The following is a 60,948-nucleotide window of genomic DNA, read 5'->3' as shown; positions in this document are numbered from 1 at the left end:
TGGAGCAAGTTTACACATATAAATTTCCCACAGATACAAAAGGATGCTACATGGAGTAAAGCGTCACCACTCAGGATGATGTGCAAGATGGTCCACATTGGATTGGGTAAATTTGGTGAACTTTGACACCAATCACAAATCACTTCCCCACCAATTCTTCTTATTGGAAGGAACATTTGTCTTAAATAAACAACAAATAGATATAGTTCCACAGAAGTCAAGTGTTGAACATATATCTACAGAATGAAGCACTTTTCAATGAAATTTGGAACACAATTTTATGTGTTGCATTTAGTCGAATAGGTAACAAGTGTAATCTGAAAAATTGAAACATTTTACACATATGTGGTTTCATTCTACCTCAGATGTACACTCCTGCCTTATTTGAAAATTACCTCCAAATGTATGCTCAACCAAGTTTCCTACTGACACTAGAATGGACTTTATGGTGTATATATGTAAATGTAGCATAGGTAGATTTTGATTACAATCAAGTAGTACATATGACATATAAATTCACATTCTTGAAATACCTCGTGACTTTTACTTTGCTTTCATCAGTCTGAAAACAGGCCTTTCCTATTACTCCTGTGTAATAGGTCCCAAAAGGCAATGTCAGAGTTGCTTATGCATGTTCAAAGCAAATCTCAGAGCCTTGATAGAATGAATTGGACCACACTTCCTAGCACATTTCAAGAGCTCTTCCACATACTATTGTCCCCCAAGCTTTAGAAAGGCAGGCTGATGGTGAACACCTCAGCTTACTTACTTTCATTAACATTTGATGTAAACAACCAACAATCCTCTTCACAAGACGAAACGAGAGGCCACTGCTCAGTTTGAATAGGACAATGTGTCTCAGATGGTTAAACACTTAAAGCTGTGGTGGTTGGGACTCTGGGTGAACATCACTGTGCTGGCCAACTAGGTAGTGGAAAACGTGCGCCGCCAAGTCATCACTCAGTGTCCAAGAACCCATTTTTGGGGGTTGTTAGGATTAAGTTCTCTGAAGGTCGATAGGAAAGAGAAGACATCTTTGTCGTGAAGCTAGCATGTCTGACATTGTGGGGGCTGTATTTCAGAAGCTGGAGGAAATATTTCCTGAAGTTCTTTCCGAAAAAGCCATAAAAGAGGGGATTTAGGCAGTTGTTAAAATACGCTAAGCAAATCGTGAAAGGCATCGCTGTATCCACAATGTCGATGATATTACAATCGGTGATCACACTGAGTTGAATCAGCACATCCAGAAAAGTGAATATTTGATGAGGAACCCAAGAAAAAAAGAAGAAAAGGACAATTGCAACAATCATCTTGAAAATATCATCGTTTCTGGTCTTGTTTTTCTGAATCTGGTATGCTTTCTTCAGGGCTTTCCAGATTAATATATAGCTTGTTAAAATGATCACAAAGGGGATCAGGAACCCCAGCATGTTCTTCGATAAGCCCAATCCAACTTTCAGTGTCGTGCCATTGGTTGTGTTGGAGGGGGTCTGATACCGAAAAGCACAAACCGTTATATTTTCATTTTCAATTAAGTATACGGTACGGTGGATAATCACAGGCAAGCTGGCAAGTGCCGCCATCAGCCAGATGATGATGCAAGTTACCCGGGCAACAAGCATCGTGCGCTGAAGTCGGGACTTCATTGGGTGCACGATGGCCAAGTAACGGTCAATGCTGAGGCACGTCAGGAGAAACACGCTGGCGTACAGGTTGAAGGTTGCTGCGGCCGAAGCTAACTTGCACAAGCCACTGCCAAAGGGCCAGCGGTATTGCATGGCAGCATTGGCCGCCCACAATGGCAAAGTCACGAGGAAACACAAATCAGCCAGCGCTAAGTTGAACAGAAAGACACTTGCCACAGTTTTCAGCTTCATGAAGAAGTAAATAACAATCACCACCAAACTGTTTCCAAATATACCTATGATGAAAATGATGGTGTAAACAGTTGGAACAACAATTAGCATGTAGTTGTGCCTTCCCAATGAGGGGCAGTCCACGTGAATTCTTTTCACTGTCTCTTCTGTAGACATATTTAGGAGCATCTTTATAAGTTCAGGTGGAGGGTATTTGGAAAATTAATACCAAGCTCATCTGGGGAAGAAAAATGAGAATATTATCACTACTGTTTTGCCTTTATATTTAAATATTGTTTTGGGGGAAGGACTTCTTCAACAGTTTCTTAACAGCAATTACGGTGGATGTTTAACACTCTAACTACAATTTCATGAATTAAATTCTGTATTCCGGAGAAGCCTGCATTATGGTCCAAATATTTAACCTAGCACTTTGATTTCAATGGGCGTAAGTTATATCATTTGGGTAGGGACCAGTGTTCACTGGAAAAGCACATGGTCCTACGTTCAATTCCTGGCAACAGTTGTTGTTTTGTTTTTTAAAAAAATGAGAGCAGATTCACACTATAAATTTAAAGTACTATCACACCACTTGCTATGACTGTTTAATGGCTTCTACCAAAGAATTCTGGGAGCTGTAGTTTGTTAAGTGTGCTGAGAGTTGTCAGGAGACCCCCTTCCCCCTCCAGACCTACAATTCTCAGAGTTTCCTGCGAAGAGAGATTGATTGTTAAACTACACTGAGAATTGTAGCTCTGCAGATGCGAGATAGGGGTCCCCTAATAACTCTCAGCAAATGGCTGCATAGCAGTTTCCTAGCTAGCAACCGATTTTAACAGTGGTATTGGAAAAATGGATAGCTAACCCTTTCCTGACACCTTTCAGTAGCCTTGCAACATGCGGAAGAAGAGAATTCCCATAAGCTGGATGACCTTTAGGGGGAAAGTTTATTCTCCTCCTCCATTGGTCCCCCACCCAGTCTTCCTTTCCATAACACACACACACACACACACACACACACAGAGAGAGAGAGAGAGAGAGAGAGACTACACAGTAACGGTGGGTTACCCCACAATGTCATTGTATTCCACTCTGTCACAGATCCACAACAATAGTGGGAAAAGGTGTTTGTTATTTGTTACATTCGTGAAGCAATTCTCAGTATTGCACTGCATGTCTGCCTCCTGCCCTTAGGTTGGTACATCAAACTGGAATCCAGGCATTAAGAGCTATGCTTTAGATCGAGGATGGGAGACCTGTGACCGTCCATAAGTTGTTGAGCTATAATTCTCATCATCCTTGATCAATAGCCATGCTGGCTGGGGCTGTTGGAAGTTGGATTCCATCAACATCTGGAGGGCCACAAGTTCCCCATCCTTGTTTAGAACAATTTTATACCAATCGTAATGACTTTTTGAATTTAGGTATATTAATGTTTTCTTGCATTCTACAAGAACAAGGGACTGACACAGTGCTTTTTTCCTGGGGGTACACAGGGGTACGCATACCCCTAAACATTTTGTGAATCTTTGGCCTCATTGAGCGGCAGTATTTCAATATGAGTAGGAAAATGAGAGTACCCCTAAACCTGTTTTTTAAAAGAAAAAAAGCAGTGGACTGACCTAAGAAACCTGGACATTACATCATTAAGAATGAATGAAATGTTGTTCTTTCCGCTGCATTATCTTATCAATGTAAATGCCAAATATAGCACAACTGCTAGATCCCAGATATCTTGGTGTTCTGTTTATGCTATATTATGGATCAAAATAGCCATCATCTGAGTAACATTCATAGGCTATGTTTTGGCTGCTCATTGGAGACCAAGACAAACAACACAATTAAATATGTTTTTAGTGAATCACTTAAGAGGTCGTCTTGGATCATGGAAGTTTAATAGCTGCTAATGAAAACAAAACCTCTTGGCATTCAGAAACTTGTCTATCTGAACTTACGTGGACCTCTTGCCAAAAGTTAATTTGTGTCTGATTAGCAAGCATATTGGCTTTATTCTTAAACTCACTTTGGGTATGCTAAGTCACTATGATTAAAATAAATAGGAGCCAAAATCAATGAACCAAACATGTTTTCTTGCTGATTGTAATGGAATAATAGCATGAAGAAATTGTATATTTGGAGTGTGTTGCCTGTAACAGAAAAGTAGTTAGTTGTTCCATTGGCAGAAGCAGCAGCCATGTATTGTGAATTCACATAAGATCTGTTCACATGACATCATACACCCTGTAATCACGCTCCTGGTTGGTGCAGGTTAAGAAGGGTCTTCTGAATAGTTAATAGGTACAAACTGAGTTTTACAGGATCCCAGAATGTGTGGACTGATCCTTTAGACACACAGTTCATACCTGTGTAGGGTTTGTTCACAAGGTCTGTTGAATGCAAGCACTTCAGAATGGGGTTAGTGGACACCAACCTGCCTTACCTACATTCATTCATGTACACGGCATGTCATGTGAATCGGACTTTGGTAAGAGATACATAAAGAGAGTATAATACTCAGCAAAATCAGCAGGAGGGTATTCTGAAGCAAGTGAAGTAACAGACACTACTATCTAAAGATAGTAAGACCATTAAATCCAGAATTTAAACATTTGGGGTGTGCTCAACTAACTTTTCAATGGGTAGGCCCATTGAAATTCATGGTCATGACTAATGTAGGGCCATTAATTTTGATGGATTTAGTTAGTTGATAAAAGTTAGTTGAACACCACCAGCCTAACTGCAGCACTGGTTGAAGCTATATTTATTCCTGGTTAGAAACTTGACTGCACTCTATGATTCCTTGGCTACTTGTTGTTTAATTGACAAATTGTGGGGGTACAGTTTTTGCAAAAGAGCATGTTTACTCTGAATACCTGCAATGACTCCTGGATATAATTCCATTATAGCAAAAGTGTTGTTTCACAGAGGGCAAGTGCTACAGAATGCACTTATGTTAGCTAAAGATCATTCAGTTTCTTAGGAATTGCACTAACACTGAATACCTAATTATGTGTAACTGGATATCAAACTTTTGTCAAGGACTACAATTTAATTTCCCCTATTCATGGGAAATTTGACTGTAAATTATAGTTTAGGCACCTCTCAGAAAGAATCTTTGTTATTTTTTATTAAGTTTTAAAAGTTAAGGCAGATATTTTAAACAGAGGTTTCTCAAGATAATAATTCCTGCTTTGAAGAAATAAAGCGATATACGGACCACAGAAGGTCCCATTTTAGGGTTTTTAAACATGTGCAACATCTGACACATTCTAGTGCCAAAACTACTAGCCTCATTATTAATCAGGATTGCCTTTCAGTTTGCCAAAAAAAAAAAAAAAAAAGAATAAAAAGAATTGCCTTTCGGCGAATCGTAAGGCTGCAATCACATCATGCTTTTAAAGCTCTATGATACCACTTTAAGTTCCCATGGCTTGCCCCCTCCAAAGAATTCTGGGAACTGTGGTTTGCTAAGGCTGCAGAGAGTTGTTATGAGACCCCTGTTCTGCTCCCAGGGGTACTCTGGAAACTGTAGCCATATGGTGGGAATATAGGCTTACTTTCAGTGGCACTACTTGGGAATTAAGGTTCCATTGGGTCACCAGCCTCTTTCGGCCAGCGGGCACAAATGGAATTTTGGGTGCATGGTAGAACACAATCTAAATCAGGGGTGTTTCTGGACTCGAACTCCCACCAGCCCCTTCCCAGGATGTCTGATGGTTGTGGCTGCACTCCAGCAACATCGGGGTCACAGGTTCCCCAGCCCTGTTCCAGACGATGCAGTGAATGAATTACTGTATTGGCCCGAATATAAGCCGATCCCACAAATAAGCCGCACCTTTAAAATTCAAGGGGAAAAAAGAAAGACAATACCCGACTATAAGCCGCTCCCTTAAAATTCCGCAGGCACTCACAGCCGTAAATGACAAATGTAGAAGAAAATCCTACGGGTGCTAGAGAGGACCCACAAGTGGGTTAAACATCTGTTTGTAGCACCATAAATACAAATCAATACCGCACTGTCAATACCATACCATATATCTGTTGCATCAGCGATATCGTAAAAGCCAATTTTTGTAAGGTCACAAATTTAAGCTGCACTTTAACTTTTCACGGTCGGAATTTTTTTGGGGGGTGTGTCTTATATTTGGGCCAATATGATATTATAATCTGCTGAATAAAGCCACCTTAGTTTGGATTTTTGAGGGCATGAAATAAGAGGACCATGAACTTTCAGAGACAGTATGCCACTGAGTTCCAGTTGTTGGGGGAAGGCTATAACTTTCTTGCCCTGGTCTTTTCCTGGAGACCCCTGGTTGGCCATTATGGGAAACAGGTTCTTGTTTGGTCTGCTCAAGGAATCTTTGTATGTCCCCATTCAGATGTTGCCTATTGCACAAGATAATGTCCTTCAATATGTTAAGTCCTGAAACCAGGACGTGTGTCTTCCCATCTGTGCTCCTGTGTGAGTCATGTGACCTGCTTGAGAGCACAAAAGACACATTTCTTGAGGGGTGCTCTCATGGTGCCTCAAAATGTGTGTTTTGGGGTGCTGTGTGAGACCACAGCCCTGAATAAAGGTCACAGCACCCAAAATTGTTGCCATGCTCTTGTGAGGAAAAATGGAGTGTCCTCATTTTCCCAGGTCATTTGCAGGGTATGCAAGATATAGTGACGGCCTTTCTTGTTTGTTCATTAAGAAATATTATTTGGTATTGCAGATTCCCGGAACAGGACAGCTGTGTAACTTTCTCACGATAAAGTTTAAGTGAGATATTTTTGTAACCTTATCACCTGTGTGACCTTGCCAAGCTATTTGTTTGAGGTTATATTACTTTGAGAAATAACGGCCAAGGGGCCCAGTGTCTAAGCTGCACTGAGGAACTATTGCTAAGATCCAAATTGGATTTTTATAGTCAAGGGAACTTCTAACGCTTCCAAAGGTAGCACCGATAAAAGATGTTCCTCAGGAAATCCACAGCTGGTGCACTGGTATGAAAATCTGAAAGCAAGTGAAAAGCTTAACAACTGAAGCAGAAACACATCCTTTCTGAAGTGGAAAATCAAGATGGCAGCTACCACCAATGTGATGCAGCGTAACAGCTTGGAACATACCTATGCCTTGCACTAAATTATCCCCCTTTCTTTGCCAGGAAACATGAAGATTTAGTTATAAAAACTGTAGCATGGAGATTTCTCCTTTTACTGCAATGCATTTCATTTACATTATCACTAATCTAGGGAAAGTGCAAAATTTCTTTAGACAATGCATGAAAGACACTTAAATCAGGAGGAGCATTCGTTCACAAACGTTTCATGGCTGCATTCTGGGTATCAGTGATAGCGGCAGATTATCCAGCTGCATAATTCTGTGCTGTATCAAAATACATATGTGACACAGTCTGGATCTGTTCAAACCATCAATAGTTGTCCTGTATTTCATTGAGAGGTAAATTGCGGAAATTTGCATTCTGCAACAATAATGAACATTCCTTCCTCCCTGCTTTTTAAATGTTAGCTAACTATAGAAAAGGGGAAATAGTGAAATTGGCCTTGACCTTTTCAAAGATATTTTAAAAAAACAACAGCTTTGTATTTTGATAGATCACCCTGTAATTAGTTATTATAATGAAATTAATTTAATGAGATTTGCCGAGCTGTGTAGCTCTACAGCAATTAAACAAGAACATAATTTAATTTGTGTTTTCTTTTATCAGGCTTCATATTTGCTTCTATTTCCCATCATGCTCCCATTTTGTTGATTAACCAATACCCTTAAAAAGAGGTCGTTAAGGAAAATTTGCAGAATGCAACCCAATCTTCTTTTCTTCATTTGAAGTATTCCTAGCTTCATGAATGGCAGTCCAAACTTTTGCACACTTATTACTAAAGAACAGAGATAGGCAAAAGTGTCAATGTTGATTTCTCAATTTTTTAAATCTTAAATTCAGTTATCCACATTTCCATATCAGTTTTTAATGTGCGTGTTTGTGCTTTTAAAGTTCACATGGAAATATACAGGTAGGCTTAGTACCATTTAGGTTTCCTACAAATACTTAAGATTCAACACGGGGAGGCCTTAAATCTAACCTTGCTTGTAGAAACAAAGCATTAAAAATATTGTTCCAGAGAAGAATAGTGGCAAAATGCCTTCCTGACTTAAGTAATAAATGCAGGGCTTCTTTTGGCTTTGGAACTTGTGAAATACAGGAGAGAGAGAGAGGGAGGGAGAGATGTTACTGGATATTGCTCTCATTTTAACGTGGAACCAATGCCCCAATCTGATATATATAAATGTGCTGCCTAAAATATAGTCACTATAACCTTTCACTGGAAGGACAGATCCTGAAGCTGAGGCGCCAATACTTTGGCCACCTCATGAGAAGAGAAGACTCCCTGGAAAACACCCTGATGCTGGGAAAGATAGATGGCACAAGGAGAAGGGGACGACAGAGGATGAGATGGTTGGACAGTGTTCTCGAAGCGACTGGCATGAGTTTGGCCAAACTGCGGGAGGCAGTGAAAGATAGGCGTGCCTGGCATGCTCTGGTCCATGGGGTCACGAAGAGTCAGACATGACTGAATGACTCAACAACAACAACAACCTTTCAAAATCAAGCAGAAGAGTGGCCATTACAGCTAGCTGGATTACCAAGCTGTTACTTGCATCCCATGGTTGGTTGCCACCTGGAAATGAAGTTCTTCAAAATGCCACAGCACAGCCTGAAAATACTGGGATGGATGCAGAGGTGCATTTGCCAGTGGAGGGGGATTTCCCCATTGGATGAACTGCTTCTGGATCCAACTCACAGTTCTCTAAAGATACACTAGAAGCCTTCAACCAGAGAATCCAGTTAAAATTATTGTTGTGAGGGTGGGTTTTCCTTGGTGGTGGTAGGGGGTGGGAGTTTGGCTGTAGACACGAGTTTCTTCTAATTCCTGGATCCAGTAAGGGTTGGAATCTAATGGAAGACACCATTGTTGAATTAGCCAAGCAAGGGCCATAATGGGCCTAAGTATAGGTTGGTATAAGAAAAGAAGTTTGCTGTGTGCCAGAGGGCAAATGGGTGGGCCCCCTCCCTCACCTGGTGGGTGGTGAGAAGGACAAAGACCAGAACTGGGTATGTGAGAGAGCTGGACTAGAAGAAGAAGAAGAGTTTGGATTTGATATCACGTTTTTCACTACCCGAAGGAGTCTCAAAGCGGCTAACATTCTCCTTTCCCTTCCTCCCCCACAACAAACACTCTGTGAGGTGAGTGGGGCTGAGAGACTTCAGAGAAGTGTGACTAGCCCAAGGTCACCCAGCAGCTGCGTGTGGAGGAGCGGAGACATGAACCCGGTTCCCCAGATTACGAGTCTACCACTCTTAACCACTACACCACACTGGCTCCTAGAAGTAGGAAGCAGGCAGAAGCCTGAGAGTGAGAAACATGCTTGATTCCTGCTTGAATTCAAGGCTGTGGCTATGGGAGAAGAATGGCCTTCTGGGGTGTTATTGCTGTGAGCCCCTCTTAAATAGTATATATGTGTAAATAAACCATATATCATATACAGTGCTATTTTTCTAGAAAAAGAGGTGCTGGAACTCACCATTAACGCCTCCCTTGTTTTCTTTTTATGGCAATGGCGCCAACCTGAGAGGTGCCGGAACTGAGTTCTGGTGAGTTACAGCTGCATATATATAATAAAGACACCACAGTGTTGTTGGGGAAAAAACCCTGTTTTGTTTAAGGACAAGGGGAAAGTCTTGAAAGTTTGTTGCAACAATGCTGGTTCCAGTCTCACACTTTTCTGCACTCGCCATTTATAGTGTTACAGTTGCTGTTTGATCCAACATTTTAAAGAGCGACTTCGTAGCTGCCTGCCTGCCCCTCTGGCCAGATGTCATTGTTATTGGAGAGTGGCGGCCCATCTGCACTACACATTCAAAGCAGTATCATATCACTATAAACAGCCATGGATTCCCCCATCCCCGAGAATCCTGGGAACTGTAATTTGTTAAGAGCGCTGAGGAATTATTAGAAGACCCCCCCCCATTCCTTCCACAGAGCTACAATTCTCAGAGTGGTTTAGCCACCAATCCCTCTTCCCAGGGAATCATTTCAGAAGACTAGCTGAATAAAAACGATGAAAAAAATCGGGGGCGGGACCGCAGAAGTCATACCAGTATAAATGACAAATGTGGAAAGCCCCCAAAGTAAAAATAAAAATGGAACAGTAGATTAGTTTTTGTTTTTTAACTTCCTGAGTAAGTATTCTGATAAAAGGTCAAGTTGATAGTTGGCAAGACAATGACAATCATCACAATTATAGATGCCAAACTGCTTCATATATGCTGTTGTTATCTTTTGACTAATGCATGTGATGGGTGCAAATTAATTCCATAGATATACAATTCCAACTGGAACCCTGGCAACAGTATAATAGTAGTAGATTGACCTCTTTTTAGGACTGGCAAGGCACAGAAAGCTTTTGTTAATAGAGCAGACATTCAAGCAAGTATAAATGGCGGTGGTGGGGGCTGCTTGGGGCTCCGTTTTTCAACAAATTATCTGAGGAGCAGCTAATCCCTGTTGTACACGACTGTCCTGTTTGACCTTTTATTTTTTTTTATTTTTAATTACAATGATTATGATAAGTCACTGATGAGAATGTGCTGCTTCAGACTGTTCCACCAACCATTATTTAGCACTCTACTCATTTCCTATGTTGGACGATCATGCCTTCTAATTAAACTGCCTGAGATAACAGAGGAGGATGCTGGGCCTCTGCAAGGTAAACAGCTCTTTGCTGAATGAAAAATGAGATGCCGGTGACTGCAGCTTCCTGCGAGAACTTCATTAAGCGTAATCACGTAACCAAACGCCACAAGCCAGATTTCAAGCTCACATAAACTTGCAGTGTTTGCTTTCTGACAAGGACTTCTGAGATAGCAAGCGGGCACGGAGCCTGTTGAAAGGTCGGCAGAGTTAGATTAGCGTTCCTTTGCAAATGGAATGAAAGCGTCACTCTTTGTGAGTGCATATAAGGTTGGAGTATGTTCCCTTTTTTCACAAAAGTGGCTAACGGTACATACCAACTCCATTCTACAATTTCCTCAATGAAGAATGGAAACCATTCGGCAATATTTCTGAGCCAATATATATGGGTGGTTGGGTGTCAGTTGTGAGCATAACATTCATTACAATGGAAGAGGGCCACCCTTTCAGCACTTCCCCAGGGTTTATCGTGGAAAGGCAGATAAACTCTCCTGGCCTAGCAGTTCTGTTTAGGTTTGCCCACGTACAGAAAATTGTCCTCAGTCTAATGGGCTTCAGTGGACATCAGCACACAACAAATCATGATTGGCTACATAACATGGCAACATCATTATGTCCCGTTTGTGATCACTGATTGGCCAGGATCACTTGAGGAAGAACGGGGTAGGGGAGAGCTTCCAAGTGCCCAACAAGCAGAATAGGAAAACAATGGGAAAGCACAGGCCACAAAAAAGTTAGAATCAAGATTTTGGACAAAGGTGCCAGTAATCATTTTCAAAGTGAGAAGTGAAATATGTTTATTAAGAATAGCTTTAAGCAGTGCTATTTTTGTTATGTATTGAAGTTCTCACCCTACGCCACTAGGGGTGTGTGTATATAGTTCATTCTGCTGCAGTTTTCACTCAGGTACGCACATGCAAATGAGGGATTGAAAAGTGACGTTCAGGGATTGGGTAACTACAGAAAGTTGTTACTGTTGCTTTGTAGCTGAGTTCTATATAAGCAGGCTGCTGAGCCCTTCAGCTCACTTCTGTTCCAGCCTGAGAATAAACAAGAGCTGCTTGGAAATCACTGTGTTGTCCGCTGTGTCCACCCACTACTTAACAATTTTTATGGAAAAAGAGGTGCCAGAACTCACCATGAACGCCTCCCTTGTTCTATTATAATGGCAATGATGCCCACCTGAGAAATGATTTCTGGCTGGAAAAAAGCCCTGCCTTTAAGTATTCCCCTCCCCCAAATAACTAGGGATTTTGTTCCCTTTCATCCATTTCTGGTTTCCTTTCCTCCTAGCTATCCCTTTAACTGTTGCAGTGAGAAAAATAATAATGTTCTGAGTTCCTTGCTGCAGTTATCTTGTATGGCTAGAAGCAATAATGTACCAAAAAAAAACTAAAAAAAAAAACTCCCACAATTATTAATCCCATGATCCTAAGGTTATCCTCATTTCCTGTATATAAACACACCAGGGCCAGCTAGTGGGGAAGAGTGTTCTCATGGACCTGACAATTAGCAACAGCACCAAAACTTATGTTTCCTGTTTCAGAAATATGAGCCTTGGGGGTTCATAATGCTCATCTCAAATATGAGATGAGCACTGCAACCCCATAATGAATCTCTGGCTTGGATTTTAATAGTGGGAGAAAATTTAACTCCTTCATCCACACTGCTCATACAGCCCTTGATCTTCCTAGCTCTTACCCTCCAGTCCTCTGGATTCTCAATTCCTTCTCAACTGGCTATTCACCCTGGCAATGGCAAAGAGTGGCTAGAGTGATGGACTAGGTCTAGGGAGTTATGTCTTCATATTCCCATGCAGCATGAAGCTCACTGGGTGACCTCAGGCCAATCAATAACACTCAGCATAATCAAGGTTGTTGTGTGTGCTTGTCATGAGAAAATGTGGGATTTTATAAATGTAATATTATTATTATTAAAATTGATGGATGGGAGGATAGAGATGCCAGCCTGCCAGCCTCTCCAAACTGTTCCACTGAAGGTTGCAAGGGTGTCATGCTGAATGGCATAGGCTGTGATGCAGGGGTCAAAGCGGGAAGAGTGGATCCTTAAAAACTGAGCAGAGGCATATTTTGTGAGTGGCAGTTCCGTTCATAAAAGGGGCTTCCATCTGAATTGTGAGGGTTTCTCTTTTCTCCTCATCCATTCTATTCAGCAGGGCCCCCCCCCCCAAATCTTCAGGGGGCATTTTAGGGTGGAAAACCCAGCTTCTACCTGTCCCATTATAAGCACTTAACTCTGTATCCAACCCAGCATGCTCAACATTGATGCCATAATGGAGTCCCTACTCCAGAGCTACAGGCTCCATCATCATTACCACCCCAAGACAACTTCTATGGTTTGATAGAGGTTTTCTGGTGTTGTTGAAATGCTTGCTAGATTTTTCTTTCTTGGTATGAATGGTGGGAAAGGAGTAACGAGAGGGAGAAGAGAGAGGGAGAGAGAGGCCTTTTACAAACTCATATCATTTGCCTGTTTATCTCAGTATTGTCTACACAGACTGGCAGCAGCTTTCCAGGATTCCATGCACAAGACATTTCCAGCTGTACCTGGAGAGTAGCGATGGACAAATCTGCCAGTTTTCTCATCTTTCTAATCTTATATCCAGTTGTGGGGGGACAGAAAGGTGGAAACTGAAAAACCTCACTCAGAAGTAGCTCACCAGGTGGGGTGGAGCTGCTATGCTAGATTCCCAACAGAAGGGGAGAAGGGGCAAAATACCAGAGAGATTGTCACTGGTTTCCCTGCCACCCTACTTCTCCATGTCTCCCTGAAAGCAACAATGACCAACCGGCCAGGAAGCTAGCATAGTCTCTCCACCCCATCTGGCGAGGCATTTCTGACCTTACTGAAGTTGTGGAAAAATTGCACCTGTGGTTTCTTGAGTCCTGGCTTTTTAAACTGTTGAAAAGACAAGGCAGCTTACTTTGTGTCCTCTGTGGGAAAACGCCTGCTGAAAGCATGAATACAGAGGGTTAAAATAATGATGGTCTCCTCAGTTAGAGTCACACTCCTTTTGTTTTGACCGTTAAGTTGGGTGCAAAATGAAGATAACGATTCTATGATTCAGAGCAAACTGGCTTTCAACTGCTTCAAAATCTATTTCCCCTCAAATATATGACTTTGACCACTAGAGGTCTGTATTTCATACTTTAGAGAGACAGAAAGGGGGGGGGGGTTGTTTTGCTTTAAAAAGCGAATAATCATTGCTCAATACTAGTATTTCTGAAATTTCTTCATAATTCAAAACTAATAATAGCTGGGAGGAGAAACTTGAACCCAGTGTAGATTAGAGGTCTTAACAGACCATTTCCATCTTCTAATTACTGCTATTTTAGTATATTCTTCAGTTGCTGACATTTAACCGAATATCCTGCCCTCGTAAATTACGGCCTGAGATTTTGACATCTGTTGCTATCAGGCCACTAAGAGCATGTAGCCCATAAACATCCTGAACCCAATTATGAAAAAAAATGTGGACCTGTGCCATAGTAAAAGGCATATGTGAGAAAAGGGAGAAGAAGGAGAAGAAGAGTTTGGATTTGATATCCCACTTTATCACTACCCTAAGGAGTCTCAAAGCGGCTAACATTCTCCTTTCCCTTCCTCCCCAACAACAAACACTCTGTGAGGTGAGTGGGGCTGAGAGACTTCAAAGAGATTTCACTAGTGCTGCAAATGAACAGTACTGTCACAAAGGTAATATATTCTGTATGCTTTCTAACACTCAACACCTTTTATTAATTAAACAGTGGAGTCCCCCACACCCATACAGAGCATTTCTTAAAGATAACTGCAATCCTGTTTGCCATACATTTTTTTTTTCATGCAATGCCTTACAGTGCAACCATACTGTAACTAGGTGTACTCAGAAGTAAGTCCTGTTGAATTCAGCGAGGATTACTCCCGGGTTACTGGGGTGAGGACTACAGCCGTCTGCATTTATTGTTAATAAATAAAAATAAGTTCATAGAATCATAGAGTTGGAAGAGACCACAAGGGCCATCCAGTCCAACCCCCTGCCAAGCAGGAAACACCATCAAAGCATTCCTGACAGATGGCTGTCAAGCCTCTGTTTAAAGACCTCCAAAGAAGGAGACTCCACCACACTCCTTGGTAGCAAATTCCACTGCCAAACAGCTCTCACTGTCAGGAAGTTCTTCCTAATGTTTAGGTGGAATCTTCTTTCTTGTAGTTTGAATCCATTGCCCCGTGTCTGCTTCTCTGGAGCAGCAGAAAACCTTTCACCCTCCTCTATATGACATCCTTTTATATATTTGAACATGGCTATCATATCACCCCTTAACCTTCTCTTCTCCAGGCTAAACATACCCAGCTCCCTAAGCCGTTCCTCATAAGGCATTGTTTCCAGGCCTTTGACAATTTATAGTAAGGATTTGAATTTTATTTTATGAGAGACTCCTCTCTTTAAACATCTCTAAATGTATAGCTCACTTCTCCACCTCATGCTTTTTCCAAAGTAAAAGTCTGCTGGGTCCTCTATTGATTTTAAACTATAAAGGACTCATTTACAGTGTATCACTTTCAGTGAAATCCTATATGCGTCTATTTCAAAGTAATATCTCTAGATTAGAAGTCAGCCCCACTGAGTTCAATGGGACTTGCTTCCCAGTATATGTATGTGTGTGGTTGTACTCTTAAGACCACAACATTATGCATGCTTACCCAGAGGTAGGTTCCACTGAATTCAATGGGTAAGTGTTCATAGCATTGCAGCCTTGGAGAGCAATCCAAGGAAAGTACACCAGCTTCAAGTCATCTGCTCAACCCACCACTCTGATTTATGCCAACATCATCTTTCCACGTTGCAAACCAACACTTTAGCGCCATACTTCCCTAGGCCCTAGCTCAGTTCTTTGTTCCTCACTTAAGTTTGGCAGTTCTTCAGTAAGAAGGGCAGAACAATCCTAACTATAGGATGCCGGCATAAATTATGCCAGCCTAAGTTCCCCCAATGGGACGTGGGTGGCGCTGTGGTCTAAACCACAGAGCCTAGGGCTTGCCGATCAGAAGGTCAGCAGTTCGAATCCCTGCGATGGGGTGAGCTCCCGTTGCTTGGTCCCTGCTCCTGCCCACCTAGCAGTTTGAAAGCACATCAAAGTGCAAGTAGATAAATAGGTACCACTCCGGCGGGAAGGTAAATGGTGTTTTCATGCACTGCTCTCGTTTTGCCAGAAGCGGCTTAGTCATGCTGGTTGCATGACCTGGGAGCAGTCTGCGGACAAACGGCGGCTTCCTCGGCCAGTAAAGTGAGATGAGCACCACAATCCCAGAGTCGTTCGCGACTGGACCCAATAGTCAGGGGTCCCTTTACCTTTAAGTTCCCCCTATTCCAAACACTGTTCAGAAGCCTCTAGCAGGAGCTACTGACTGAGCTGGTAGGTGATTGTGGACCTATTTCGAAGACAGCCCTAGGCAATGTGACTGAGCTGAATGTGGTTTGAAACATAGAATTGTAGAGTTGGAAGGGACCCTGAAAATCATCTAGTCCAACCTCCTGCAATGCAGGAACGCGCAGCTGTCCTGTATGGGGATTCAACCTGCAACCCTGGCTTGAAATAAGAATAAGTATCTCCTTACCCCATCCTGCTCTTCCCTGGAGTGCCCTGTTTTGGGGTCTTATGCTGGCAGAAATTATGCTGTTTTAAATTACAATGGTACCTCTCGTTAAGTAATTAATTCATTCCGGAGGTCCGTTCTAAACCTGAAGCTGTTCTTAACCTGAAGCACCACTTTAGCTAATGGGGCCTCCCACTGCCGCTGCGCCGCCAGAGCACAATTTCTGTTCTTATCCTGAAGCAAAGTTCTTAACCTGAAGCGTTATTTCTGGGTTAGCGGAGTTTGTAACCTGAAGCTTATGTAACGTGAAGCGTATGTAACCCAAGGCAGTGGCGTAGGAAGCCACTTTGCTGCCCTAGCACACGCATGCATCGTGACGTCACGACGCTAACGCAGCATCCAGGGTGGAGTGTGCATGTGCGGACATGCACACTCCACCCAAGATGCCAGGCGCGAGCAGCCAGCACCCCTTCCGTGTGGCAGCGACAACTTTTAAGGCTGCAGCATGCAAGCAGCAGCACAGACACCTGTCCGCACATGCACACTCCACCCTGGATGCTGCGCATGCATCGTGACGTCACGAACATGCGCACTCCACCCAAGATGCCAGGTGCGAGCGGCCGGCACCCCTTCCGTGCGGCGGCGGCAACTTTTAAGCCTGCAGCGCGTGAGCAGCAGCACAGACCAGTCTGTGCTGCTGCTTGTGCGCTGCAGCCTTAAAAGTTGCCGCCGCTGCACGGAAGGGGTGCCAGGCGGCAGCTTGGGAGTGGGGGGTGGCGCCGAGTGTCACCCTCCCCCCAGGCTGGCACCCGGGGCGCTTCACCCCCATTGCCCCCCCTCGGTACGCCACTGACCCGAGGTACCACTGTATGCAGGTTGTGCCACAGCTGAGCTGGGGTGAGGGACTTACATTGGTGTAGCCCTGAGCCCTGCTCAGACAGAAAAGCCCAATACAAACACTCTTGTCCTGGCAGGTCTTGTCTTTGGATTGCAGCATAAAGAAACACTGTTTTAGGGTAATTTGAACTTTGTTCCTTTGGTTTAGAAGGGTGGGAGAATCCAAGTGTTGCAAAGAGCAGTATTATGAGTGTCTTTATTATTCTAAAAGGAACTGGAAGAGTGCCTGACCTCCGTGCAGAGGAACAAAAAGCACCAAAAATGAATTTTATCACTTTAAGCCAGAGAACCAGACATAAATGGGTTGTTCTTACTTTTCAGCACCACATCCCATATTTGTATTAATTATGGGTTCGCTGTTGTGTCTGCCAGTGAACACTTGTGCACGTCGGGGATTTGTATTCGGAAGAAAAATGAGAGAGTGAGCACCAAGTGGTTTCTCCTTCCAGTGCCAGTAAAACTATGAAAATCTTGGGGAAAGCAATAGAAAATGGAGTAAACCGCACAGCTGTGGTGTAAGAACTGAATGGGTGTAACCAGTCCATGGGAAAAAGAAGCACAAGGAAGAATATGGATCTCAGATATGGATGCTTCCCCAGTTTCTAATGAGAAAATGATGGTGAAAGAAGGAAAACATGGATTTCCTGGTGCTGCAAAGTGATATCATTATTTGATGCAAGGCAGCTCAGAAGTACTCGCTGTTCCTGTGATGGCGGGAGATGTTTTTGTCCATCTTTAGAAATGGAAGTCTGTTGAGGAATTTTCTTTTACTCATCCACTAATTTTTCCACACCAGAAAATATTTCTATTTTAAGATTCCAATCACAGAAAAAGAGAGAGCGTAGAACATTCCGCTTGAGGGTGGTTAGAGATATTTCCTAAGTTCGAAAGTACTGCAACAAGCTTAATGTGAGGGGAATCTTAATTCTGCATAGGCATATATGAAAATATTCTGTTCCAGCTCAGTCTGCCCTCAACCAGTCCCCACCTGGCTGTCTTTTTACTCACCACTAATCCATGGGTAGCACTGTGAGCCAGCTTCCTCCTCCTTAGTTTCAGTGTTATGACAGTGGAGAGGAGGATAGGGATGAAACTAGAATTGATTGGCTCTGGCGCCACCTACTGTTGAGCTCCCTGCCTGCCACCCTACTGGTCCCAAGGAACACCAGACACCATGGCCCTGAAGTGTTTACATACATTAGAACAGGCACAGGGAACCCAAGACCCTCCAGATGTTGCTGGTCTCCAACTTCCAGCAGTTCTAGCACAGCTAGTTGGCAGGGATACCCAGCAGTATTTAAAAGAAAACATGGGTGCGCCTGAAAGAGCGTCTCCACTCCCATCATTCAGCCCAGACACTGAGGTCCAGCTCTGAGGGCCATCTGGCAGTTCCCTCACTGCGAGAAGTGAGGCCACAGGGAACCAGGCAGAGGGACTTCTTGGTAGTGGCGCCCACCATGTAGAATGCCCTCCCATCAATTGACAAGGAAATAAACAACTATCTGACTTTTAGAAGACACCTGAAGGCAGCCCTGTCTCGGAAAGTTTGATGTTTTATCACATTATTATTATTATTATTATTATTATTATTATTATTATTATTATTATTATTATAATATTGTGAGCTGTCCAGAGTGGCTGGTGAAGCCTAGCCAGATGGGTGGGGGTAATAATAATAATAATAATAATAATAATAATAATAATAATAATAGAAAGCAAACAAGCAAAAGCAGCCAGCAGCCTAGTGATTCAGAGAAAACAAAGCGCTTTTGCATCTTCACACTCCTTCCTACCCTCCTCTATGATTCATTATATTCCCATCCCCTCCAAGGACTTTTAATGCAGGACGATTCAAGAATGAGCTTTCTACTTCCATACCGAAATGCTTTGGCTTGGGAGAGTTAGCATCTTGTTGTGATTACAATCAACAATAGCATTTAATGATGCCTCAGTGGGTCATTAAGAACATTGATATGCCAAGTTTCCGACACCACTTAAAACAAATCTGCAGTAGGGTGATTCCATGTGTAGAAATTATGTCCCCTGTAAGGATGAAGGGAAGGATTAGAGGGTGTGCATGAAATAATGTCCTACAGCCACCCCAGCTGCTGCCTCCCCTCTGTTTTTCTTTATGTTGAGCAATGTAGTAAACACGTAAAGCCATGAATGGGAATTTCCCAGGGCTCTTTAGGTTACTGCTGCCAGTACTTGTGGCTCCTGATGAACACAATTTCATGAAAAAGTTGTACATGTCAATAGCACTGCACCACAAGCTTATGCAATAGCTCTTGGACTCAAGACATGTTAGCAAATGCACATGGGGCATGTGCGCACATGCTAATGGAATGACTACCCTCCCCGATGATGTGGCACTACTCAGGGTTATGCAGAGCAAGATTAGCAGAAGCAAAACTACTTTCTAATGTGTTCCTAAACAGATACATCTGAAAGCAAATCCAGCCGATATAAAGGGCAACTGTGGGCAAGGAGTAAGTCCCACTGTGCATCAAGTTGTGCTCACCAGGTCTTACTTCCAGGTAAGTATGATTCTTGATTAGGTCTGGAACCTGAAAATCGAATCTCTCTCCTAAATGATGGCTCCTTCAAGAAAGAAAGTTGTGTATATATATAAATCCTCCTTTTCTAAACAGCTGCAATGGCTTGACAGTTCATTTCGAGGCCCAGTCATAGGTAGTGTTTAAAGCTATAAACACCTTGGTCCCCAAATATCTGAAAGAAAGCCTCCTTCCCTACAGACAGCAGACAAGCCACTCTTGGCTAGTGATGCCACCCTCAGAAGTTTGAGGTGGCCCAGTAGAGGGCATCCTCTGTAGAAGCACCTATGTTGTGGAATTCCCTCCCCACAGAGGTGTGTCTGGCACCTTGACTATCTAGTATTTGGCAAATGCTGAAGACACCTGGCCATTAACACCTCAGATGTGGGTTGTTTTTTTCTGGGCCCGACCTACTCCTATGATTGCAATTTAGCTTTGTTTAATACTGAATTTTAAGTTGCAGCAATAAATTTGTGAACTAAAATAACAACAATAACGTCCCAGTTTACTCATTCCTTTTCTCTCCTTTATTCCTCTACATTTACCAGTTTACCTTCATTTAAGCAAACAGTATTAGATATTCCATATCCCTTATGATGGGCAAAGGTACTTTGGGAAGAGGGTGAAGGAAGCCTCCTCACAAATCATAGAGTCATAGAGTTGGAAGGGACCATAAGGGGAATCCCTTCCCCCCCCTGTCCTGCTGTGGCTTCGTATGATGCACTTGTGATATCCTCATCTCCAGTACCTCCAACCATCCACAAGACTGTAGTCTGCTTGACTGGCAAGTGGTTTGATTCACATTGATACCAGATATATTTCTGTAACATTGTAGGGTACTCTCTCTCTCTCTCTATCTCTCTCTCTGTGTGTGTGTGCGTGCACGCTCACACAAACACGCACACACACACATGTGTATGCATGCCCACATGTGTGGGAAGTTGTGGATGACAGAGATCATGTTGGGCTGGAGCCAATGCTCCTTAGGATCCCTGACCTCCAGAAGCCCAGTGGTGCACGGCCCCTCTTCCTTTCCTGAGCTTGGCACATGGTAGGGGGGTGGATTTTGGACTGAACAGATTTCCCACAACGATCAAAGTAAAAGACAGCTGAGTGTGCTAAGTCAGTATCAGCAACTAGGATGGTTTTGCTTGGTCAGAAGAGAGCAAAGTCATAAATTCTGCTATATCGGGCCAAAGGCCCCTCTAATCCAGCATTCTGTTCCCACAGTCACCAACCAGATGCCTATGGGAAATCCACAAGCAGGAAATGAGTGCAACAGACGCTCAGCATTCCCAGGAACTGCCATTCAGTGGCGGAGGAAGCCGCTTGACTGCCCGGGGTGGCAAACAGAGGCACCCCCTGGGGGCAGGGCATCCTGACGCTTTGGTCATGATGTCACGACTCACGTCAGGACGGACTGTGCATGCGCAGTCCTCCGTGCTGGCGCTGCTGCTCCTGCGGCAACCTTGCAAACCGCCGAGCGATCGGCGGCTCGTGGAGCTGCCCTGTCCGTGCTGCTTTTCGCGCTTGGTGGCTCGCAAGGTTGCCGCAGGAGCAGCAGCACCAGCCTGGATGGAGTGCGCATGTGCAACATTCCTTATGAGCCACCGCCGCACGGACATGGTGCCAGGCGGCGGGGCTCAGCTTGGGGAGTGGCGGGAGGGGCCACCGAGTGTCACCCCCCTCCCCTGGAATACGGGGCGCCCCGCCCCCACTGCCCCCACCTATGCCACATATTGCTTCCTTCTATCAGCTAGGCTTTGGCCCTACCATGATAGCTTAGGTGTAAGCTCTTGTGGATTTTTTTTTGCCAACGCTGAATTGAGCCCTAAGGTCACCAAAAGATTCATTTTTCTCTATATTTGGAATAGCAGTCTAGCTTGATGGGCGATGTATAGAGGCAGGCAGATCTGCTCTCTGCTCTTTCTATTTAAATCCATAAAATTGTCATAATGGCTCCGGCATTAACTGTCTCTCGGTTGATATAAAAATAGATATGCAAACTGGGAGCTCATTTTCTTTCCAGCAAAGAAAAGAAACAATTCGAGTTGTTGAGTTGATGTGTAAGTTGCTAGAGTGAGAAAGCAAATTCCTTTTCTTGTGGGACTGAATGTACAAGAATGTTGATTGAGCCTTGTGAAACGTCTAAGCTTGCTCAAGATTGCTTATTTTGTCACTGCAGGGGGGGGGGAATACCATTGCTATATACTCAAAGACTCTCTTCCCACAATACTCCCTTCCTCACATAGCCCTGCTCCTCCTACTTCTGAAAGACTCTTATGCCACATTAACAGTCATTGAGAATCCTGATATATATTAAAAAATCACTTCAAATCTCACTTCCCAATTTTGATCTGCAAGATTTCACTTGAGGTGTAAAAGGTAAAGGACCCCTGGGTGGTTAAGTCCAGACAAAGGCGACTATGGAGTGTGGTGCTCATCTCACTTTCAGGCTGAGGGAGCTGGGATTTGTCCACAGACAGCTTTCCGGGTCATGTGGCCAGCATGACTAAACCGTTTCTGGTGCAATGGAACACCATGATGGAAGCCAGAGCTCACGGAAATGCCATTTACCTTCCCACCTCAGCGGTACCTACTTATCTACTTGCACTGGCGTGCTTTCGAAGTGCTAGGTTGGCAGGAACTGGGATAGTCAAAAATAAAAAATCCAAGAACTCTGGCCAGGCGGGATATTTTATTTTTTATTTTTTGACTTCTGGGTATCATCAAGAACTCCAATTTCTACAGGAACTGGGATAGAGCAACAGGAGCTCACCCTGTCATGGGGATTCGAACCACCGACCTTCTGATCGGCAAGCCCAAGAGGCTCAGTGGTTTAGACCACAGCGCCACCCACGTCGCTTGAGGTGTAGGACACCTTCACATGCTGCTGAACACGCAGGTAGTGGCAGGGACTGGGAAAGGCTGGACACATCATTGGGAGGCTATGCAGCATGACTCTGCAACACAACATGGGACAAGCGTCCTTCTCTGGTATTACAGTTAATGTCTGAACTGTTTGTCCCCTGTGATGCCTTCAGTAGCATTACAGGAACAATCCATAACCATCGTCTGCTGGCAACATCACAAGCTGTGGTGATATCATAATAGTGCACCCAGAAGCAGGGAAAAACATATGTTTTGGAAGGTTCTCCTCCTCCTCCTTTCACACCCCAATTGATTTGCTGCTGCTAAGCAAGAACTGCATGAGGGCAGCTGGGGAAACCCAAGGAAGGTAAATGGGGAAAGTAAAAAAAGGAAAAGCTTCCAAATTCTGGACAAGTTGTCGTCAAAGTCAGTATCGTAGCCAATGAGATTATTTTTTGGGGGGGCACTCAAAAACCCTGACTTATAGAAAGCTGGGCTGTAGTTATAAATGAGATGTGCGGTGGAATTTCAGAAGATACACTCTCAACATTACAACTATACTTTACACAGTGGGACAATTAAAAACCCCAAGCATTTCCTCCTATACATTTTTCTGATTTAAGTGAAAAATTCTTATGTCTATCAATCCAGTACATATACAAATATCTGCCCCCATAAACAAGAGAAATGTGTTATTTTAATAGGTTGCTGTTATAGGCTCCATTTTCCGCCCATTTCTCATGCTGGGCAACTTTATCACCCTCTGCATTTGTTATCTGCAGATGAGTCAACGATTAAGGGAAATGTCATATCTCACGCTGAATCATAAAAGTGTATCAAGGCTATTAAATTTGAACTGCAGTCTTTTGCACTCCATGTGAGGTTGTGCTGAATCATGGCAGGATGAAAGATAAAGAATGTGGCGAAGGAAAAAGGTTTCTTTGCAGTTTCTGGCAATAAAGCCTCACACACACACACACACACACACACACACACAAACACAAAAAGAATAACTGGCTATAGATGACCACAGGAAGACTTGACAGAGAGCACAGACCTTTTCAGTTGTGCACATCACATCACAATTTGATTTCTGAACTTTAAATGAGGACCAATCTATCTGCATCGTATTATGCCTGTGGCACTGAAGCCTCTGCTACACCAATAAACCGAGTGCCCGCGTGTTCGCAAATACACCAGCTGCTTATGGAACACAGTATATACAGTATTTCTTCTCAGAGGGAAGGGGAGTATAACAATGAACAGGTCCTAGAGATAGGGTAGCTTCGTGAGGCAGCCTGAGATTGGAAAGAGGTTCGGCAGGTCAGGAAGCTAAGGGAGAATGGTGTCCAAAGGCAAAGTAGTTGAAGATGAGCAAAATGGACTGAGGAACAAGGGACTGAAGGATGTCAGTGAAAAAGAAAGTTTGAGAGGAGGAGCAGAGAAATGGGGAATTTGGAGCAGTCCACATAGTCTTTGAACTTATTCTCCAATATTTTTTTTTAAAAGGCTTCAGCTATCATTGATATGTTATAAACAGAGTTGCATTGCTACCTTTGAAATGCTCCAGAAGAACTGGAATTTATTTACTTACTTAATCATTAGCATTTCTAAGTAGTGAACTGCTTCAAAAAGCTGTCAAGTGGCCTATCTCCTGTGCTATGCCCACAATTAAAAACAATTAAAAGTTTGCATCCAGATAATCCAAATTCTGTACCAAGAGAAGCTGGATTCTGTAAACTGCATGACTTCTACCATCTACGTGAATGATACAAATGTTCATTGTTTCCTCTTATTTTGTATAATTTCTTCTTGTTTTGCTAGCCATGGAATCAGTCAGCCATCTGGCTTCAGGTAAACCCATGCACTTTCAAGTATATATATTTGAAACTTGTTGGGTCTCTGGACCGTAATAAAGATTTATTATTATATATTTGAAACAATAAGGTCTAGAAACTTGGCTTTCTAATAAAACAATGTTGAACTTTTCAGGAAGCATTCCATGCCCACATCATTGGGTGGTTTGGGAGTTTCTCCATTTGGGGTTCCCCTGCAAAAACATTACACTTCTGAAAACTTTGAGGTTTTCCCAAGGACAAAAACTGCACTATCCATTCTCAAGAGGGATGTAAGGAACCATTCTTAGACAATGAATTTGCTCTTATTATATAGCAGGCGTTCTCGGCCTTAGGTCCTCAGATGTTGTTGGACTTCAACTTCCATCATTCCTGACCACTGACCATTTTGGCTGGAGACTCAAGGTTGGGAAAGTCTGCTATTTAATAACACTCTGGATCTCTCAGTCCTTTAGATAAGCCTCATGTCTCCTGGCTTTATCTTTCTCACCCCCTAAGTGGTTTTAAATGCAATTTAACTCCTCTATCTCATACAATTTCCTTCCTATTAATCACTGCTGGCCAAAGTGTTATAGGTAGCCCAAAAATTTCTTTGTCTTTTGCAATTAAGATATATCATCCTAATGTGTTTTGTGTCTGTTTATTGGCAAAGATGTAACATACTTCCCTGAACTGACACTCCTTCACAAAAGCTAGTGGGAGAGGAAATTCCAAAAAACAAAACAAAAAACCGACTCATTACTGTTTCTTGTACATTAATGTGAATAGTGTGTAATTCTAGCGAAAAGACTTCAGCTAAACCTGTATGAAACCTACAGGAAGCTTTGTGACTTCTTGATTCTTTCACAGTATGTAATCCAACAGACACATTAGGAAAACCCACTAAGTAAATCCAGAACTTTTGCTTGCTTCATTCAGGAAGGTGAAACTTGGACAAAATGTCAACACATGGTAAGAGTATCTGAAGAAGTGTACATGCACACGAAAGCTCATACCAAGAACAAACTTAGTTAGTCTTTAAGGTGCTACTGGAAGGATTTTTTATTTTTTATTTTGTTTTGACTATGGCAGACCAACACGGCTACCTACCTGTAACATGGTAAGAGATCACACTTACAATGAGTCCCCCCTTGAGGAACTTTTTCCTATTCAGCAACTGTTTCGCCTGTTGGTCTTTGATTACCCATGCAGGTTCCATACGGCCAGTAACATTTATGGAACTTGGTTATATAGATACAGCTTACTTGGAGGGCATTTAATGCAGGCCTGCAGAAGACCTCTAGGGAATAGAGGGAATCTGGAGTTCATTACTATATTGCACTAATGGACACAATTGCTAATACAGTGGTACTTCGACTTACGAATTTAATCCGCTCCGAATGCACATTCGTAGGTCGAAAAATTCGTAAGTCGAAAAAAGCGATTTCCCCATAGGAATGCATTGGAAACGAAAAATTCGTAAGTCGAATAAACCCCATCTAAAATTCGTAAGTCGAATAAACCCCATCTAAAACTGCCAACGGATCTCCTTCGGATGTCAAAAAATTCGTAGGCATGCGGGCACTTTTTTCATTCGTAAGTTGAAAAATTCGTATGTTGAGTAATTCGTAAGTCGAAGTACCACTGTATTGCTAATTCACTGACACAATGCAGCACATGGGGACTTTGATATATGTAACATTTTCAAAATATTCCTCAATACAGTTGATTAATATATTCCCAGCCCAAAGGGTTGTATGCAATGGTGTCTTTGCCAGGAATTTGGGGTGGGGTGGTGGTGGGGAATTCAATTTTGTTCACATTTTAATTTGCATTTCTCAAAAGATGAACAGAAAAGCAGCTATTCTTCATCATTCACACTTCTTCAAATTTTCTAAAGCACCTCTCCAAACAAAAGATGTGTACACAACTACATGTGCTAGGGAAAATATGGTAAAAATGCATAAGCGGGAATAATATATTAAAAATGCATGATATTTGATAAAACTGCTTGCAAAAATGTATATATTTGAGAAATGTGCACTGAGTTATGGCCCTTCTCCAATTTTCAGATTTTATTTTACGGGTATTTTTTAAAAATTGAAATAGATTTTTCTACTTGGGGGCCATGCACGTTTATTATTATTATATATCATTTTAAATTATGCTGCTGTTACAATAAAAAAAATGAAAATGGCTTACAATAAGCAAACGAAAAGGCATATTGTGCAAAAAATGGCGGCAGGCAGACAGCAGTGAAACTTAAGCTAAAGATAAGTAAAAGATGTTGGAGAGCCTTAAAACTAAAACCAGAGCATAGTTTCATCAAAATAGGAATAGAGTCAGCCACTCCAAACCTTTTAGATAAAAAGATCTTAACCTGCAATCAGAAAGTTTTGATGTCTGGCGAGGACACTTCATAAATTAGGTGGCACCACCACTGGGCAGGCCCTGTCTCCCTGGTTGCTGCATGCCTGGCCTCTGCTGGCGCAGGCACCCAGAAGGCATTTGAAGCAGAGAGGCCCCTTCCATAGCAACAGATCACTACTCTCTCTCTCTCTCTCTCTCTCTCTCTCTCTCTCTCTCTCTCTCCCCCCCCCCACCTTCTGCTTACTTCTTTGACCATAATAAGGGATTCATTAACAAGCCTCCATGCTGATTCTTTGGCTCATAATCTTTTCCTCTCTCTCTCTCTCTTGCTTCAGGTAATTCCTAACATTTTTACTTTTGAATATCTCCTTTTTTGAAGTAAGGTCCCCCCAACGGTGAGGCTGTCCAATGTAATTATTCTAAGGTCGTAGTTAACAAGAAGTCGAACCACTGCACTTAAATCCTTAAAGTGAGATGAAGACCTGGAAAGAAGAGGCCTTTTAAAAATAAAAAAGTCAATCTAATGGCCAGTTCTGTATCTGAGAAAACCCTCGTTTCGTCACATCAGAATCTATCAGCATATAAGGCCTGTTCTATTTCCTCAGACACCATCGGTCTTAAAAATCAGATAACAAATTACATAAATTTTGCCCTCTTAAGCAAGCACAATTTACAGTAAATTGTACAATGGAAAGCCTGACAGAACTTTAACTAAACTGTTGAGAATGTAATGCTGTAATTTGAAGGTTCCTTGGCTTTGTAAACATGCCTGTTATATCTCAGATTGTGTGTGGGGGGGGAGGGGGAAGCTGGCATCCTTCTAGAAGTGCAATGTGCGAACACTATTTGCATGAATAAATATAATGGACTTACAGCAAAATTCTGTTCATGTTTACTGAGAAGTATGTTCCACAGAATTCCATGGTGTTTAACTTGGAAGCAAGTCCCACTGCAGTCAATGCGATTTTAAAAAGTTAGGAATTAAAGGCTCTACGGCTAAGGATGGCATATTCTAGCATGCTACACACAACATTTGAAAGGGAGCTAAAGCATCAATCTCTTATTCCATCCATCCATATCCTTCAAGCAGTTCAGAGCAGCATAAATGTTCTCCTCTTTCACCCTCACAACAGCCATGTCAGGTAGGTTAGGGTGGGAAATGGCACCAAGTAAGCTTTGTGGCACAGCAGAGACTTAAGACTTGGGGTTCATCCACATTTCTGAGGAGGGAGACCTCTTTTCCTTGTCCCACCCTCATAACTTCTCTGACTCCCCTTCCTACTTTACTTAGCAAACAGGGACTTGCCGGTGCTGGCCCAATGAAATGGCTATGCAACAGCTAGCGGGTGGGGCAGGTAAAAGAGAGGACACTAGGCAGGCTGTAGCATTGGGGCCCACCAAAAACAATCCAAAAGTCCACTCAGAGACACTTACGGAGACAATGCCTGAAGAAATCTCATCAGCCAGAAGGCCATTGAGAAGGATTTCCAGTGGACAGAGCAATGATCACTACCATGCATAGCTCTCATTGCTAGTTGGAAAACACACTAATTTGTTCAAAATGATTTGAACAAAACACACACACACACATATGTGGTTGTGCAAGTTGGAAGGGAATTACAAAGGATTAAAAGAAAAGAAAAAAATAGAAGATCCATTATAATGAAATGACTGTATTAACTCACTTTACTCACTAGTCAGCCAGTGTTTATAGAAGAAGATACAGTTATCTGAAAAACAGCTTTTAGTGCTGTATCTGTACCTGCTTTATGGAACATTTGTGTTACAGCAAAATATCAATTACTCCATACACTGCAGCTGATAAGCGCTTTCATACCTGCCCCCATTACTGAAACCCACAGCTTAAAATTAAAAACCCACTTCCAGTCTAGCCCCAGTTTCAGCAAAGGAACTCTGCTTTGCTTTTGAGGAAAGTTTGGGATATCTAAGAGTGTGATCCAACACAGAAATAGCCAGCTTCACCCATCCCTAGTCACAACTGATTTAAATCCTGTCTCCCATTATTTCAATGGGATTAAAGCATGACTTAATTTCTCTGGATGAAGCTTGAAGCGTTTTAGTTACCAAGTGTTATGTGTGTAGAATGGAGCTTTGATCAACCTCTTTCCCAAAGCTCCAGTATAACTTGTTTGTGGGCTACATTGTTAGCATGGAATTCTCCAGCGAAGATAAGCAAACAGAATACCAAATTTGCTTTATCGCTACAAATATATCTCAGTTGGAATTATTTTCTAGACAGAGTAATGAAGTAGATCAGCCAAAAAACATTCAAGAGGTTGGAGGTATCTTGCAGATAAGTTTATTTGAACCATACAATTGTAGGTGGAAGAGACCACAAGACTCATCTAGTCCAACCCCCTGCAATGCAGGAATTTGTTGCCCTATGTGGGGCTCAACTCTAGACCCTGATATTAAGAGTCTCATGCTCTACCAAATGAGCTACCTACTAGCACAATGCAGGAGGCCAATGATTGGAGCTCTTGATGTTTAAAGCCCTTCCATGAAAAATCCTAGCAATGCAATTATATGTAAGTCTACTAAGAAGTAAGTTTCCACAAAATTCAAGAAAGCGGGTATAGGATTGCAGCCTGGACTTCACTTTATGTGGATTAATTTACTCCCATTCACATTTTGCCACTGACAATTAAGTCCTTTGCAATTTGTCACATTGTAATCACAGTGACACGGACTATGAAACTATAGTTATTTAAATATTGAGATAGTGAATGACTAAAGGCAAATTACAAATGGCAATAATGAGTTTTAACAAATGATCAACCACAGATTACACATTAATTTGTGTTGATGAATAGTGAAGATGTGTAGGTTTATAATCACTTTCCTGTGAGATTTATTGAATGGAAGCAGCGTTTCTTCAACTAATCCCCATTCTTAGAAATGAATAAACTGTGTAAGTGCAGAAATTGCGGGGAATTATTTGCATACGCCAGTTTTAAGGCGAAGTATCTGGAATTCCCTTGTTTTCTCAGGTTTTCAGGTTGGGCTGTACATTTGAAATTCATTCTTGCTTTTTCTGTTGTGGCCAGAAGGATCCTCAGATTTACTTACTGTATACCGCTTTACATTTTAACAGAAATATCTAAAATTGGATATATCAACTAGTAGCAGATGCCACATGGTCTGGTGGGCTCACCTAACCTCCAGACGGCTGAGTCACTGCTGCTCACCAAAGAGGAGAGGAAGAGGTGGAGTGATGTGGAAGGGAGGTCAGGGAACCAGTGTGGTCCTCCTGCTGGTGCGTTTGTAGGATACTAACCTCCCAGCACCTCACCCCTCTCCTTCCTGCAAAGCAGCAGGGTGTTCATTTTCAGGCATCTGTAGTCAACATGTGGGCATCAGAAGCAAAACTAGCCCTGGGCACACAGTGTTGGAGGCAGAGAAAGCAGTATGACCCCACAAGGAACTGTCTTGTGCACAAGTAACACATGAAAAGGGCTTTACAGTTCTGTATAAAAAAAGTTTCTGTCCTATGTGAGCAGGAGTCAGCAAACTTTTTCAGCAGGGGGCCGGTCCACTTTCCCTCAGACCTCGTGGGGGGCCGGACTATATTTTGGGGGAAAATATGAACGAATTCCTATGCCGCACAAATTACCCAGAGATGCATTTTAAATAAAAAGGACACATTCTACTCATGTAAAAACACGCTGATTCTCAGACCATCCATGGGCCGGATTTGGAAGGCAACTGGGTCAGATCCGGCCCCCGGGCCTTAGTTTGCCTACCCATGTATGTGAGCAATAGAGGATACACCTTAGATTCCTAGGAATTTTAGAAGCAGGTGAACAAGTGCTGAAGGACTTCCTGGAGAACTGGAAGTTTGAAAACCGAAGGAGTGTTAATGCTTTTCCCTTTTCCTGCTCCGTGGCTAAAATCTCATTGTCATAATCTTTTATTCCACCTGACTGGGCAACCAGTGAATCATTTGACCAATGATTCAGTCCAATTCCCTTTTCTCCTCTCAAGCAAATATGATGATTTATATACAACAGGAATCACGGATATGGACCTTTCCCTTCCTCACAACTCTATGCCTTCATGGCTAATTATGTTTCTTGCACTTAATGCATGGGGGCATACACAAAATCTGGAGGTATATTTTCCTGACTTGTTTTCTTCAATACCTTCCAGAACCAGGGGGAGGCATTCTCTCTACAATTGCAGGGTGGCTCATTTAGCATTGTCTGTGTCCTGCTCTCTCCTTTACCCAGCCAACCAGGGCTACAGGATGGAACCATGCTTTCCAAACAACATATATTACGATCCTTTTGCTGACCCCGTTTAGCACACAACACAACACCCCTGGGAGGAGCCTAGCAGGGCCCACTGATGCTTGCCTAGGTCCCCCTTTAAATGTGTTTTTCTCGTGCATCAGCCAAGTGGCTGGGTTTGGGCTTTTAAATTTCTCACAATGCCCCAAAGGTGCAATATCTGGAGCATTGTGGGAAATTTAACAAGTTGGCTTCCTGACATCCAGCATGGATCAGAGCACTGTGGCTATGAACAGAACAGCCCAGCATGGATCACTTGCAAATGAGGGGGGGGGGTCCCCTGAGGAAATTTCGTTGGAGACTCACTCATATCTGTAAGCCAGTTCTGCCTAGGCTCTTGCACCAGATAATTGTAGACCCCATCTACACCATACATTTAAAGCAGTATCATACCATTTTGAACAGTCATGACAATTCTCAGAGCAGCTGAACAATCAGTTCCTCTTCCCAGGGAACTCTGGGCATTGTAGCTCCTTGAAGGGAAAGGAAGTCTCCTAAGAACTTTCAGCACCTTTTACAAATTACAGTCTCCAGAATTCTTTATGGGGAATCTATGACTGTTAAGGAAGCATAAGAAAGCTTTAAATCTAAAGCGAATTTAAGGCCCACCCCAGCTTTTTCCAAGTTTCTCTCTAAGCTTTATATTTCACATGTAAAGTGACTAAATTGTGAAAGACTAGGATTGGTCTAACCACACTCCCATGATTTCACTAGACCAACATTAGCTAATCCCAACACTCATGGCAAACTCATGGCCAGCAGCAGTTGGGCAACCCCAAACCACATCAAAGTTCAGAAAGGTCAGCAGCCTCTTCTTGTTTCCTTTGACAGGGTGTGGAGGTTGTCCACCTGGAACATCTGTGGCCCAGGCAGGCAATTAATTACTGGCTCTGCCATGGGTAGGCAAACTAAGGCCCGGGGGCCAGATCCGGCCCAATCACCTTCTAAATCCGGCCCGTGGACGGTCTGGGAATCAGCGTGTTTTTACATGCATAGAATGTGTGCTTTTATTTAAAATGCATCTCTGGGTTATTTGTGGGGCATAGGAATTCATTCATTTCTTTTTTTCAAAATATAGTCCGGCCCCCCACAAGGTCTGAGGGACAGTGGACTGGCCCCCTGCTGAAAAGGTTTGCTGACCCCTGGCCTCTGCCTTTGCACCTGCACTAGAGTACCCCATACTCTAGTCCTCCCTTGAGATGTTGTTGCTGCCCATATATTAACAAGGGGTAGGATCAGTGTGGTAGAGGACCTCACCTCTACAGCATGGGCATAGGTGGTAGATGCCTCTAGCAGTGTCTTCAATTTCCAAAACAGGCACATAGCTCTCTCTACCCCCCCCCCCTGCACATTCATATGGCCACAGTTTGGGAATCACTGCTGTTGTGCACACTTCTGCAATTTAGTCCCTGTCCACGGACTCACAATCTAATATATATGATACAAATGGATAAGAGGGTGAAGAAAACAACATGTCCCTCTCCAACACTAATCTAAGCAAATTATGGCAATGCCACTCTTCCTGAAAGGCAAGTGTGGCGATCACCCAAACTTAGGATTGGCATAGAAGGAGTTAAAAGGAATAACCAGTAAGAACCTTTAGGGGGCGGAGTTATGTGGGCTATATAAACCCCTCCCGGGGAAGGAAGGGGGTTCGTTGGTTCTTTGGTCTTTGGTTCGTTAGTCTTTTGGTTCTTTAGTCTTGAGTCTTTTGGGGCTTGTTGTGGATATTGAGAGGTGGGAAGAAGGGTGGCAAGGGAAGGAGTAGGAAAAGGGTTGGGAGAAATCGTTGGGCACTGTTGTTAACAAGAACACAACCAAGAAAGTACTGTTTATTCAGAAACCACATGCTTATGTACTAAACTTCAAATAAAACAGTTTTGTTCCAATATTCTCCCTGACTGAACTGAGTGAAGTAAATACCAGACAGACTGGTTGGTGGCAGAGGTTAATTAATAAAGTGGTGAGTGCAGGTATCAACGGACCGTCAAACGTCTGGGGGACCTCTGCAGGTTGAGCGAACCGCCACAGCAAGTGTTAAGTGTTATGCTAAGGAAAAATAGCAAATGCTCCCTGCTGCAGAAAATGGCAACAGCTAACTCCTAAATTCATCCCTTCAGTAGCACGACTATCTGCATTGACAAAGTGTTACGCTTGCCAGTGTTCTTGCTGTTCGAGTGATGATTTAGAAAGGCACTCTGGCCTCATGGAATGCATTTACTGGTATATGGCTCTTTCTGTTCTGAGGGCATGTAGAATTTAAAACAGAAAACTCTGAAAAGTTTTGCCAGCATGTTATAGTACACTGATGATTGGATGAACATACATCCCAGCTCACCAATGAAAGCATAAATTGGCCCCAAAAATATGTCTTTGTTTTACAGCTTTCTATCCCACTTTTTGACCACATAAATACTCCCATTACTTGGCTTTAATTGCCCATTAGAAAAATAATAATGTAGAGACATTATTGCCACACACTGTAGTTGTAATGATGAACTGAAGTGAGGTGCTGTAAAGTGCATGGAATAAAAAGTAATTAATACAATGTTTTGCAGAACTTGGGCGTGCTATCCAATTTTCATGAAAAATCTGGGGAAATACAACTTTCCCTAATATTTTCTCCATGGAAACCAGACCTTTACCCCAAAAGTTAATCCAGACTTCTTTGGACGTACTATTTACCTGTGCCGAATTCAATTAATGAGTGAGGTGAAAATATAGCAAAAAACCTAAATAAATCTGTACTGTGCCCCCCCTTTTTACATCAGAATGATCTTCACAACCAAGCTAATGCAACCCGTGAATGGTGATCGATTTTCTCCTGCTTTGTGTTTCCATAGAATTAAGTGGAAAGGTAATCCTGCTTGCCCTTTTAATTTGCAAACCTGGGAGGTGTAAAGGGTGATCAGATGCAGAGAATAGGCTCCTGTGCGGTAAAGAGCAAGGAGTCATTGCAGCTGACAAACTCTGGCATGATTCCCCTCTGTACACATCACCCTGGAATTGTTAAATCACAATCTGAATCTTGACTGAGTAAACAATCCCTTAACATGCTTTCAAAATAATTGCTCACTGAAAATCTACGTTCTCGTGACACTTTCCAGTGCTATAAATTCAGTAACTCCAAAGCCACAGAGACAATTGCTTGATGTTTTTACACAATGATATAAAAAGACTGCCCTAGCTGTATCTCCAAGAGCTGCTCTAAGAGCCACCAGAGACCAAAGAATAAGATTTGCTGTGTTTAAGAGTGGCCCTGAAGAAGATGCTAATTGGAGATGCCTTGAGTCTAATAAAGTACACTTCTGCCTACCCAGATATTTTCTCTCTATTTCCTATACTGGCGCTTTCTGACTTTCTGTTTCCTCTTCCTCCTCCATTTAAAGCCCTATAAGGATTGGGACCTGGATATCAAAAAAAACCCCTTCAACTCACACAAAAAACCATCTGCATCAGTGTTAGAAACTCAGACGTATAAGCTGGGTGCCAAATGGCACCTTAAACCAAGGTTACAGTCACCAAAATAGAATGTCTAGTTGCCATTTTGGGGCAAGACGGCTCTAATGTATTATTTTTCAAACAATGGACTGACTGCGATTGATTCTCAGCTAAACATTCGGCTAGTTCAGACGAAAACCTTGAGCTGGGTTAAGAGCTTTGAGAATTTAAAAGAAGAAGGACTTCCGGCGGCTGGCGCCATTATGGATGGTCGTGGGCTGCTTCGGCTGCGAAGCACCCAGTTCATTCCGGGGGTTAGGAGCCCTGCAGCCGCATAGCGGGGCTTCGGTGGGGGCACGGGAAGAGCGTCCCGTGCCCTGGGCTCCCCGGCTGTGCCCGTTGTGCTCCGAACCCTTCCCCCGCTCCCCCTGTAAAGGGGGAGTGGGGGTGAAGGGACCACGGAGCCGGGCTTTAGGGGAAATGCCCCAACCGGGATGTTTACATGCGGCGGCAAAGTCCGTGATGAGCGTCTCTGTTCTACCTGTCATTAAGGAGTTGCTAAGAAACCAGAAGCTGTGAGTAATTAACTGACTCTTTGTATTCCGGGAAAGCTCTGGGATTAAGAAGAAAGGCAGCCCGCCTCTCTCCCTTCGGGTGGTGAAAGAAATTAACTCTTTAAGTGACTGCTGCTACAACAATCAATAGAAAGCATTTGGAATTTGAGAACTGAGTCTGTTGAGATCTCCTTTTGGGGGTTAACTGAGGAAAAAATATCTCCATTTGAAGTTTCGGTCTTTATACTCCGGGATCGGAAGAAATGGCGGCGATTTGGACTTGCGTAGGAAAAAATTGAGACAAAGGAAGGAAAAGACAGGAAACGTAACTTGATACCCACCTCCCCCCCCGAAGATGTTGGACTTTGCGCTTATGTTGGCATTAAAGGATTGGGAGGAGGAGGAAAAACTTACTGTCTTTCAACTGGAACTGCTTGATCGAAAACTAAGAGCCTTGAGTGCGATTATAAATGGAAAGAATTTGTTTTCCACAGAGGAGGCTTTTCGAAAGTTTTATTCAATGGAAACAGACTTCTGCAAAGAGTTGGAAGATGTGTTGGAAGGATGGTTGGAGATGGCTGAGCAAATCCGAATGGAACAGGGACCGATTTCAGGGGGTGGCAGTAGCCCTGGAACGGAAAGATTTTTAATATCCAGACTCCGAGGTGGCAGCTCGGGGTCGAGGGGCATAGAATTAAGATTTCTACAAGAAGAAGAAGCATGGCACAAAGGCACGGAGAAACTCAGAATGGAGAGGACGAACATCTTGGAGCTCGATGCAGGGTTTGTTGTGGTTGCAACCTGGATCTGTGGACATTTAGAAGAATATAATTGGAGATCTGGTTCTGGTGAAGGACAGGAGAAGATAATGGACAGAAGGGGAGTGGGTTGAACTAATTAATGTAGAATATAGATGGTCTGCCATGGTATCCGAAATCGGAGTGTGAAGTTTGTTAATTACAAGTCTATGTTAAAAAAGTAAGGAGATATTGAGTTTAAGTTAAAAGCAGCATGATAAATGATAGAAGAAATAAGTTTAGCTGTAAGAATATTTGGTTAAGTTTTAGGTTATAATGCAAAGAATAAGACAAAGGTGTTTTTTCTTTTTTAAGTAAAGTTAAATTTTCATAGAGAAAAGTTGTTAAGGAAATAGTGTATTGTCTTAAAACCGAAGGTGTATAGGCGGGGGAAGTCAAACGTCAAGATTTGGAACTAGGAATTTTTTTTTTTTTTAATAAGGTATACAGATAAGAAGAAGAATCCTGACATTATGTGTATTTGTATTTGTTTTGTTATTTGTAGGTGTGGGGGTTGGGTTTGTGTTATTTTGTGAAAATGCCAATAAATTCTGATTAAAAAAAAAAAAGAGAATTTAAAAGAAGAAAAGCCACTTGATCCAGGGACAGTCCACACATATACTGGACTATTCAGAACGGAAGGATATTCTTCATAACTGTGAGCGGGGCAGTGGGGTGGATTAAGTGAAGACAAGCTACAACAGGGGTCCCCAAACTAAGGCCCGGGGGCCGGATGTGGCCCAATCGCCTTCTAAATCCGGCCTGTGGACGGTCCGGGAATCAGTGTGTTTTTACATGAGTAGAATGTGTCCTTTTATTTAAAATGCATCTCTGGGTTATTTGTGGGGCAAAGGAATTTGTTCATTTTTTAAAAAAAATATAGTCCGACCCTCCACAAGGTCTGAGGGACAGTGGACCGGCCCCCTGATGAAAAAGTTTGCTGACGCCTGAGCTACAACAATTAACTGTAACATTGTTCACTGCTCCTGCTCAGGCTGCCCAGAAAAAGCATTTTGGTTTCTGAAATTCATCCCAATTGTGCAGATAAAAATATAACTGATAGAATTCTAATGAAACTAATGACCCCCAGGCACAGACCTCCAGATGGTGGAGATGTCAGGTAACAGCCTCACACCCAGGCATCTTCACTTGGTCTCAAGTAGTCAATGGCCAGGTGCAAAATGCACCTGGCAACTGGTTAATTTCAAACACTGGTTCCCAGTTATTCCTTTCCAGCCGTGGATGGAAGTTACAATCACCAGATGTGATAGGATGGCCCCATTCACCTGTCAAAGTGGTTTGCAGAGGTCTGGCCACTTCTGGATCTGGCTTGGGGGCCAGATCCACTTCTCCACCCTGCAATACAGGAAATGCACTTGCCGCATGCCCCCAATGCTATGGCATAATCCAGGCATGTCCAAAGTTCGTTTTGGGGGCCTAATCCGGCTCGGCGGTCCGTTCAATCCGGCCCTTGTGGCATTTCATTTCCTGGGGTAAAATCCTTTTTTAAAAAAAAACCTCAACAACTCCAACCCTAAAATCAGCTCAACAACTTCAATCCTAAAAAAAAGGTCAACAACTGTGGCTGGCCCCCACACTTTGTCAAATCTGGCCCTCTTTGAAAAAAGTATGGACATCACTGGATCCATTGGGCTGTCATAAATTCCATCAATGCCAACAGGATTTTTGGCAGGATCAAACACAATGTGGGACACTCTTCCAAGACAAGCCACACTGATTATTGCTTGACTTTTATACACCAGCATGTATTATCAGGGATCACCTTCATTTCAGCCAGTCAGATTTCTTAAAGTGGAAAGAAAAATTGGTCAGCTGCTTATTCAAATCCCCAACCTTCTGAAAAGACTCTCTCCCTTTCAGTAAAGGAGCTCAGGAGGTACATAATGGTCTTAGTGCTATGGGTGGTAATCGGGCATCATTCAAACTTTGTGAAGATGTGCTGTTACCATGCTAATTCCTGTCTCCTGTTAGAAACCACCCCAGAACAATTCATTAAATGATTTTAGTTTTGTGCTTAGGAACAATAACCTTGCAGAAATTCTGGTTATTGAAATATGCAGGAAGGACAGGATATAAAGTGGATAAAAGAAAATATGAAATATGTGTGCAATCAAATGTATCTTGGGAATGTTCTCCCTCCACACAATTTGTGGATTTCAGGATCCAAAGACTAAGGCTGAAATCCTGCACATGTTAATTAGGGAGCAAGCCAAATAAAACTGCATGGGCGTTACTTTTCAGGAAACCTGCTGAAGGATTAGGCTGAGCACCAGGACACTAGCAAGCTTCCAAGTTGCACAGAACCCCTCTTCTTCCAGAAAGAATTCCTGCCTGAAGACCTTATGTCAGCTAAACAGCTGGTTTCATACAAAATGAAATACTATACAAATAAAATACAAACAATAACGGAACATACTAGGTCAGACTATTTGTCCATCTCATGCCATATTCACATGGTACGTTTAGAGTACTCTGATACCACTTTAAACAGTCATGGCTTCCCTCTAAGAATTCTGGGAGCTGTGGTTTGTTAAGGGTGCTGCGAGTTGTTAGGAGAGCCCTAGGAGCTACACTTTCCAGAGTGGTTCAACAACTAATCCCTATTCACAGGGTGAATGTTGCCCGAGTCCAGTATTATCTGTGGGAGTAACAGAACATTTTGTATGAATAGCAGCAGCTCTCCAAGGGGTCAGGTAGAAGCCTTTCCCCATCTCTTGCTACCTGGTCCTTCTAAGTGGAGATGCCAGAGATTAAACTGGGACATTCTGTGTGCTCCAATACTGAATTACAGTCTTTCCCCCAAAACATGGCTTTCCCCATTATTAGCAAGTTGGAATTTGACTTTACAGAACATCCTAAGCAACTGGTGAGTTTGGGCTTCTGTGGGGATATTTAATGTTCTTGTCAAAGATTCACTAAATGTGAAGATTAAAAATATGGGGAGGGAGGGGAGATGCAGCAGGAATGTGTGTGCCACCATTCTCCTTGCTCACCCTTTGTTGGAGGGCAAACTTCTGAAGCAAGAAGTCTCCCCATGAGTTTTGGAATCGTGGTTTTCCAGGGTTCTAAAATGTGCAGGGAGCCAACAGCAGCACAGGAACTGTCACTCACTCTCCAACTGTCAGTCACTCTCCAACATTAGTGACACAGGGGGAGGAGGGAAGCTGGCACATTTGTCGTCCCCTGACCCCCCCCCCCCAATTGTGCATTGACTCTACAGATTTAGAGATTGCCTGAAGAGGAATTAAGACACAATCCTGCCTCTCTAAGTAATGACAGAGCTGGACGGTATAGTTTCTTCCATTTAACCTAGTACGGTTTACTAGGACTGGCAGCAGCACGTAGACAGATATCATCCCCACCATCTGCCAGGGAATGAATCTGGGACCTTTGGCACACAAAGTAGCTTCTCTACCACTAAGCTATGGTCCTTCCCCATAAAACAGGGGGTTGGGGAGGGAATGTGGCCATCTAGCCCTCCCTCTCTGACCCCCAGGCCACACCCTTCCTCACCAGTCCTGCTCTGTGCCCTCTTCCAAGTAAGTTTATCTGGCTGGAATGTGTCCATGAATTTTCAGGATTCCTCTTGCCTGCTTGGAAGGAGCCGAGCCTGTATGTCCTCCTACTGCTAACATATGGGTCCCAGAAGATTTTCCGCAAGGGATTGCAACCCTTGGGCTGAAAAGGGACCCCCTCCCCACTCCTGCCATAAAGAGACAGTGTCCCTTAGAACAGCTGCATTGGTGGAGAAAGGGCATCTGGGCACACAGATAACTTGTCAAAAGGCATCATCCACCAAGCAACTGCAGGTGAGATGGAGGGAACAGGGCTCAGAGTCACAGGACTAATGCTAAAGGGCCTATTGTCCCCGAGCCCAACCTCCTTCCTGTCCCCACCTCATGGTAGCTTGGGAGGTGAAGAAAGGACACGGCCTTCCTTTGCATCTATGCCAACTGTGGTGGGATAAGGGAATGAGTTGCTTCTGGTTTAGGCTGTGCTCACGTCCCACTCAAGCACGACTCTTCTCCCATCCCCTCTAAACCAGGCCTGAGAATTGCATGTGACCTGCTTTGGTATTCTCTCCTCCGGGACCAGATTTGAAGTTTTGGCGGGTCTGCAAGTCTATGAAGTCTCTGCCATTGCCCTCACCTGATACATCACCCCTTCCCCATTTCAGCCCACACACATTCCACTTTACACACTTAAAAAGGGACCGACATCTTGCCTGTGACATTTTCAGAATTCTAAAATGATCTCTGCGTGATTATTGTTATTTGCAGGCATTCCCCTTAACCTTGCCTTAAAAATAAAATGTCAGCTTCTTGTTGGGGGAGTCACAACTCCATCCAAAAGGTCATGAGACATATTCTGCTGCCAACTGTACTGGTGGTGCAACACTATTAATTTCGGATTAAGGGCAGAGGTAAAAAGGAATGCCATTTGATCTTTGGCGCATATTTCTTTGCGCGTATCACACAGCACACGGTGTTTATATTGAAGCTACTTGACACATACCAGAGACCATCCTGTTGTATTACTCGGGCATCACAGCAACATCACAATGGCTGACAGCTGGTCCTTGCTTTGCAGTTCACTGTTTGCACGGTCAGGTCCCACACTGCCCTGGGTAATGTCTGAAATGTGGAGTTGTCATGCAAACTGTCTCTGGTCCCAGATGTTCCCTGTGCAACATAGTAGAAACCTGACCCTGCTGCAACAGTAATCATCGATATCCGATTAACATAAGAACCAACTTTGACTCTGAGATTTTGTATGCTTGCTTACTGAGGATACAGACTTTGTATCAAGTTGCTGATGCACAGGGTTACGGCTACGATCCTATGCACACGCACCAGGGATTAAAGCCCCAGTGAATACAATGGGGCATTCAGCTTCCAAGCCAACATGCCTAGGATTGCACCATAAGTATGATTAAATCCTGATCCTTGCACGGATGCCAACAAAATTCATTCTGTAAGGAAGCAGAAATCTAATAGAAACAGAGGGACAATTTAGAATCAATATAAACTAGCAGGAAAATTATTTTGAGAGTTTTGGAAAATAGGACACGTCTTGCCAGTTTGTTCCCCTCAACTGATTTGTCAAGTCAAAGTTATGGCTTGACTTGGCCTCTATTAGTTGCTAGAAGTAAATTAGAAAGTTGCTAGAAATAAGATGGAAAGTTGTCGGCTTGCAGTAGGTCTGTCACTGATTCTATTAAATGGTGCCTCAGACCTGTTGACAAGAAATATGAGAGGATTCACATGACAGGACTGTGAGTGCACAAGCCCTCCATCTTCTGCAAGCAGATAAATCTGTGGCATCGTTTCAAAGAGGTGTCCTTGGAACAAGCAATCGGTCTTCCTTGTGGACTCTGGTTGTTAAAACTATTGCTTTTAGCAGTAATTAAGGGAGTTGCAATTTCAGCACAGTGTAAACAAGGCATTCCTTCCACATGCACACTCTGTTATAAGAGTTTGGAAAATCACAGATACACTTTCATATCTCTTTTGGTGAAGCATGGAACAAACCGAGTATCTGAGCCAAAGCATAATAAAATTTCATGCAATAGTAATAAACTTTCCAAAGAATAATGCCTGATCCTAGCAATGGTTAAGTACCGTATCTTTAAATGCCATTGACTTTAATGACTGAGTGGAAGGGAGTAGGGTTAAGTATGCACTTAACTATATATAAAAGAGGGCTTAGTTTTGTGCCTATACTCAAATATGCTTTTGCAAGCATACCAAAATCACAGGATTGTCAGTTATCCTCCAAAAAGCATTAAGGAAAAGGAAAAAGTCCTGTTCTATAGCTCTGCCCGCACGCGCGCGCACCCCCCCCCTCCAATCCGTGTGTTTCCAATATTTCCTTAGGGCTTGTGAGATTTAGAAATCACGTCGTCGGAGTCTATGCTAGAAAACTTTCAGCTCTCTCATGTAAAATGAGAAGCAAGAGGGGAAAGCCTTTCTCAGAAGGAAACGGGGTGGTGGTGGAAACTTTCCCTCCAGGGACGGTGATAACAAATAATGATAATAAATACAACCAAGGCAGCAGTTTGCATGTGGGCAAGGAGGAAGAAAAAACAAATTTCAGGAGTTGGCAAGGCAGGAGGGGAAAGAAAACAGCACAGAGACGCGTGGAAGGAGGAGGAAACTTACAAGGCGAGAGGAGAAACTTGCAAGGCTTGGCGAGATGCGCTGGAAGCGGCTGTGCAACTGCGGATTTCTCCCTCTCTTCTCTCTCTGTCTCTCGGACGGGCTGGGCAGCTCGGCATCCACGAATCTCCGCCCTGGGGGAAGCCACGCGCGCCTCACCTTCCTGGGTGTGCTGCAGCTACTATTGCTGCTGCGAGAAGGCGGCGGCAGCAGCCTCAGTCCCTTGGGTGGCTGCGCGCAGGACTGTCCTAAGGCTTGGATCCGTTTGGCTTCGCCCCCCAGGATTTATAGCCAGGGCGGCTGCTCGTTGCGCGACTGCGTTCCCCTCCAGCTCACACTCCACCCGCCCCGCTCCCTCCCGGGAGAGCCCCTAGTTCTGGGCCTCGCTTCTCCCCCCGCCCCACTTCCCCTCCCATCCCGTGAATGAATCAGCCTCAGCTCAGACCCGCTTCCTCGCTGCCCCCTCCCCGTCCAGCGCAGCCCAGCAGCGCCGCTAATGAAATCGCTGCCGATGGACACGCCTCCGCCCGTTCCGCTAGTTAACGCCGCCCGAGGCTACCGCTTCCTGTCCCTACCGCTGCAGCAGGGATGGGGGTCGATCTGTTTCAGGTGCGCTTTGGATCCCCCACCGCGTTTAGGGCAACTTGTTCTCCATAACTTATTAGAGGGGAGGGGGAGAGAGCGATCAGCGAAGAAAGACCCGTAAAGTGCCGTTCGCAAAGTTGAAAAATCCTGCGTATTTGTTTTCCACTCGTGTCTGTGTTTCTACCACCCCGGTTGCAAGGAAGGCAGGATGCTTGCGTCGGGGCGCTCGGATCCCTGCAAGAATGAAACGCACAGATTTGTAGAAACTCCAGTGAAAGAGCGCAGAAAGAGAAAGTTGCTCATACCTTAAGCTGAGTCCAACACACGCTATGCTGAGCATCCCACGAGAGTCCCGCGGTTTTTGAGGCTCAGCCAGACCTCCCTGACGTAGTAGGGTCTGGGCACTCGATGTGGGTTGTGATCTGCCCTAGTATTTCGCGGACCCCCCCCCCCCCCGCCCCCGGCAGCCTCTGAAGCCCTCCCAACAATGGGTTTCGGCGGGGGAATCACGCGTCGACGTAGCCTTCATCTGTAGAGGACGCCGCGTGGGCGGGCAGGCGGGAATCTACGCGGTGCTGAATGTCTGCATCAGGTTATAGGAGTGCATAGCACCCAAGACCCAACCCCATCACAGGCCCTGCTTGCAGTGTATAAGCCGTGGCTGTGCACAACAACCCATCATACCTAATGTTGGGTATATGGTTAGCATTAAAACAAAATACAGATAAGGGATCTTTAATCGACCCCTACATTATTTATAAAATTATGCTGGCGGTGATAGGGATGGTATTAAGCCAATACAAGTAACACTTCTTCAGTTTGCTGTTGATGCTGAAACTAGGGTGACATATGTTTTTCAGCAGCTGTTCATGTATATTCAATGGGGAGTAGTCTGGCAGCATGTTCGCACATCTGTTTGCTAAGTCAGAAATTGAAATGCACTTTAGAACTTCTTCCAAGGAGACTCATAGGTCTTCCTCCCCTACCACTCCCCAGAAGTAAAAAAAAGCCAACTCGGAGACACAAATATAGGTACTATATGTCTTTGAATGTTCTTAAGCTACAGATTCTGAGCTTCTGTGTCTAGCAGTGAAGCCTAGGACACCTTGGTGTTCTGGAAAGCTGGAATACATCATTGTCCAAGATGAATTTTCTCCAAGCAGCGATGCAGAGTCAACAGCGACTGATGCACACACACCCAACACTTCTGTGTAGCATGATGCTGATGTAATATTGTTCATTTAACATGGGGGGTGGGTGGGAATCCTAATTCCACCAGAGTTATGTTGTGAGATCTGCAAAGAAAAGACCCTTCTGTTTAAATGTGTCAATGCTGTAAGCTCTGTTCTTCCATGATTAACGAGCTGGGCATAGAACAAATTTGTATTTATTAACACAGAACTGTTTATCCAGAGCTGCAGTCAGATTCGGTTGAACTTCTTATTAGAGATATCGCTGGAATGAGAAATAAATGCCAAGATTCTTTTTCTTTACAGCCTCTTTGCGTGCTCAGCACTTTCTTACGAAAGGCATGCTTGCTGCATGTAGGAGGGGAGGGGAAGGGAAAGGCAGAGTCACAAATCTCACGTCTGCAAAGTCTCTCTGTCATCAACCTGAGTGGGAGCAGTACCTAGGCCAGTGTTTTTCAACCTTTTTTGGGCAAAGGCACACTTGTTTCATGAAAAAAATCACGAGGCACACCACCATTAGAAAATGTTAAAAAATTTAACTCTGTGCCTATATTGACTACATATAAAGTAATTTTTCAATTTTTCCCACGGCACACCAGGCAACATCTCGCGGCACACTAGTGTGCCACGGAACAGTGGTTGAAAAACACTGACCTAGGCATTGCTATACAGGTTTTCAGACAGACACAGAGCTTGGACCAGCCTTCAGTGTACCCCATCAGTTAGAATTCTTGGCCCCTCTGGTGCCTTTAGTGCCATATCACATTGATGCCCTGTTATGGTGACTTCTCCCTCACTTCTGATAGAGTCACACTTCTCTGAATTTTGCCATGCAGTTCTCCAGCCAATAAGATGAGACTGAAGAGGCCAATACAGTGGTACCTTGGTTTTCAAATGCTTTGGTACTCAAACAACTTGGAACCCAAACATTGCTAACCTAGTGTTCCGGTTTGCAAACTTTTTTCCGGAAGCCGAACGTGCTCCGTTTTGAGTGTTACGCTTCTGATTTGAGTGTTGTGGTTCCAATTTGAGTGCCACACTTCCATTTTGAGTATTACACTGAGGTCTGTTTGTTTTTGCTACTTATTTTGCGTTTTTGTTTTTGAGGCTCTTTTTGTTTTGTTTTTGTGACTGTGTGGAACCCAGTTCAGCTACTAATTGATTGATTGTGTGACTGCAGTACATTGTTTATTGCTTTCATTTTATGGATCAGTGGTTTCGCTAGATAGTAAAAATCATGTTAAATTGATGTTTTATGGGTTGTTTTAAAAAGTCTGGAATGGATTAATCTGTTTTGCATTGCTTTCTATGGGAAAGCACGTCTTGGTTTTGGAATGCTTTGGTTTTGGAATGGACTTCCAGAACGGATTAAGTTTGAGAATCAAGGTACCACTGTAGTGGGGCCAATGGTCAAGAAGACAGTTTCTGCATGTGCTGTAGAGGGAAGTGAGGGCAGGTGCAGCTCATCCATCTTGGAAGGATGCCCATCAAAAAGAAGGAAAACTCTGATCCTAAACTTCTGTTGCCTTGTGGTTTATCTTCAGGAGAAGAAAAGGCTAAGGAGTAAACCCTACAGAAATCTGGAGTGGGGTCCCTAAGACATTTGGCTAGTGCCTTGTACGCCTCCTTACGGCAACACCTGAAGCCAAGCTGGTGCCAAACATATTGCTCTGTTTTCCTTTGGACTACATCGGCAATGCCAAGAAGGAGAATCTTGTCATCTGGATAGCGTAGCCCAGGACCTCCATACACACAGCCCAGGCTTGTTGTGCCCCAGGGAGGTCACTTCAGTGCTGCTAATGCAGCAATTTGACTTCACCCCTGGAAACACACTCCATTGTCTTTTGAGACACATGGATATCCTAAATAGCCATGACATTAAAAAAAGAAGTTGATGGGTTTTAAAACAACAGCACAACATTAACAGCTACCTGCAGAGATGGGCTTGAGCTGTAAACCAGGCCCTTGGCCAAGCTTCCATCTACCAGATTCCTCCAGAGAGGAGGCAGCCGGGACTTCCTGGACCAAAGCATGCAGACACACATACAGGCACACTCTCTCCTCTGGAGGCCCAACCAGCACAGTCACCATCCCATTCACACATCACTCTTTCATCTCTGTGTGTTGACCGCAGAGGCCACAGTCTGCCCTCAGCCCTCTTCTTACAGATCTCTCAGCTGCCTGCAGGTACAGCAGATGTCGTCAGTCACAGATGGATATCAACAATCTCCAGCCAAGTAGTGTGTCCAAAATGCTTATACATGGGTAAAGGATATATAAAAATGTATACAGTGAAAATGACATACAAAAATATTTAGGAAAACTGATTCCCAAAAAACGACTATATTGGGCAAAATTGCATACATAAATGTGTATATTAAGAGAATTGCACCCTAAAATGCTGAGAACTTAACAAAATGCAAACTGATGTGGAAATATGGAGAACTGGATTTAAAATGAAATTTTGCCCTTCAATAGGCTTGGGGAGATGGGTGCTAGCCCTCTACCCTTTGGAAGCAAGAGGATGGTTTTTAGTTCCAGCTTTGGATTGCACAACCTAACCTGAATTTGGCATATTTTAATATTTTGCGTGCTAAGCACTTGTGAGTCCTACTGATCTGAATAGGAGAAGACTACAAATGTGCTTAATTCTCCCACTGAAATCAATTAGACTTAGAATCATAGAATCATAGAGTTGGAAGAGACCACAAGGGCCATCCAGTCCAACCCCCTGCCAAGCAGGAAACACCATCAAAGCATTCCTGACAGATGGCTGTCAAGCCTCCGCTTAAAGACCTCCAAAGAAGGAGACTCCACCACACTCCTTCGTAGCAAATTCCACTGCCAAACAGCTCTCACTGTCAGGAAGTTCTTCCTAATGTTTAGGAATGTTTCTTTCTTGTAGTTTGAATCCATTGCTCCGTGTCCACTTCTCTGGAGCAGCAGAAAACAACCTTTCACTCTCCTCTATATGACATCCTTTGATATATTTGGACATGGCTATCATATCACCCCTTAACCTTCTCTTCTCCAGGCTAAACATACCCAGCTCCCTAAGCCGTTCCTCATAAGGCATTGTTTCCAGGCCTTTGACCATTTTGGTTGCCCTCCTCTGGACACGTTCCAGCTTGTCAGTATCCTTCTTGAACTGTGGTGCCCAGAACTGGACACAGCATTCCAGGTGAGGTCTGACCAGAGCAGAATATAGTGGTACTATTACTTCCCTTGATCTAGACGCTATACTCCTATTGATGCAGCCCAGAATTGCATTGGCTTTTTTAGCTGCTGCATCACACTGTTGACTCATGTCAAGTTTGTGGTCTACCAAGACTCCTAGATCCTTTTCACATGTACTGCTCTCAAACCATCCTGTATTTGTGCCTTTCATTTTTTTTTTTGCCCAAGTGTAGTACTTTACATTTCTCCTTGTTAAAATTCATCTTGTTTGCTTTGGCCCAGTTGTCTAATCTGTTAAGGTCATTTTGAAGTGTGATCCTGTCCTCTGGGGTATTAGCCACCCCTCCCAATTTGGTGTCATCTGCAAACTTGATCAGGATCCCCTCCAGCCCATCATCCAAGTCATTGATGAAGATGTTGAATAAGACTGGGCCCAAGACAGAACCATGTGACTTTTTTTAAGTGATTGGTTTGGGGGGACTAGATGCAAAATGGAATAGAACTACTGCACTTTGAATAGTTGTATAGAAGAGGGTATTTCAGCAAACATGTTACTCCTGTTCAAATTCTCTCCTCTATAAAACTATTCAAGACGAAGGAGCCCCACCCTAGAGAGCAGCTGGTCATCGTCACTGGAACCTGTTCTATATTTATCTTACCTGGCCTTGTTCAAGTACACTTTTGTTGTTTTCAGTTAATTAATATGTTCTCTTGCATCTTCTTCCACACCAATTTTCTACTTATTACTTGGAGTATTTTTCCCAGTATTGCTATTAACCCAACTTGCCGATAATTTCTCCAACCTTTATTTTAGCACATCTTGAGGATGGGAATGATTGCCGTAATTGTTTCCTTGTACCTCACTGTGGTTGGTCTGGTTCGCTCTGTTGTTTTTCTATTGAAGCTGAATTAAATAGGACATCCATCATTTGCAAACAATAGTGGGCTAAATTAATCCCGGATGAAACTCTACTGGAGCAAATGAAGTTGCTGCCGTTCTGCCTTTGCTCTGCTCTGCTTTGTCAATCAAACAGCTTGTTGAAATAGTGCCAGTGCTCCCCACCCCTTAAAAAATGTCTAGGGGTACTCTCATTTTGATTCAAGAGAACCACTGTTTTATAGTTCAAATCAGGAAAAATAAATAAAGTAAATGGACAAAAGTACAAAGATTCACAAAATGTTTAAGGGTATGCGCCCCCCTGCGTCCCCCCCCAGAAAAAAGCACTGAATAGTGCTAATCATAAACACAGATTTCCAACAATGAACTTCCGATTTCCTTTTAAATTATCCCACATAGCCTCTAATATAAACAATAACCAGCATGTATAGGTAACGTTCTTACTCCAAACATGTCAGTTAGCAAGGTATGAGAGAATGTTGTTTGGTGGGCAACTGCTTTTTGTGAGTCTTACATTCTCCCCATTTTCTCTCATCATGAAACATTGCTTGACAAGTTTATCAACTGCTGCCTTAATGGAAATTTTTGTGAGACAATGTGATATAGTGTGGCACTGTGTGTGTGTGTGTGTAATATATATATATATATATATATATATATATATATATATATATATATATATATATATAGAGATGCGGGTGGTGCTGTGGTCTAAACCACCAAGCCTCTTGGACTTGCTAATCAGAAGGTTGGCGGTTTGAATCCCCATGAAAGGATGAGCTTCCATTGCTCTGTCCCAGTTCCTGCCAACCTAGCAGTTCAAAAGCACGCCAGTGCAAGTAGATAAATAGGTACCGCTGCGGCGGGAAGGTAAATGCTGTTCCCGTGTGCTCTTGCTTCCATCATGGTGTTCCGTTGTGCCAGAAGCGGTTTGGTCATGCTGGCCTCATGACCCGGGAAGCTGTCTGTGGACAAATGCCGGCTCCCTCAGCCTGAAAGCGAGAAGAGTGCCACAATCCCATAGTCACCTTTGACTGGAATTAACCATCCAGGGGTTCTTTACCACTTTGTATTTTCCTAGAAAATCTAGCATTCTAAAAACTGGAGGTCAGACCCAAAGTTTATTTAGATCACAGTGGGTCAACTCTTGTCTTCGCTCAAGAAGGAATGAAGGGGTGTGTGTACAAATTTAATAAATAAATAAATAAAATAAAATAAAATAAAAATAATCGTAGCATCTTGCTGCTGGTAAATAAAAATGGCGCCACAAGCCATTAATAGCAAAACCTCTGCTGCAGGAATACAGGGAGGGATTTAACCAATAACTCACCCTAATATTGTGGCCGCATTACCCAGCACTCAGCTTAAGTGAGGGTGTCTATCACTGTATCTTGAAATGTTGCTTAATGTCCAGTAGTACAATTGGTTGTAGAAAGGATATGAACATACAGCTTGTATTCCCCAAGAGATGCATAGGCGTTGATAATGATGATGTTGTTGTTTATTGAATTTCTACCTTGCGCTTCCTCCCCAAGGAGCCCAGGGCAACAAACAGACACACAACTTAAAAAACAAACAAAAACAAAGCAAAAATATTATGTTGGTATAATGAAAGTTAATGTCTAGACTGTTAGGAATGAATTCTCCGAATCTCATCCATCTATCGCTGTGTATAAAGCAGTTTGTTTTAAAAAGAGAATTTAGAGCAGACTTGTTAAATCTTTATAACTGATGTGCGCAACACGTCCTTGCAAATTTCAGAGATCATAAAATGAGAAGAAGATCTGGAATATTCAACAGCAGTTATTATTTATCAGTAACTCACAGTGATGTTTGACTTCTTAATAATTGACTTCTTCGGCAATTGATGTTGGACTAATGTGTTGTTAATATTCTAAATATCATTTTATAAAAGAGAAACACTCAACAGAATAATAATAATAATAATAAATGTTAGCCTGAGTGGAATTAACTTTTATGGTCTGTATATTGTCTGTCTCTTCCAGTAGAAGATTAGTATTGCATAGGGGAAAGCATGAAAACATCCATAAAGCTTAATTTATTTTATGCCATCCTTTCACTTCTCAGCAACATGATACATAATTAGATTTTACTGATGGTAAATTAAGGTCTCAGGTGCTGAAGGCTCATGAGGCCACTATCTTGCTGCTGCTTAGCAGGTCTGGGGCTGGTCATTGATGGGAGGAATTACCTCCTCAAAACCACATGCCTTGGGTTCCTTGACCATGACAGAACAAAGTTGGGATATAAATGTAAAAAAGAAAGAAAGTTACAAGATTTATTGAGTTTCAATTTTCCCCCATGGTGGAGAATGGTTTAAACATTCCCTTTCTTGCACTTCTTTGTTCCGGTCACTGCAATATATCTTGGAGTGACTTTTCCCTAACAACTGGCTGTCAGAGTTTAGTTTGCCCTTAACCACCATTCTGTCCTTTATCTCTTACTTTCTCTGGGGAAACTATCTGCATTGCATCAAATGTTGTGATTCGAGGACCCTACTCCCGCATGTCAGAAATAAAACACAATGACGCATGATTTTAGGTTAATGGAGGAAAAAAGGCCACAACTTTATTGATTACAGCGTGTGAGTGGTATTGGCTTAGGCATTGGGTTGAACAGACTATAATTGACTCCCCCCGCAGAGCGTGGAGTCACTCAAGGGTTAACCGCACATGAGGTGGAGCTTGTTGATGCAAGATACAACTGGAAGCTCCACCCCCTGAAGTCACCGGAGGTCGTGCCATGGCCCCTAGCCACCAACAGGGCATTGGACAGGATCCACGACCGCCGGATTCCTTTACGGAATACCCAAATTTTTGGGGGGTTAGGCGATGGCCCGAACCTATGCCCCCCCGGTACCACACTAAACCCAATGCCTAACCGCCAATCTAACATAGTTGTGACAATTTGCTACGAGGTAGGCGAAAAAACCAATGAGGCTGTACCAATTTGCCACTTGGCCAAAATTCCTACCAGGACCCTTGTACAAACAAGGCGACCAACCGCAGTCCATAGCAATGTCCTAACCAAAGAACAACCTAAGGGAGGGTGGGCGGGTGATCCGGCGGTGAAGCGACGCAGAATGGCGGAGGGGTGCCGCCGCGGCTGCCCAGGTGCAGCAAATCCCCGCCCCCAAGCCAGCCCTATTGGCTGACAGCTAGGGGCGCGGCGCGGCGGCAGGGCTAGGTAGGGCTGGGGCGAAACGCCCACGCCTCAATGCTGGAGGAGGCTCCCGCTCACAACCCCTCCCCTCGCTAAGGAGGAGAGGCTTTGTGATTCGAGGACCCTACTCCCGCATGTCAGAAATAAAACACAATGACGCATGATTTTAGGTTAATGGAGGAAAAAAGGCCACAACTTTATTGATTACAGCGTGTGAGTGGTATTGGCTTAGGCATTGGGTTGAACAGACTATAATTGACTCCCCCCGCAGAGCGTGGAGTCACTCAAGGGTTAACCGCACATGAGGTGGAGCTTGTTGATGCAAGATACAACTGGAAGCTCCACCCCCTGAAGTCACCGGAGGTCGTGCCATGGCCCCTAGCCACCAACAGGGCATTGGACAGGATCCACGACCGCCGGATTCCTTTACGGAATACCCAAATTTTTGGGGGGTTAGGCGATGGCCCGAACCTATGCCCCCCCGGTACCACACTAAACCCAATGCCTAACCGCCACCCGAGCCAAAGGGGCTCGCCGCCAAATACCCTCACAGCTGCAACCAATCCTGAAGACCTTTGGTAATATCAGACAACCAGATGTCATTTCCCATATCAGAGAGGTGGACGCCATCCTTCCGGAAAAGAGCAACATTGCCATACTTGATGTTGGCATGCTCGATCACACGGCCATTTTGAAAACGCAACTTGCGCGCAATAACCCGATTCAACAGCTTTCTGGCCTTATCCACTGCAACAGGAGAACGGCTTCCCCACCAAACTCTTCTCTTCAGAAGTGAGGACCAACACACAGTAGTATAGGGGAAGGAAAGCGCTAATTCATCCAAGTCCTTTTTAATGTGTAATGTTAAGTCCAAACTCTTCCTAGTTGCCAAATCGTTTTCGCCTAGTTGAATTATCATGATGTCTGGGGAGCCAGCGGAATCTGATGCATTCTTGACCAAAGGCATTAACTCTTCCCAACGCATGCCGCGCCTAGAAAACCAGGAGACCTGCACGTTCTTAGGCAGGCCCAAATTAGTGCCGATGCCAGAGGCTATTGCGCGAATTCTGGCCCAATGGACAATGCTGTGCCCGCAAATCCACACCTGCTTCTTGAGTAACCCTGGCAAATAAAGAAAAGGAAAAGGTGAGGGTAAATGACAGGAAATTAGCAGTTTTTCCTTATATAACCCTTGTACGCGTTCGACTTCCAACGTCCCATCTCCTTGATTCTGTCAGCAGGGAGGCCCATATGTGCTGCCATTGTAGCTGCCCCAATCCTGAAAGAATGTGCAGCATAACCCTCGGCTGAGAAACCACTAGCCTCTATCGCCATCCGCAGAACTCGGGTGAATTGATGTCTCAACAGCCTAGATCCATCAGCGTGAATCAGCAATGGCCCTGTGCCGGGCGGCCTGAGCTGAAGATAACGTCTCGTGTCCTTCACTGGGCATGGGCCAGGCTGGCCAGAGGCCGTTAGTCTCACCAGTGCGCCTTTTCCCTGCTGATCCGTCTTAGACTGACGGATCTGTACACACAAATCTGACTGAGTCAGTTGGATGTCTTCTAAGTGAATGCCACGGGCTGAACCGTCTTGGAGGACCTCTACCACTACCTCTCCTACTCTCAAAGCCCCGAAAAAAGCAATGGCATATGCAGCCGAAAACAGCCTAGCTTCAAATGTAGACCAACAGATGGACCTGAGGTTCCTCCGCACCAAGCAAAGAAGCTCAAATGTTATTGGCTTCCTCGGTATGCTATTTGAAGGTTGCAAACGACCCCAACCCTCTATTGCTCTGCCGACAATGAAATCTGAGCAAGGGTCTACCGAAAATATGGACCTGCTGAAAAAGGTTATGGCAGCTGTGTGGATTCTCAACGTCTTAGCAGCCCTGCCCAACCCGTGCAAGTGCGACAGATATTGCAAAACCTCGTCAGTTGATGGGGGGATAGTGAAGGCAATGTTTCTGGCCTCAGACCTAAACACCAAAAAATCGGACCACACTTTCTTATATGACCGCAGCGTTGATGGGGCTACAGAAGCTAATACTCCCTTGATCACATCGCGCTTCCAAGGTTCCAAAGGTGTTCCGGGAAGGGTTCTGGAAGCTGCTGAGCCCACGGCGCTAGAGACCGAAAGCGCTCCATCTGAAACCGAGATAGAGCATCAGCTATGTCATTGTTGACACCCGGGATGAATTTAGCCGAAAAGGAAATGTTATGCTCCAGGCAAACCAGCACGAACGAACGCAGTAGACCAGCCACCCTCTCTGAACGCGAAGAGCGCTTGGCAAGGACCTTCACCACTGATTGATTGTCTGTCCAGAAGCAAACTCTGCGATCCTTAAACTCCTCCAGCCAGAGATGAACCGCTACCACTATGGGAAAAAATTCCAAGAAAGTGAGATCACGAGTAATGGGCCCATTCAGCCAACCCTCAGGCCATCTTTGCGCGCACCATCGACCTTTTAGGAACAAGCCGAAACCCAAAGACCCCGCAGCGTCAGAGTGAACCTGAAAGTCAGAATGCAAAGTTATAGAATCCTGCCACAGGGACACACCATTATAATTCTGTAGAAATCCCAGCCACATCTCCAAGTCAGCCTTGACCTCCTTGGGAAGACGTACTCTATGGTGCGCATGCCTCAGGCCTGCTGATAGCCTCGCCAAACGGGCGCAAAATGGGCGCCCTGGTGCCACTACCCTGCATGCAAAGTTGAAATGACCAAGCAAGGACTGTATCTGCCTCAATGTGAGCTTCTTGAGTGGTAGCGTTTTTATTATGATGTCTCTAAGGGCGTCTACTTTTTCCTGCGGCAAACGTGACGACTGAGCGATGGTGTCCAGCTCGATGCCCAAAAATGTGAGGCGTGTGACCGGACCCTCCGTTTTTTCCGCTGCCAGTGGTACTCCCAATTCCTGCGACAAGGATGAGAAAGCTTCTAGAAGAGATGCACATTCCATACTGTTAGGTTTTCCCGTAAAAAGAAAATCATCCAAATAATGAGTGACACCTGAAAGACCTGTCCTGAAGCGCAGGGCCCAGTCCAAGAATGTGCTAAAGGTCTCGAATGCTGCGCAAGAAACTGAGCAACCCATTGGCATAGCTTTGTCAATATAAATTTGGCCATCAAACTTAAAACCCAATAGATGAAAATCCTCTGGATGTACCGGAAGTAAACGAAAGGCCGACTCGATATCACATTTCGCCATAAGAGCACCCTGTCCGTGACTACGAATGAGCTTTACTGCTTGATCGAAAGACGTATATTTTACCGAGCGCAGTTCCGGAGGTATGGCGTCATTTACAGAACCACCTTTGGGGTATGACAAATTATGAATGAGTCTGAATTCCCCCGGGGTCTTTTTAGGGACAATGCCCAAAGGTGATATCTGGAGATTAGGCAGGGGGGAGGCCCGAAAGGGGCCTGCCACCCTGCCGGCTGCCAATTCCTTTTGAATCTTCTTTTTAGCCACCTCCGGCCTCTCAAGAACAGCTTTTTGGTTTGGCGATTCCTTAAAGACAAGGGAACCTGACACCGGTATCCTAAAACCCTGTGAAAAGCCCTCCCAAAGGTAAGATGCTGCAACCTTATCTGGATAAGCCGAGAGTAAACTATGTAAGGGGGGCAACTTGATGGGGGAGTAGGCCAACCCTAAAGATAAATTACCTGCGGTTCCCTGCTGCTGCGGAGGCACCCCTGGAGCCGTTTTGGTGGTACCCCCGGCCCCCCCGAAAGGGCTGCTTCCCCTTGAAGCATGTAGACGCTGGGTGAGCACCTGCACATTTCTCGCACTCATGAGGATACTTACACACTTGTCTCTGGCAAGTCCCTCTGTTAAACTCCCAGCAATATTTGCGCCTAGGTTCCTTCTTTTGCTCCACCCTTCCAGCGCGAACTGCTTCCTGGGGTCTCTTCTCTACGTATGGACCAACGACCACATTCCAGATGCCATTCTCAATCTGATCCCACCGCGCATGCGGTATCCTGGAAGCTTTTCTACGAAATTTTTCGTCATACGCAATAGCGGCTGCCTCACCCGACAGAGAATAGGCTGTCCTGATGTTCGATAAATAAGCTACCAAGTGAACCGCACGTTTTGGATAAGCAGCAACTATGGTACCCATGTAAGCCTGAAACCCGTCTAGCCAATTTTCAAATGTTCTCGGAACCTTGGGGTACTTACTCCTCCTTTTTCCATAAGACGTCCGCTTTTCGCCTCTGCCCATTTCTTCAGCAGGGGGGACTAACTGAAACATGTCCACAAACTCACCGTTCAATACTTTAGCCCTGATCTTTGGGGACAAGTGCTCCCCTGGGACCACATCCGCTGTTGTATGCGTGGAGACAGTCGTATCCTTCACCAATGCACCATCACGCCATTCCTGCGTACCACCAAACTTTTTCCGGTGAGCGCTGGCCCTACGGGACCACGCCCAGTCCGGGAGACCTGAAATTTCTTCTCCCTTCCCCCAATAAGAGCCCAAGGAAGCATCGCTATCGTAATCAGAGGACGTACCTGACTCGTCCTCGGTGTCCTGATGACTGGATTTGCTTCTTTTGCACACGTGCTTTTTCTTCGCACGTCTTTTTCCCGATGGCTTGTCACTGCCATGTTGCTTGTCTTTTTCCTGCCGCTGGTCAACTTCCTCATCCGATGAGGTATCAGACTGAGATGCACCCGATCGCCCCTGCCGTGAGGAAGATGATGAGGGGTGAGATACTGACGCATTACTACCCCCGGCTGAGGCATCACACTCTGAGGTGTGTGCTGCGTCTGCTATTGCCTGGGAAACTTGAGCCCTGGCTCTTGTTTGCAGGCCCACGGAGACATCCTGCCGGTTATCCGCTCCACTGAGCTGGGTATCGGAAAAAAGCGCAGCTGATGTACCCGGGATTGCCTCCTCCTGCGTCTCTGGAATACAAGTAGTATTAGTGGAAGAGCTTTGATTCTGCCGCGCTAGGCGCTCCTCGAAACTCGACATCCATGATTTAACTACTGTAAACAATTGTGCTACAGTTTTGGGGTTATCATTGCGCTCACGTGCTCCCTTCGCCGATCCACGACCGCTTGAATTCGCACGTTTTTTGCCTGCCGAACCATCACCTGAAGACTGCTTCCTTTTAGACATAATAAAATTCAAAGCAGAAGTTGACACCCGCAAAATAAGGTTTATTTGTTTATCACTTATTACGTATTTATATCACCACTTGGCAGAAATTTGCTGACGCCCTCTAGCGTTTCTTCTGTACTGCTGTTGTTTATTTATTAATTATTAATAATTTGTCACTTAGTAATTATCTGTTGCTATATTTCTTAATTTGTTTATATTTATTTATTTATTTATTTATTTATTACTGCTTGGGTTTTTTTTTTTTTTTTTTATAAATATATATCTATGTGAGTGTGTGTGTATGAAAGTGTGAATGCAATTATATATTTTATTTTATGTAAGTTATTTTTAATTTACTTTGTTTTGTTCTATTCAACTTGTATGTTTTTTGTATCTATGCTATGATTCAGTTAACTGATTGTATGTTAATCTGCTATAAGGACCGGATGACAGCACAAATGAATATATCTCAAAACAGGGGCAAAAACAACGTGCCCAACGTGCCCACTGGGGGGGCTAGCAGAGCGCTGGAAATCCCCTGAAACCTCCAACAACCTTGACCAGAGCTGGTGCAATCACTCAGTAGGAGGAAAAGAGTTATCTATTCTTTTTATCTATTTATTTATTATTTATCAATTTTATTTTATTTTATTTTATTTTATTTTATTATTATTATTATTTAATTATTTCTTATTTCCTTATAACTATAACCTTCATTATTAATGTTACTTTATTTAGCTCAGCCGACAGCCCTCAGCGGAAATCAATAGCCACCGCACAATAGGAACCAAAGCTATGCGCTTGCCTAAAAGGGGGAAATAATCCACAAACCAAGGCTATGCGCTTAACAAAAGAAAATTTGACCAGTCAGAGTCCCAGTAGGGGGACGGGGGGGGGGCTTCTGCGTAATAAGCTTTTTCAACTTTCTTTTTGTTAATGTATTATTTATTTATGCCTTATTTATTTGTTACTCCTTCCTGTACTCAGGAAAGATGACTACACCTAAAATGGCTGCTGTGAGTCACACACAAAGGAGCACCCAAAATGGCCGCCGCTATGAGTCGCACGTGGCCACACTAAGTATGGCCGGCAAAGGGGCACCCAAGATGGCCGCCGCTATGAGTCGCACGTGGCCACACTAAGTATGGCCGGCGAAATTATAGAGACCCAAACAGAGGGGCAACACACCACAGTGGCAAAATCAGCAGATGAGAACAGGCACAAAATACACGGAACTAAAGCGAGCCAGGCACTCTAAGCAGAAATTGCTGTGAGATAAAATTCTAGGCTACACACGAGCTAAGGAGAAAATCTCCAAACAGCGCCTAAAACACACCAAGACTGCTACCAAGTGTTTTTTTTTTTTTTTTTAAAGAAAAATGTTTCTAAAAAAGTTTTTTAAAAGGGGAAAACTCGGGTCACAATTCCCAGAGCCTACGGATACCAATTTTGAGCAAACAGGCACAGCTACAACCGCAAACCAACCGCAACCCCCTCCTGCTGAACCCGCAAACCTCGGCGAGCGCTGAAGCGACTCGCAACAGCGTCCTTAGCTTGAGGAGGTCCCTCCACCAAGAAAAAACTGCCCAGGGGCTCTGCAGAAGCGCTGAGGCCGGCCGCCCGTTTCGTTCCAGGAACAGCTGATGGGCGGTCTTTTCGCTAGCGGCTGGCCCGCGGCTCGCCGATGTTCCGGGAACTGCTGCCTGCTTCGGAGAACGCCGCCCGCCTACACCCGAAGGCTCCGCGTCTCCAAGGGGTCCCCGATGCCGCTCCTGGCCCGAAAAAGCTTGGGGACGGTTCCTTCGCCGGCGCGCTGCAATTCACCCTCGGATCCCGATGGATCCACAAGGAGCACGATCTCCGTCGCTCCTCCGCTCCTCCGCACACCAGCAAGCGCAAAATCTGCAAAACGACACTCCGAAACAATGAGTTGCAACAAAACAACAAACAAGAAAGAACCGAAGAACGAAGCCAAAAGCCTTAAAACGGGAACCAAAACCACGTGTTTCCAACGACGAAGGAGCCACTCTCACTCGATCCTGATCCGGCGGTGAAGCGACGCAGAATGGCGGAGGGGTGCCGCCGCGGCTGCCCAGGTGCAGCAAATCCCCGCCCCCAAGCCAGCCCTATTGGCTGACAGCTAGGGGCGCGGCGCGGCGGCAGGGCTAGGTAGGGCTGGGGCGAAACGCCCACGCCTCAATGCTGGAGGAGGCTCCCGCTCACAACCCCTCCCCTCGCTAAGGAGGAGAGGCTTTGCCGTTCTGCTTGCGCAACAGACTTCCACTTGCACAATGTCGTTGTACCTCAAAATCTGCTCCGGAGGGTTGGAAGATGCCTTAGAGAAAATTTATTTGAGGAAGGGATCATGAGGAGAGAAGAGGAAGGTGAAGTCCCATTGCATGAGTCAAATACTTTGTGTGAGATCAATCAATTTGTAATTTAAGGATTAATTCCGTTAGTGTTAAAGTCATGTGTTAAAGAGGGAGATGGGTGGAGGTTTTGCTGAGCAACCAGGAAGAGTGGCATGATCTTCACTGAGGTGGCACATGCCCTGATTAGCTGCATAGTTCTGAGTGGGTTTTTCCTCTGTATGTTGAGTTGAATGTATTCCTGCTATGTACAAGGCCTTAGAATAACAAAAATCTGTCTGTTTATTTCTCCTCAGATCATACACTGTTTTGTTCAGTTTCCTTAGTAAAGTGAATACTTTTCTCTTTGGACTCTCTCTGCGTTATTTAAGAGACTCTGTTAATAGTCTCTGCAGTGCAGGATACAACCCGCTTTGTAATCCACTTTGAGTTATTTATCCACTTCTAATAACTATTGCCAATGTAAGAGTTGAGACACTGCTTGCTACCCATAGCCAAGTTCAGAAGAAGGAGGAAGCGGAGCTTTATTTATTATTTCTCTGATAAACAATAATAAAACATAATGGCTTAGAAAGGACACCATGCATTATCTATTTCACCCTTCAACCTGAGACCGCATGTTACGTTTTGGAACAAAGTAAGATAAAAATGTTGAACAATTTGGGCTCACATTGCATAGTTCAGAGAGTCACATAAAATTCCTGGAAAGTCACATTAGAATGAAATATGGGAAAGAAGCGCTAGAACATCTTTAAAAACAAATGTAAAAAAGGGAACCGCATAAGATTTATTAATATTATGTTGTGCAACTTCTCATTCCAATGGGGGTGGGTGGGTGAATTTAGGATTTCTCTCTCTCTCTCTCTCTCTCTCTCTCTCTCTCTCTCTCTCTTTCTCTCTCTGTGCTTTTTTGAGTGCAGCAGCATGGGCTGGAAACACCAGTTCCTCTTGCATGTCAATATATTGACTGATTGCTGCTAAACAGCTGCTGTTTTAAGTTGCCAGGTCTCCAAGAGGGGCCTTGTGATGCCAGAAGATTGGCTCTGGTGATAGCAAAAGTGGAGACTGTGGATGATGAAAACAAAAAAAGCAGGGTATGGAGATGTTCAATCCAGATAAAATGATGCTTGCTTCCATCTGGTTGAAGGTTCTATTGATACCAAGTGCTGGTTCATAGAGTTGGTAGCATTTGTCCTTCATGAGTTATTGGCCCATGCACTCTGTCCTTGGGATTCTTGCCTGTCTGCAATTACCATGTGCTTTGACCCCACATGCATTTGCTGCATTTGCACCCCCCCCATCATTCCCCTTTGCTACCCTTTCTTCTCCCTTGCCACCTCCTAGAGCCATGACCACCAACCTGGTCAGTGGTCAGGTCTGCAGTGATGGGAGTTGGAGTCTAACAACTTCTGGTGGGTGCCATATTTGCTATCCCTGTTCTAGAGGAACCAGCCTGCTTTTCTATGTTCAGCCTCATTTTAAAGATTTGCTTATGTGCATTTATTTATCTATTTAGAAGGTTGAGCAACTGCTTGATCTCCAAGAGGTGTGCAATATAGAAAATGTGGGGCTAGTGGCAAGCAAGGACCACAGTCCATTCTGTTTTCAGGCAGGCAAGAGCATGTATGCTGTAGTTATGTTCTCTTTTTACAAAAGTTTTCAAGTTCTTGCAAGCCTCAAGGCCTTGGCCATTGCGGCAGAGCCAGAGTTTAAATTTGTGCCTTTCTCTCTTCAGAACTAAGCTTCATTGTAGAGGAGCAGAGGAGCACAGCGTGACATGACCTGTGACTTTGCAAAACATATTGCCGGAGACTGGGCAATCATCAGAAATAGCGAGTGGCTCAATTGAAATGCACTTAGTCCATCTCCGATCACATTTGTTTCATTACACACAGCCAACTGCGTCATTAACATCTTGTTCCATGCTGAAATTTGCTCTAATATACAGCCCAAACTAACAAGGAAAAGTATGCGGGGCTAGTTAGGCTTTTGCTTTTATGAAATGTTTCTATGGTGTCTGCTGCATTTGAAATGCCACGAAGAGATCGGGGCTTAGGACTTTTTGTCCTCAGATAAATCCATTCCAGGAAAGTGATAAGCTTCTCATTAAAGCGGCTACAGAGCACATCTCAAAAATAATTCCTTATGTGTTGGTGTGTGTGGCAGTCTTGGTATAAGACATACTAAACAAGGAGAGAAAAGGTCTTCATTTTTAATCCTCTTCCACTAACTTGCTTACCAGTTTAAAGGACCCAGTACAGAGAAGGCAGGCACTATTTGCAATCTGTTGATGCAGTAATTTATGGTTACCAGTAAGAGTAAAATTAATGTACCCCATATTGTTACTGAAGTGTAGTTGGGTTCCCATGAAGCAAGATACAGTGATAACAACAAGAACCTTTACTGAACTA

At 44.0% G+C, this 60,948-nt stretch overlaps 1 protein-coding gene across 2 annotated transcripts; it reads right to left on the bottom strand.

Moving 5' to 3' along the window:
* Nucleotides 1-585: 585 nt before the first annotated feature.
* Nucleotides 586-42,589, bottom strand: AGTR1 (angiotensin II receptor type 1). 2 transcript variants are annotated; one of them, XM_033150405.1, is made up of 2 exons: nucleotides 42,024-42,399; nucleotides 586-2,094 (listed from the first exon to the last, which is right to left on the bottom strand). In XM_033150405.1, the coding sequence occupies exon 2, from the start codon at nucleotides 2,043-2,045 to the stop codon at nucleotides 957-959; it is 1,089 nt and encodes a 362-aa protein (XP_033006296.1). In that variant the 5' UTR covers nucleotides 2,046-2,094; nucleotides 42,024-42,399; the 3' UTR covers nucleotides 586-956. The 2 variants fall into 2 exon arrangements, 1 of the variants encoding a protein (XP_033006296.1); XR_004426675.1 differs by lacking the exon at nucleotides 586-2,094 and adding an exon at nucleotides 40,384-40,544 and having other exon boundaries at nucleotides 42,024-42,589.
* Nucleotides 42,590-60,948: the final 18,359 nt, after the last annotated feature.

This window comes from Lacerta agilis, chromosome 5 (genome assembly GCF_009819535.1).
Source record: "Lacerta agilis isolate rLacAgi1 chromosome 5, rLacAgi1.pri, whole genome shotgun sequence".
Taxonomy (NCBI): domain Eukaryota; kingdom Metazoa; phylum Chordata; class Lepidosauria; order Squamata; family Lacertidae; genus Lacerta; species Lacerta agilis.
The sequence above is the reverse complement of the archived record's forward strand: the minus strand, read 5'-3'. Positions and strand labels throughout refer to the sequence as shown.

Excerpts from the sequence above, each read along its gene's own strand:
- AGTR1 (XM_033150405.1), bottom strand. The coding sequence starts at position 2,045 with ATGCTCCTAAATATGTCTACAGAAGAGACAGTGAAAAGAATTCACGTG.